Below are 72,089 nucleotides of genomic sequence, written 5' to 3' on the forward strand. Positions count from 1 at the left end.
TCTTCAACAGTGGGAAGCAGGAAAGTGCTTAAAACATCAATGTAGGCCTGTATTGTGATAGTTCAACACTAAACAACAAAGAGTTGAAGCGCACTCTATGAAAAACACGACCGCACCATAATACGACCGCCTCCGAATTTTACTGTTCGCACTACACAATCTGGCTGATGACGTTCACAGGGCATTCGCCGTATCCACACCCTGTCATCGGATCACCACATTGTGTATCGTGATTCGTCAAACCACACAACGTTTTTCCACTGTTCAGTTGTTCAATGTTTACTCTCCTTGCACCAAGCTAGGCGTCGTTTGGCGTTTACCAGCTTAATATGTGGCTTACGAGCAGCTGCTCTAACATGAAATACAAGTTTTATCACCTCCCGCCTAACTGTCGTAGTACTTGCAGTGGATCCTGATGCAGTTTGGAATTCCTCTCTGTTGGTTTGATAGGGGTCTGAATATTACACAGTAAGTGGGGCTGTTTAGGTTTTTTTATTGGTAACGCCGCCACCACGTAGCGCTCTGTATGAAAATCGCTGGCTGTGCCGTGTGCAGTCTGTGGCTGGTTGGCATTGTTGTAATACTCGCCATTGTAGTGTTGGGCAGCGGCAGCTGGATGCTAACAGCGCGTAGCTTTGCGCAGTTGGAGGTGAGCCACCAGCGGTGGTGGACGTGGGGAGAGAGATGGCGGAGTTTTGAAATTTGTAAGACTGGATGTCATGAACTGCTATATATATTATGACTATTAAGGTAAATACATTGTTTGTTCTGTACTAAAATCTTTCATTTGCTAACTATGCCTATCAGTAGTTACTGCCTTCAGTAGTTTGAATATTTTATTTAGCTGGCAGTAGTGGCGCTCGCTGTATTGCAGTAGCTTGAGTTACGAAGATTTTTGTGAGGTAAGTGACTTGTGAAACGTATAGGTTAATGTTAGTCAGGGCCATTCTTTTGTAGGGATTTTTGGAAGTCAGATTGCGTTGCGCTAAAAAATATTGTGTGTCAGTTTAAGCACAGTCGTGTATAATTGTTCAAAGGGGACGTTTCATATGTCGACCCTTAGCCGAGGATACCTCACTGAAATCTTCTGATTTTTTTCTTGTAGTTTGTGTAATTAGTGTAGATTTTGTTTATTGCTAGCATGTAATTGTAGAGAGAATCTCCTTTGTAGCTGTAGTCTTTCTTTGTTGTACAGTAAAAGAGTTGTGGCATGCATGTAGATTTGCACCAAGTATTTCGCAGCTGCGCTTGCAATTAACTAGATATTATTTTCAATGCTATGTTAATGTGTTCTCTTATTTTTGCTCTTCAAATTGTGCTTTTTTGTGTTATCGTGTGAAATATTGTGACAATAATGGCGTGTGAAAAACGTAATACTAGGCTCCAAAGTAATCTGAGAAATGACAGTGAAGACGAAAGCAGTGTGTTAGCGCCACCATGTAATGAATTAACTAATGTTCAAAGTAGTAATTTGGTAATTGTACATAGGGAAATGGAGCAGGCTGCAAACAATGGCGTAGACAGTGAAACAATTAGTGAACAGGGAAGCATTATCAATCGATCGGTCGGCAACAGCTCGCCTTAGGATTCCGAAATGACAGGACACATTCTTGCAAATACTGTAGATTCAGGTTTTGCATCCTCACCGTTTTCTCAAATAAGTCAAGACACATTTTCTGTTTTTCAAACTGCGAATATTGCCGGTTCAAATGCATTGCCGAATAGCACTAAGGAATATGTTTCAGACACCAGTGCACTGTTATTACAAATAATGCAACAAATGGGACAAAAGTTTCAAAAGTTAGACACAATGGAACAAAATCAGAGACAAACACAGCAAAAGCTTCAAACGTTAGACACAATGGAACAAAATCAGAGACAAACACAGCAAATCTTCAAATGTTAGACACAATGGAACAAAATCTTCAAAAGTGAGAAACAATGGAACAACACCAGAGACAAACATCGCAACAGTTAGACACAATGGAACAAAATCTTCGGAAGTTATACACCACACTTGAAACAAACACGTGAAGATTTAACTACTGAGTTACATAACATTGAATCGAAATGTCAAAAAATCTGTAATGACGTGAAAACACAAATTTGTGAGCATTTTCAACCTATTTCTTCGCGGCATGAAAACGCATTACAGAATCACAAAGCAGCCATAAAAGAATTGCAAACTATTGTTCGTGAAAATCACGACACCTTGCAAGCTAAAATGGACTCAGTTGCATCCACCGATTCGGTTACGCAACTTGCAAGAACTCAGTAAAACTTAAAGGACACAGTAGATTCGATTTCAACACAAATGGACACTCTGAATCTTGGTTCAGAAAAACACATTGAGGAAATGTGGTCACTATCGGAGAAAGAAGGCGAACTTTCGGATCAGTTCACTAATTTATCTGCAAAGGTAGATGATGATTTGAATGACACAAGACCTGTAGCCATCACTGACACAGAAGAGTATGAACAAATTAAGAATTTCAAACTAAATCAGAATCAAATTAATACGCAATACAAAAGAGAAATCCGGGAAGTACAAGATCAGTTGACGCAGGTAATACAAAAATTACATATTTCAGAGGACACTCGCGCTCCAACACGGGAAGAGGAACTTAGAAATACGGAAAAGCTACAAAATACTAACACAGGGTATTTCGGAAATCATGAAAGAAGTTGGCAAGGTGCACCGAATTTTGAGATGGAACCACCGACACGACGTAACAATGACCGACATGCTACCCGCCAACACGATGATTTTGACTATAAGCTGTTCATAACTGCACGTAAATTCAAAACATTTAAGAATTCTGGCAACGGCATTCATCCACAATTGTGGCTCCATCAATTCTCTCATTGTTTTCCTCCCAACTGGTCATTAGAGCACAGATTAGAATTTATTTGTGGCACACTTGGAGAATGAACCAGCTGTAAGAATGCGATCGGTCATTCACGATTGTCACAGTGAAGGGGAATTTTATCATGCCTTCCTCTCAGCATATTGGTCTCAAGCTACACAAGACCGAGTAAAACATAGCATCGTGATGATGAAACACTTTGAACAATCTGAATTTTCCAGTTTCGTCAAATATTTTCAAGACATGTTATATAAGAATCAATATCTTTCAAACCTATATAGCCCTTTAGAACTCATCCGTATTTGCATAATGAAATTTCCTGAAAATGTAAGGAATATTATTTTGGCAGGGCGTTGCAAAGACGACTTTGAAGCTTTTCAGGGACTCTTACAAGAATTAGAAATTGACACAGACAGTCGCGGAATGCGAAAACAGGAAAACAATCACTACAGTTCACATCTGTCACAATTCCGTGATGAAAGAAACAGTAACTGGACACGACAATGTCATTCTCACAACACAAATCGTGACCAAAACAGACACCACTCTTATGACAACCACTGGCAGAATAATAGTTACAGAGAAAGATCGCATTTCCGTAGTAATAAATATGACAGAGATAACCATAGAAACAGACAATACAGGAACCAAAATAATTATTATCAAGGGAGACAGAATAATTATAGACGCAATGGTCCAGCGCGCAGTTACGATTCAGGGAGAAATTCACCACCTCGTGACCGACAAGAAATTAATTACAGAAATTACCGACATGACGACAGACGATATGATCGTAACGACAGACCTGAACTGCATCTGAACTGGCGGGATTCAAACAGAGCAGGGTCCTCTTGGCAAGGTGAATTTGTAGAAGTTAGGTCTCCTAATCCCAATAACGACGCGCGCCAACAAAGAAACAGACAATGACTCGCACCGCATGCAGCCGCGTGCGCCGGCTGGCTTAGAGAAAAATAACGTAAGCTAACCTTGAGCAAAATCCCAGAGTTCCTTACCGACGTAATCACATGATAATTGCTTTTCAGTTGACAGTCTGCGTACTAGGAAGAGTAAAGGTTTACACCACATTTCACATGTAAAACCGTTTATTGAAATATAATCAGCCTTTTAACTTAGTCTTTGCCATAAAAGTTTTCACTTCACGCAACTAGTATGCTTTGTCACACTGAGAAACTGTTAACATGCAACAATTTTTTGAAGTTAACTATCCAGTCTAGAACCTAGGGAACATATTTAAACAGAAATTACGAATGCATTGTTATAGCGAATAGACGACAGAGTGTTGTTATTTGTACATTCTTGCTTGTTAGTTGCACGATTATGTAACGACTATAAGGCTTACATACTTAGAACGTATACTGTTAATGAGATTTTAATGTAACATTTTGGTTTAGTGGAAAAGAAATTCTTTATTTGAAGTACTTTCTTTGAGATTAAAGATGACTTAGCATTTGGTTTCTTTGATAGCTACACGATTATATCATGACGCTACTAATGTGAGACACAATTTACATTGTGCTTTTACGGTGTATCTGTTTTATATTTGCACAGGTTTTCTGTATTATTCTGGAAAGTAAAACATGTTTTAGTAGTAACGTTTGTGGTATGGCTACAATGAGACAGCCTTTTCTGTAGCACAACAATACGTTACAGCACAGTACTTTCTTCATCAAGGCAATAAACGTAATAACTAAGATATCTATACGCAAAGCATTTCACTTTCGTTTATCATGAGGTAAGTACATTGACTTCTGCAGAACTTAGCTGTCGGAGAACAATAAGTAGGACACTTCCACAGAGATTGTCTTACAGCAAGACGCACATTTAGTGCTACAGGACACGCATTTGAGTGACTAATTTTGTACTTAAAACATTTATTTTGAAAGATATTTGAAGTACAATGATACAAAGGTTTTCCGTGATACATTTCATTCCATTGCTGTAATCTGTAACACCTGAGGATATAATTACATTACTCCTCAGGGGGGTACACGCCTACTTTGTGTACCATGTGTTTGGCAAGCACAAGGAGCCATAGCTAATACGATACTTGCTTACACAATTTCACACATCGGTACCATATTTCTCTAACACATAAATTACACAGGTATCTGATTATTTAACAGAGAAACCAAGTTTTTTTTTACTACATCAGTGACTGATGTTTACGTAATTAGGTAGGTGGATAACTTCACACTTATGAAATTGTATTTTGTCTGTACTTTGTGAACTGTTCGTACTTTTTCGGAACCATTGTGATACTATGAGAGCTTTGAATGACATATTTGGTATGAGATCATGATTTTTAAAGTACGTTTGAGGTAGATTACACTTTTGACATGAGCAGAGAATTTTTTTTAGGTTTTGAAATTATTGGAGGAAGCTACGACGATTTTGAGATTTGCTGAGGTTTTATGATGTTATGATGACGATGTGTATTACGCTGTTGCGGTATGTTTATGATCAATAAGCTGATGCTATATGAGTTATTTGATTATGCTACTTATCTGTTAGATGAAATATTGAAGAAGTGTCGACAAATAAGGTAAGGAATAATGAGTAGTGGTTAGGGACTCTGGTTTGTGAAAAAGGTGGTGGAAACCAAGAATCGTACTTTAAGAGCTATGAACTGTATGTAAATGCGAGAATGTATTACAATGTCGACAAAAAATTTTTGGACACTGTTATATTTATAGGATTTTATTTTCTACACATTTGTAACGCAAATTCTCAACCTTTGAAAATATTTTTATTTGAGACTGTCACTGTAGCGGAAACTGCTGTCGTAAATATTTCGGTAAGAAAGGTAAGTCACTGTGACGTAATGCGTTGTGAGCGGCCAGGTGTGCCAGCTGCCTTGAGAAAAAGTCATTAGTGTGTGCCTTTCAGAGGCACAGGTGGAAAAAAAGGAGGCCATTAACCTCGCTATTGACATTCCTTTGTAGAAAGCATCGCAAATACTACATGCCCAAACTTGAAAACATGTGATTACACTGTGGAGCACTTAATTCATGATATTTACTAAAATGCCTAATGAAACGACGAGAAACATTTCATGGCTATTGTCCTACTATTTGAGAGAAATGCCATATGGCTTGCTTTATGCATTTATTTACTCACTTTGTTTAATATCTAGTTTCTAACTGCACTGAAGCATTGGTTAAAATAAATTTTATGGATGTACTAATATAAATATTTTATGCCTACAGATCCAGTAAATAATAACTTTATGATGTACTTAAAAAAAAACGAAGGAGCACAAAAAGACATTTCCCTTCACAGAAATTGAATAAAGAATTTTATTTTCAAGTACATAATATTTTTTACAATAAATTTTTGTGGTGCACCACTTTAATTATATAGACATTAAGATGTGGATATACATTTCCCTTATCTGCATTGTTGTCTTTAGTGTACTATTTTTTCTGCTTGAGCTTTGTCATGTTTAGGTATAAGTTATATTGCCTTATATTAGTTGTAATATTGCTGCCTGCTTTGACAACTTCCATTTTTTTCGTTGCTGTTTGTATTAATTGTTTTGTGCTGCTGCATTGCCTCGTCCCTTAGTTTAGCATCTGAGCTCAGTAGATTTTAAGTTAGCTTAAGAGGGGGTAGACTATATAAGAAACTAACTATGAGGAATTGGAAGAAATGCATTGAGAAGTTATAAGAAAATGATTTGGCCAAAAAAGTAGTGTACAGTGGAGAAAATCTATTTTTGAAAGAGGATGTGAACAAAATACAGAAAGCATGCTTGGATAGGATATTTTTGGAGGAAACAAATGTTGAGATACAAGGAAAGATCTACAGATTGAAGTTTTGGTTTGGACTGCAGTACCAAATGTTACCCTGAAAATAAACCCTGTCCTTTCCTTTTGTGTATCCCACTATGTGTTTGTGTACCCTTGTATATTTGTTTTCTTCCTGTCTCTGTGTACTGTTGCATAGAATTTTTTCTCTTCTAATACTAAGCTCATTCACTATGATGAGAAATACTCTTGTCCTCAAATATAATTTGCATTAATAACATGCTATTTACTTCATAAAGATGTTCAAACATTATTCATTCTGTTTTGTTTTAATGCTCGTGTGTGAAGTTGATGTTTCAAAAGTTATTCTGATCGTTTATGTATTTACTTATGTCATAATTCCTGTAGCACTGATGTATATGTTATTTCGATTCTTTTGTAAAGCCTGTATTACTGCAAATGTTATCTGTCCCTTTAAGTTCTTTAATGATATATTTTGTGCCTTTGTTATTGTATTCTTATGTTATAAAATTGTAATTGACACCAGTTCATCAAATTAAGTAACTTGTAAATTACATTTCACTCCACACATTTCTGTTGGTCATCGTATATACACAATATGTGAGAAGTAGGGACTGATAGTGTTTGCAAGTGTGTTGATAATTCAGCAAGGGACTGGTTAACAGCGTTGCTGGTTCTAAGGACAATTCCAAAAACTTTGTGATTGGACAAGTGGTGGGTTATGGACTTGCTATATTATCCGCAAGACTCTTCAATGGTGATTTTGCGCCTGCACAGTCAAACAGATGGCTGCTGGCCATTTCTACAAGGACTACAGTGTGTCTACACCTTTGATGACCCACCAATACCATTATTTCTACAAGAACTGCAGTGGCTCTGCACCTCTGGTGGCCCACCAATACCGTAATCTCTACCAGGACTACAATGGGTCTACTCTGTGACGACCTACCTACCAATATTCTTTAAAACTTCGACTGACTCTGCTGTGGGTTTGCTCTGTTGTGGCCCATTACCTGTCTGCATGTCAAGAGTCAGCACCGTCTTTCCATTGAAAGGACATCGCTACTTCTTCAAGACTGCATGGAAATCCACTACTTCCGTGTGCATTTTCTTTTACTGCTCAGACTTTGAGAAAAACACTGCAATTTTACTTTGATGAATGATCAGGACTGTCTTTATGGACTGTGAGAAAATTTTAGCTTTTGACCAACATTGTATCGATAAGTGTGTGCATTTCATTTCTTTGTTATTGGCCACTGCCCAAAACAATTTGTTAACTTTTTTGTGGGGAGCATGGGGGCTATGTAAGTAGGCTGTTTATGTTTTTGTATTGGTAACGCCACCGCCATGTAGCGCTTTGTATGAAAATCACCGGCTGTGCCGTGTGCAGTCTGTGGCTGGTTGGCATTGTTGTAATACTCGCCATTGTAGTGTTGGGTAGCGGCAGCTGGATGCTAACAGCGGTGGTGAACGTGGGGAGAGAGATGGCGGAGTTTTGAAATTTGTAAGACTGGATGTCATGAACTGCTATATATATTATGACTATTAAGGTAAATACATTGTTTGTTCGGTATTAAAATCTTTCATTTGCTAATTATGCCTATCAGTAGTTAGTGCCTTCAGTAGTTTGAATCTTTTATTTAGCTGGCAGTAGTGGCGCTCGCTGTACTGCAGTAGCTTGAGTAACGAAGATTTTTGTGAGGTAAGTGATTTGTGAAACGTATAGGTTAATGTTAGTCAGGGCCATTCTTTTGTAGGGATTTTTGGAAGTCAGATTGCGTTGCGCTAAAAAATGTTGTGTGTCAGCTTAAGCACAGTCGTGTATAATTGTTCAAATGGGACGTTTCAACACGTTACGACCCTCTTCATCTGTGGGTGGTCTCTGTGAGTCAACAGACGAGTTCGGTCTGTTCGCTTTTGTGCTGTACATGTCCCTTCATGTTTCCGCTTCACTATCACATAGGAAACAGTGGACCTAGGAATTTTTAGGAGTGTGGAAATCTCGCGTACAGATGTAAGACACAAGTGACACGCAACCGCCTGACCACCTTCTAAGTCCGTGAGTTCCGCGGAGGGCCCCATTCTGCCCCCTAACGATGTTTAATGGATAGGCCTACTGAAGTCGTTGATATGGAGTACCTGGCAGTAGGCGGCAGAACAACGCACCTAATATGAAAAACGTATATTTTTGGGGGTTTCCAGATACTTTTGAACACATAGTGTGCGTTCACGAACGTGTGACAGTGTACTACAAGAGTGGCTCAATATTTGATATACGTAGATGATCTGAAGGTTGCGATTAAAATATGTGTTATTAATGTGATCTGAGCAAATAAAACTGCTCTAGCAAGAAGATTATATTTTTCATAACAGGGTGTCACACTCCTGCTGACATTGTCAGGTAACCGTAATGTAACTTTACTTTCTTGAGGTAATAATTCAAAGTTTATGACTACGCATAATACGTGACTGGAAAGATAGGAAAAATAAGTCACTGAGAAGCAATCACTATCTTCTCACTTGTGAAATAACTTCCGTTATTTTGACAATCGTTAGTGAACTGACTGTTTGTATTATAGTCGATCAAATCATCATACAGATCTACGATGTCTTTCAGAGATCCGTCTCCTCTCTCCAGTTCCCCATCTATCCACTGGCCTCCCCCTCCTCCACCATGCCTGCCATGCCATTCAGCTTCCTTGTCTCAGTGTCTACACCTAGCATGCCGCTAATGTGAATATACAGCTTCACTAAATGTTTTCTGATGCGATGAAACACTCAGGGAATGACAATTTATCTCCAACGCTTAAGCAGGGAACATTCGATCCCTAATCTAGCATGTCATAAGAAGTGAAGTTTGTTACAGGCTTCTCAATCTTTTCTTGTTTCATATACTGACGTACCATTGTCACTGTGAACTTACCAAAATCTAATCTAAAAGAAACAAATAGAAAAATCGTTATAATTTCTAAAATCTAAGTTTTCAGAAATGTGAATCAGTGTACTTGAATAAAAAGTAAGTGGTGCACATCTGTCAGTCTACATTGAGAAAGTTACATTTTAAAAACGGACCACAGTTTTTTATTACAAAATTGGACATATCAGAAAAGACCAAAAAGTTCAACTATCAAGGAATCATAATTTAATAAAAATTTTAATAACTATGCCGTACATGGAGCTATCGATAAAATAAAGAAGCATATGCTATAACCGAGATAATTTACGACCTAAAGTGACTGTTAAGAGATACAAAAATAAGGTAACTCATTAGTGAAACACGAATTACGCTTACAAATAAATGTAAAGCATTGAATTATGAAGTATAGGAACTAAGCAGAAATAATAAAAATTTCTGTTTAAAGGAGAAAACCATTTCGACATGAAAGTATAATTAGTGTAAAGCGTATGAAATCAAATTGAATTGATAGAACAGTTGACATTCAAGTCTTGGAGAACGTGTGGATATTTCGAGGAAGATAATAACATTATCTTGGAGTTCTCTGTTTGTAATCTAAATGTTGTTGCTGTCCCACGAATTTGTTAAAAAGCTAATTCTGTTAGTTGCGCGAGTGGAGTGATGGAATGAGTTGCTTGAGGCACTGTCCAAACCGCTGTTGCCCTCTTGCTATGCAGATGACTTTGGACCTCCAGCTTCTTCTGGTACATTCACTGGTAAAATCGGGATACTCACTGCATTATGAGTGACGAATGCTGTAAGTAGTAAAGAAAAGATAAATTCAAACGTCATACTTCGTATGGTAGTATTACTTCATGAACAACGAGAACGTAGTAAGTGATATACTTATTTCCTTTCATCATTATGTGGGGATCGTCAGCGAGAAAAAGTTGCATAAAGGTTTGTGGCACTCACTGAATGACTAAAATATGTACACTTTCGCGTAGGAAGTTACGCCAATTTTTCAGTCACACCCTCACCTCTTCATACAAACGAGGGGGGGGGGGGGGGGGGGAGACAGGGAGGAGTGGTTTTTATCCCCACACTGATTCTTTCGAAATAGTAAATGAAATGTGAAACCCGTGAACCCGTGAAGTGGTATAGGCGGAGATGTGGAACGTACGTACATACATACATTTTTATAATTAGGTTGGATGTTAATTTCTGATGGTAAAGATGACGAACATGTGTTACGCCTGATAACCTTACAAAGATGCAACGAATTTTGTATTGCACTTAATTCGGCGCAGCGATTTTCGTATTGCGTAGTACATCATCGAAAAAGTTCGATGCTTTCATCATAATTATTGCTGTCGTCGTGTCTCGTCCTAAAGAGATGTTTTGACACAGCCAAATTAAGAATCTGGATCAGGGCGTTTAGAAAGCTTGTTTCCGACTGAGGTCAAATATGGGACCTTTCACGTGCGAATATTCTTCAGAAAATATAACGCATGGGTTTCGATGAAATTCTGTTCATGCATGACTCACGGCCTGCCGTCACTTCTTTCCTGGCACTAAATTTACATCTACGTGAGTACCCTGCAGTTCACATTTAGGTTTTCTTTCAGTATGGATCCACAGGCTGTGAATACTAAATGAAAACATGGTCCGTAGCAGGTTGTAACATAAATGATCTTTATTTAAATCGTTCTTTTAGCTAATTTATACAACATTTCATTTTTAGACAGAAATGTGATATTACGTATTACGTATTCTGATCATCAGATTACGCGTAAAGGAAACTATTTTAAAAATTACAACATGCAATTCCTAAGATCACCTACGCGCCTAAAAATGGCCAATTATTGAAATCAGCTGATCGCACAATTTAAATAAAGGTCGTTTACATTACAGCCTACAACAGAGAACGTTTTCTCCTATCACACTCAAGTGTTTGATGAAGTATTTATAGAACCACGTTCAGACTATTTCTCGACCGTTCAATTGTCGAATAGCAGTTGTAAAAAATGAACTCCTAAATCTGTCCGTGCGGTCTCTGAGTAATTTAATTTTATTACAATGTCCGCTTCTGGCATTTCTCCACAGGTAAGTACGAGCCAGCAGTACATTTCTCTGATTGAATGTTCGCGAAAAAAGCTCATAGTAACGATAAAAAGTACTTTGTTTTAACGATTGACATCCCAACTCGTTTATCACATCCCTGACATTCTTTCTCCTATTTCACGATAATACAGAAGGACTTGCCTCCCTTCTAACTTTTGCTATGTCCTCCGTCAGCCCTATAGAGTAAGGATCCCATACTTCCCAACAACACTCGAAGGGTGAAAGACAAGCTTTGTGTAGCATATGGCCGGCCGGAGTGGCCGAGAGGTTCTAGGCGCTACAGTCTGGAACCGCGCGGCCGCTACGCTCGCAGGTTCGAATCCTGCCTCGGGCGTGGATGTGTGTGATGTTCTTGGGTTAGTTAGGTTTAAATAGTCCTAAGTTCTAGGGGACTGATGACTTCAGCTGTTAAGTCCCATAGTGCTCAGAGCAATTTGTAGGTTATGTGTTTGGTAGATTTCTTGCATCTCCTAAATTTTCTGCCGATAAAGCAGTCTGTGGTTCGTCTTCACCACATTCTTTTGTGCGATGGTTTCAGTTTATGTTGTACGTAACACTAATCCCTAGATAATTAGTTGAAACGACAGTGTTCAAATTTCTTTGATTCGTGTCACCGAGATTTAAAGGAATATCTTAGTACGCATGAGGAGGACGTCAGATTTTTGATTGTTTAGGATCAAATGCTACTAACTACATCACGCAGATTTCTTGGCTCAATTTTTTTTTCACCTTCAGAACACTAACTTGATGGAAAACAGCACCATCATCTGGAAACACTCTAAAACGGCTCCTTAGATTGCCTTCTAAATCTATATACGAGAGTTGGAGCTTTAGTAGTGGCCACCATTTATTTACAGCTTGTACAAAATAGATACATGTCTCAGAGTTTTACTGGCCTTCAGAGTGGTCACCACTGTTGTGTACAACCTGTTTCGAGCGATGTGGAAGTCGTAGGATACTTATAGCAGTGCCAGGAAATGATTCAAATGGCTCTGAGCTCTATGGGACTTAACATCTGAGGCCATCAGTCTCCTAGAACGTAGAATTACTTAAACCTAACTAACCTAAATGCATCACACACATCCATGCCCGAGGCAGGATCGAACCTGTGACTGTAGCGGTCGCTCAGTTGCAGACTGAAGCACTTAGAACTGCTCGGCCACTGTGGCTGGCCTTTCAGTTTACAAACCGTGTTGAACTCATGAGGGCTTAAATCAGGGGAGTGCAATAGGTGGTATAGGACTTAGCAGCCCCATCAGTCAAACAAATCAGTAACAGCTTGCACTGACACGTGCTTGAGCATTGTTCTGATAAATGATGGTCAAGTCTTGTAGAAAGTGTCGTCACTTCTGTCTCTAAGCTGGTTGTAAGTTGTGTAATGGCGACTTTTGTCACCGAAAGTATCAGGATGACCAAATGTAGCGGGGAGAAGACACCAATTGTAGTGGGTGATTGCCAGGAGGTGCCCTATTAAAACTCGGCGAGAACTTTCCAAATGATTAATTTGCTTCCACTACAATGCTCCGTTCACCCACAGTGCTGAGGAAGCACCCTAGCGGCCTGTGCATTGCAACGCTGTGTTGTGCCGGCCTTGGCCGGCCAACTGTGTTCTGATGATGTCAAGATGGCTGCACCAGCAGCCAATTCAGCCCTGATCGGTGTGAGCCACGGGCGGCCAGCTGCGTCCTTCCCCTCACCGGCATGGCTGAGATCGCAGCGACGAACAAACGTCTGCTGTCTGGCGTCGGCATCTGCGGCCGTCACCTCAGGAAGTCTTTGGCGTGTATCTGGAGCTGAGACGACTGCCCGCAGTAGCGAGCCAAAGAGTGACCTGCCACTAGCTGCCTGTGGACCCCGCGTCAGCCTCAGAGGGACGAACCGACAACATGCCATGGACTAGGATGCTGTCACCCCATCTGTTGATGGGTGTAGCCCGGCGGTATGACACGCCCCGCCGTCCAGGAGAGCTGCCACACTTGAATGCCCCAAGTTGGCCTCAGAGGGTAGAACCAGTGACCCGACGTGGACTGGAATGCTGGCGCCCCATCTGGTGCTGCGTGTAGGTGGTGGTGCGACACGCTCTGCCGTCCAGGAGAGCTGTCACACTTCAATGAATCTCGTTAGAAAACGGCACTTATTTATATTCAGCTGTGTGGCTCTGTTTTGCCAAGTGCGCTTCTCATCCCATATGCATAACACTTAGGTCGGCCAGTGTCCATCTTCTGTCTGTGACTTGTGCCAAGGAAACTGCTGTGTGCGCCCTCTCCGACAGGTCTACGCCTCTGTGGTCTCTATTTGCCTTCACAACTGCTGGCATGCGTAACTTACTGCAATCCGACATGCGCATGGCTGTAAGTCGTACTCCGTATATCACACAAAACTAACTTTCGCTATCCTAAACGGTGGTGCCACTAGATTTGTGTTCCAAAAACGAACAGTACAGAGACAGAGGTGATGACACTTTCTGCATAACCTGACCATCATTTTGCAGGGCAATGCTCAAGCACATACAGTGCAATTTGTTACTGATTTGTTTGACTGGTGTGGCTTCTAAGTGCTATACCACCCTCTGCACTCACATGACTTAAGCCTACGTGAGTTCAACCCGATTTCTAAACTGAAGGAAACACTTTACGTCATTCGCTACAGAACTGCTACAAATTCGTCGGGCAATAAACTGCACTGCTCGAACTGACAACACAACTGGCACTGCTAAGAGTATCCTACGACATCCACGTCGCTGGCAACCGGTTACACACAATTCTGGTGACTACTTTGCAGGTCAGTAAAACTTTGAGACATGTATCTACTTTGTACGAGCTGTAAATAAAAGCTGCCACTACTAAAGTTCCAACCCTAGTGTATAAAAGGTAATATCCTGACTGACTCTTCTTCATTCAGCCCTAACCGCTGAGAATAGAAATTTGAAATATGGAGATTGTGTTGATCTTATACTGCAAGTGTCGTTTAAGAAAGGGCTTTTTGAAATTCCTCCCCTAAGGGGTTGAATAGGGGATGAAATGATTTTAGAAAGTATGTTGTTATTAAGGCAATGTTCAAGCTAGACCTGCAAAAATTACTATTTGGTTCTTTGGTCTGAAACAAAGAAGCATGTGTTTCAGCATGTTTGGAAATTTAAACCCTATGAGTTAGAAGTGTGAATGAAATCTTTTCTGAAAATAAATCATCATTAAAGGACATATTTTCGAGCTACTTGTATGAAAATTGGTATTTCATTTCTTGGTTTCAAATAAGGAGTATATGTTTCAGCGTTTTTGGAAATTCAACCGATAAAGATGTGAAATAGGGTATGACATATTTTATAAAAATATTTCCTTAGTAAAGCATTTAAAGGTAGGCCTACGAAATATTTTATTTAGCTTCTCAGTTGGATATAAAGAAAAACATGTTTCACTGTTTCTGGAAATTCAACCCCTGTGGGGTTGATAATTTTTAAGAAATATTTCGTTATGTACAAAAATTTGTATATAATTCTCGGTAAAAAAAAAATCTATGGAAAATGTTACCACAAGAACACAAAAGGCATGATTAACAGAAACCTGGGCCAGAATCGGTTTTTGCCAGAAGTACATTCGGAAACGAAAATACTTCTATGTCCTTAATTAGATGGAAGGCTTAGAAGGTGTTGAAACTTGTGAACAACATAGAAATTCTATTAAAGAAAACAAAAAAAAGAAACAATCATCTGTGCATACCATCCAGTTTACGCCAGCGAAACAGCGGGCGCTAAGCTAGTCGTTTATATAGATTAAGAACGGCAGGGGGCCTACAATATTTCCTTAGGGAATCCTAGAGTCCACTACTGTTCCATTAGATAACTAATTGCAGTTCTGTTCCAGAAAGTTCCTAAAGAACATACACTTCAGTACAAAACGAAAAAATCATTCTGGAATACACATGATGCTGGTTGAAAACAAATTGCCATGACACAGAAAAAGATCTAGGGCAATATCAAACCAGACGAAAGGTTGATGACTTAAAAACATTGCAAATTTTCCTCCTGTTGTTCATTCCGTTGGATTAAATGAAATTCCGCTATAGTCGTTTGCAACCGTCACCTCATTGCCCGTTACGGTCACAGTCGATCTCTGGCACGCAAACCGCACCTCACACATTTGGTACGAGAAAAAAAAAAAAAAAAAAAAAACATGGGAATCACTTTGCAGTGAGACGTGATTCATTGGGAAAGGCAGTTTGTAAATGTGTGGACCGATACCGCTGCGTCTCGCTGCTCCGCGTCTGTAAACTGTTGCCACGACACTCGCGCTGGGTGTTGCAGCAGCTGCAGAGAGTTCGGGGGGCGAGTTGCAGCGCCATTAGGCAGTCATTAGCTGCGGAGAACTCCGGCCCGGGATTTAGGGCGGTCGCGTCAGCCATTGTCCCCGGGAATTATCTCCGCCATTACGTGTCGCCGAGCGTGAGTAACGGCCCGCCTGTTCTCAAGCGGACGTCGAAAATTCCGTCCGCCACTCTCGCTTCGGCAGAAATGGTTTTACATCACGCCACAGTGCTGACACTAAGAGCTGCTTCCCAGAGGATGAGATACACATGACGAGGGACTTTATGGACCAACATTCGCTTAGCTAGCAGCGGCCTGTTGTGCCCTTTAGTTCGAACACTGGTTCGTCGCAGGTCACTGGCTAGTCTATCATGCCACCCTTCCCATCTCTGCATGATTACTGCAACGTCCGTCCACCACAATCTGCCTACTCTCTTCACGATGGTTTTCATTTACAATTTTTACCTCGATACTTCCTTTAAGAACTTAATTCATCATACTTTTAATACTGGGAAAGCGTCACATTAACCTACCAGCTTTTTTTGTTAAGTTGTGACATTACGTTCTTTCCCCTGATTAGTGCCAAATGACTCATCTGAAAGCAGGTTAGTTTTATTCAGGTTTCCAGTAACCCATATTATTTCTCACTCTTTTGGTTACTTTTTTTTTTTATTTGGTAGAAGAGACCAAACAGCGAGGTCATTGGTCTCATCGGATTAGGGAAAGTTGGGGAAGGACGTTGGGCGTGCCCTGTCAAAGGAACCACCCCAGCATTTGCCTGAAGTGATTTAGGGAAATCACGGAAAACCTAAATCAGGATGGCCGGATTAGAGATTGAACCGTCGTCCTCCCGAATGCGAGCCCAGTGTGCTAACCACTGCGCCACCTTACTCGGTCTTTTGGTTACATAACCCTATTTTTAAACATAATCTCCATTCATTACGACGGTCTTGCACAACCTTACTAGCCGGCGCTTCATTGCACCTGACAGATGAATGTACATAGGTGCGCGATCCGGGCTGCAGAGTGGATGAGGAGAAACAATCCAATGAATTTTTGTGAGCGCCTCCCGGCTGCGCAGAAGTTTCTGAGGCCGTGCGTTATCATAGAGGAGATGTTCATTTGTATTTTTGTGACAACGAACAGAAACGACCATGTTGAATACGTTTTTTTCTCTTTCCTGAGGGTAGCACAATGCGGTTCAGAGTTGATCGTTGTACAGCGAGGGAGAACACGAAACAGATTAAACCCCGTCTCTACCACGTTACTGGCAGAAGGTGTGGCTTTTCACTTTCTCTTCGGAGGAGATTTGGTGTGACGCCACTCTTTGCATTGCTGTTTTGTTTGCGGTTCGAAGATATGAATCCATATTTCATCGCCTGTGGTAATGCTGGGTGAAAAATTGTTACGATCAGAGTAAAGAAGCGCAAGAAACTTAGCACAGATTGCACTTAGCGGGCACACACCTTTGAGTAGCCTAAGTGGTGCACGAATGCGCCAGCATTAGCAAGAGAGACGTCGAGTTGTGCAGAGAAGTGTTTGATTGAGATCCATCGACCACTTCGAAAGAGTGTGTCCCTACGTTCCAACATTGCACACAGCTGTGTGTGGCCGGCCAGCACGAGGGAGACCGGAGACATTCACGTGACTCTGTTGCGGTGATGACAGACTCTTCGCCCATCGACTCACCGTGCTTTTGATCACATGTCTCCGTAGACATTCTGCAATCACCTATCAGTATCTGAAATTCTCTGGATCTCCTCCAAAAGAGACTCACTGTCAGTTCTCTGCCTGGAACGTGCGCCATTTTGAAGGCTACGTATAGTGCCACCACCGATTGGAAATGCATGAAATTATTGGGGCTGAAGTGAGAATATTCCACTATGTCGCACGACCTATTCCGCATTTTTTTAAAACCAAAATCCATCGAAGAAAAGAAATGTATTGCGTTATTTACTGAATGTCTCTGCTAATATCCAGCAACCTTCTGTAGGACCATGTATCAAACGCCTAAGTTTCCTTCTTGTCCCTGCTGCTTATAGCCCACGTTTCACTTCTAATTGAGACTACAGTCCGAACGAATACTTTAATGAACGTCTTCCTAACTGGGAACATGGAAAATGATTTCCCGAAGATTTTGGAAACTGTAAACGGGAGTTCCTCGGGCAATGATGTAATACCGACTATATCCTACAGTTAGGCAGTACTACACAGCAACAGATGATATGAAACGATGCACACGTGCAGTGGGTCCTTCTCGCGAACAATCTGACATAATATACGATGCCGTTAACACTCGTTACAGCTTTCTGTTGAGTCAATATCATCAAAAAAGAGCAAATATCTCTCACGTTATATGCTTGAACACAATGTAGATGTAATAGAAGACATGATACCCACGCTACGCACATCACAGGCTTTTATGCGAAGACAAAAATGTTTGGATAAAATATCGCTGAGGATTTTAATAGCACTGTGTATTGAAAACCCATATGTGTTAGGTCACGAAATACAGATTTTTAAAGACAACCATGAGAACAGGTCAACGGGTTTATTTATCTTGACAGATGAGTTTGCGAACATCACTGTCGCTAATGTGTACAGATCTCAGGGAGCCTACTGGCCAAATCCCAAGTGAGATGTTTCAGGCAGCCTCTAGCAGACTGGGGACTTTGACGACCGTAAGTACGAGTGGTTGAAAGTGGATGAAGACGGATATGAAGGCTCTCTCAAAGAACTGGTGGAGGTAGAAGTAAACAACTTCCACTTTCCAGAATGAGATTTTCACTCTGCAGGGGAGTGTGCGCTGATATGAATCTTCCTGGCAGATTAAAACTGTATGCCGGACCGAGACTCGAACTCGGGACCTTCGCCTTTCGCGGGCAAGTGCTCTACCGAATGAGCTACCCAAGCACGACTCACGCCCCGTCCTCACAGCTTTACTTCTGCCAGTACCTCGTCTCCTACCTTCCAATACCTTCCAAACTTTACAGAAGCTGTCCTGCGAACTTTACAGAAGTCGCACTCCTGAAAGAAAGGACATTGCGGAGACATGGCTTAGCCAAAGCCTGGGGGATGTTTCCAGAATGAGATTTTCACTCTGCAGCGGAGTGTGTGCTGATATGAAACTTCCTGGCAGATTAAAACTGTGTGCCGGACCGAGACTCGAACTCGGGACCTTTGCCTTTCGCGGGCAAGTGCTCTACCGACTGAGCTACCCAAGGACGACTCACGCCCCTTCCTCACAGCTTTAGTTCTGCCAGTACCTCGTCTCCTACCTTCCAAACTTTACAGAAGCTCTCCTGCGAACCTTGCAGAACCAGCACTCCTGAATGAAAGGATATTGCGGAGACATGGCTTAGCCACAGCCTGAGGGATGTTTACAGAATGAGATTTTCACTCTGCAGCGGAGAGTGCGCTGATATGAAACTTCCTGGCAGATTAAAACTGTAAGCCGGACCGAGACTCGAACTCGGGACCTCTGTCTTTCGCGGCAAGTGCTCCACCGACTGAGCTACCCAAGCACGACTCACGCGCTGTCCTCACAGCTTTACATGCTTGGGTAGCTCAGTTGGTAGAGCACTTGCCCGCCAAATGCAAAGATCCCGAGTTCGAGTCTCAGTACGGCACACAGTTTTAATCTGCCAGGAAGTTTCAACTTCCACTTTGTCGACAGCGCTAGCATCCATCTACATTTACATCCAGCAAATGGCTAAAGTATTATTCTCGTGATCTGTGCATAGTGTCGTCACCAGAGACCTGCAATGGGAACGAGATTCAGTCGAAGGTTCTCAAGTTATTCCGGCACAAACAAACAACTCATTATGAAGTCTTATATGAATAATTCAGTGATTACATTAGCCGTGTAACCTCGCTGAAACTTTCAGTGCGCAGAGTCGAACGAGCTTAAGAAGGCTGTTGCTGGACTGTTCAGGATATCTCCTCAACCCCAGCCCATTATGATACATTCGGGGGTGCACTAAAACAGATGCCGAAAAGTTTATTGTATTGCTAATCGTGATTCTGATTTTAGAATAATTGCAAGCAATGTAGGAAAATACAGTCGTTTGCAGTTACGGTAAGTCTTATATAGATAAGACGCATTTCTCCTCATTGTGAAGAATCTTAAATGGTCACTGTAACAGGGTGCTTTTACTTACAAATACGGGGTGTTCAAAAAGACTCTCCGCAGTGCCGTATGATTGTTCGCCTGCCTGGGTTTTTCAACGAACCAATAAAAGCACAACGATACTGCAGTGATATTCTGTACCCATTCATAGGAGAACTTGTGTTATGTGAAATACTGAACGGTTATTTTTAACAAGATGGTGCAACCGCGCATACAGCTCGCGTTTCAATGTCACTGCTTGCTGATGGTTTTGGTGATCGTTTAATTTCACAGGGACTTTGGCCTCCACGATCTAACACCACCTGACTTTTTCTTCTGGCGTCCAGCGACTGCAGCTGTCCATAAAAACAGTCCAAAATCCATCGATGAATTGAAAACTGCAATATCCACTTTCACTGCTTCTGTTACAGAAGGAATGTTACAGCTTGTGTTTGGAAACATGATTAAACGAATTGAATTGTTTATTCAACAACAGGGGCGACACTTTCATTATTTAATGTGAAAATCTGTAACTAAAAATGGATAGTCAATAAATTTACTTGTTTCTCACTGAGCTCCATTTCGGTATATTCTCTGCGGCATCCGGCACGAGCGGCTAGCAATCATACGGCACTGCTGAGAGATTTTTTGAACACCCCGTATGTTAGTACATGGCACTTCACAGACAGCGATAGCATTTCCGTTTTCACGTTGTTACACCTCGTGTACTTTATTTTGGTGTTGCGCAATGTGTTCGTCTATTGTTTGGTTTTGCGTCTGTGTCAGCATTTGCTACTCCTGCGTGGTTACGTTTATATTTTTCGACACACGCACACACACACACACACACCATCACCACCAGCACAACCAAAAAGTAATTAATTCAGAGTAAAGAAATTTTGGGAATACATTCGTGTAGGAAACATACATCAATCATTATCATTGCAGGATGACAAGATTAGGTAAACGCGAGATAAGAGATTCCAAAGATCAGATGCTGGTACCTTAATAACCCGTGTAACCGCCACAATGTTGAATGCAAGCATGGAAAAGTCTATTCATTGTACTGTGTACGTGACAAACGTCAGTTTGCAGGATTGACTTCCATGCCTGTTGCACTTGGTCGGTCAACACAGGGACGGTTAATGCTGCTTGTGGATGGCACTGGGGATGTTGTCCTACGATGTCGCGTATGTGCTCAACTGGAGAGGGATGGGCGAGTATTATGCTGTTGAGAATCACCCCCAGGAGTGCTGTTCATGAACGGCGGCACACCAGGACGACTCACCAGGCTGACTTACAAATCTGAGGTCAGAGTGTGTGGGATAATCACGGGAGTGCTCTTCTGTCTTATGAAACCGCACCCCAGACCGTAAAGACGACGTATACGTCCAGTGTCTCTAACCTGCATGTAAGCCGGTTACAGGTCCTCAACTGACCTCCTCCTAACCAGCACGGGGCCATCTCTGGTACCGATGCAGAACCAGTTTTCATCAGAAAGGACCTCCACCCTGCCCTCCAATGAGCTCTCGCTTGACACCACTGAAATCACAAGAGTCGGTGGTTTGCTATCAGTGGAACGAATGCTACAAGGTGTCTGCCCCGGTGCTGTCCTTGAAGCAGCAAATTTGTAACAGTTCTCACTATGATGTCAACTGCTGCTCCAATTGCTGCTGCAGATGCAATACAATGCGCCGAAGCCATACTCCAAACATTGTGGTATTCCCTCTCGATAGTACCAAGTGGCCATCTGGAGTCCAGTCTTGCTGCGAGTGAACATTCTCGTGACCACCGCTGCCAGCAGTCATGTACAGTGGCTACATTACTGCCAAGCATTTTTCCTCTTTTTCTTGATTATCTACGACTGGCATCGCGTTTCCACCCCTAGTCGCCATCTTCTTCTGTTTAGGCTTTTCTCAACGTTCATATTCCTTGCTTTCATTACCCCTTCCACATCATTTTGCTACCAGTGACTTGAGGTTCCCCTTTTCTTCATCTGTGATGTTATTCATCGCAGTACCCAAACTGGTATCCTGTATTTATTCATCTTATTCACATGACCAAACCACATCTGCTGTTTTGTTAGACAACCCTATCCATTTTGAAAGGTGTCAGGCAAATCCAACACCTTCCATGAAAACCCTGACATAATAAGCAAATCTAGAAGTATGTCACATAGCTCCGAATAAACCGTACATTAAATTAGCCAAAGTAATACGAGTAACGAGTCAGCAAATGGAATACCACAGACTAACACATGAATGCCTATATGCATGTCATACCATCCCAACATGAGACCGACGCAGTTCCGAGGGGAGAAACGAGAACAGAAGCCGAGAGCAGAACCGTGTTAAGTTAGAAGGCCCTACGACAAGGGACGGACTGGACACCCACGTCGCCAGCTAACCACTAGAGCCACACAACCCGCACGTTTTAGCGTGAGACTTTTTCGCGTCTCTGTTACGTCAAGGACCACTCCCCAGCCCATGTTAAAAGATAAAGCCCTCCAGAAAAACAGTATAGATCTTACGATAACGTTAAAAGAACCACACCAGCTGCAGGTTTTAGCGTGAGACTTTTTCGCGTCTCTGTTACGTTGCAAACTTTAAAAACATTGCCCCCCCACGAAAAGTATAACGTTTCTCATTGGATAGACAGAATTTTTGTAGGCGGAGCTTAAGGTTAACATTGAAACCCTGATAGCCAGATAGTTTTTTTAAACCAACTTCGGTAAATTTTAGTAAGGAGAAGTTAGGGCGGAGTTGCTTCCGAGATGGCGAGGTGAGCGGAGCTATGCTGCCCACCGCTGCCCTGACGCTGCCAAAACACTGACAAGGTAACGAACGCACGCGATGCCTCATTTTTGAGCGAATAAGGCTTCACTCCGAACTGCAGAAGTCTCATCTGTTACACCCCCTTTTTGCGTAATACTAGTGTTAATCGTTAATTAAAACTCATGGTGTTCACATTTGCCACTTGAAGAACAGATATGAAACGCGATGATTTTTCTTTCATATAGTTATTGAGAAGCCACATCAGCCACTGTAATTTACGACAAGTTAGATAAGTAATTAAAGATAATTGAGGATCACTGTAGACCGTTTTGATAGTTTTCTCTTTTGTGAAACTTAAATTAAACCTAGATTATAGATGTGATATGGCATAGGTCATCCTTCGATCGATTGTAGAACTTGGAAACCCATTCAGGGAATATTCGTTCACATTTTTCTTGAACGCAGTTGGTTTTTACCATGCTGTATTAAAACATTTCCTTTTATCAATAGTGCAATTTATAAACAATGTTTTGTGAGTAGAATAAAATTTCCAATGGTACACTTAACTGCCTTTTCGACGTTATTTTACCAGCTAACTAAAAATAGGAAAGCCTTGAACCCCTTCCACTAAATTTAGTTAGTATTAAGATTCTTTTACAGGGAGTGCAGTGGAGCTGACGCTGAGATCATTAAGTATTTGGTTATATCATCGCTAGTCTCACTGAACTCTTCTGAATTCTACATGTCATGTGTGGTCTGGCGTCTCCTTACCAGCAACAGGTCCCAGGTTCAAATTAGTTCATTCCCTAAAAAACACCCTCAGAGCGTCGTTGCGCGAAAGTGGTAGGGAGACACGATATAGAACATTCAGACACCAACATGAATGTTTAGAATTTTATCCTTTGTCGGATTACATTTCTTATCCTATCCATCCTAGTACAGCTGAAGCTCCGTCTTAAGTTGAAAATGGTTGAAATGGCTCTGAGAAATATGGGACTTAACTTCTGAGGTCATCAGTCCCCTAGAACTTAGAACTACTTAAACCTAACTAACCTAAGGACATCACACACATCCATGCCCAAGGCAGGATTCGAATCTGTGACCGTAGCGGTCGCGCAGCTCCTGACTGTAGCGCCTAGAACCGATTGGCCACCTCGGCCGGCCCGTCTTAAGTAATCCGTCTCAGTGGCAAGCAGTTCATTTCTGTGATTCTTCAGTTTCTCCCGGCGTACTTCTTGTTCTAACAGTCCACAGGTGTACTGCCGGTCCATAGCGTCCAACATGTACAATATTTCGGCGACCATACATGTCGCCATCGTCAAGGCACGTGACAATGGCGACATGCCTGGTCGCCGAAATATTGTATCCGTTGGACAGTATGGACCGGCAGTACACCCGTGGACTGTTCGAGAAGTTCATTTCTATTTTATTGCTAACGTCCCAGGCTTCTACTCTGTACAAAACTATAGACCATAGTCTTACACATTCTCTTCTTCGTGGTTCTTCATATCTTTTTGTTCCACAGGACAGAGTTCACTGCACTTGCTACAACTCGTCCTTTATTAATCCTCCGAGTGATTTCGTCATAGCTTATACCCTAATTTTTAAATAATGCCCCAAGATATTTTGCCTTTTCCACACCAATAATTACTTCCCTACCTACCTCCAAATTATTTGCTTGTTCCGTTCCAACAGCCAAATACTCATACTTCTTCATGTTCATCTTGAGGCCAGCATTAGTGTATTCCTCCTTAAGTTTTCCTGTCATATAACTTGGATCATCTTTATTTGCTATTAATGCAGTCTGATTATCTGCAAAATATGAGCTAAATATCTTGCTGTCCTCTACTATCAGTATCATAACTGGCATTTTCTATGCTAATTGTGCAGGATTGCTCCTAGATACAGCTTAAAGAGAGTCGGTGACAGCCCACATCCGTACCACAGACTCTTATTCACCTCTAATTCTTCTATTTAATTAATCCCAATCTTGTGATGTTTTCATATAATTTTCTAACAGATTTTTTATCTATGTCTCTATCAACTTTTCCCTCACTTTTTGGTGATTTCATTATCAAATGATTTCTCTGGGTTCACAAATTAGTTTCATTTGGGGATGTTGTTCATTACTGATCTCCGTGCTTGAAATCTTACTTGCCCTTATTGCTACTTGTGAGTTGTTTCTTTCTCTACCTTCGACTACAATCTTGCAACGAAAAGGATCACTGCCAGTACCGTATAATTGTTTGCGTCATTAGATGACCATTTCTTATGGTAGGTTTTATGTAACATGCTTTCCATTCCTATGGAACATATTATCCATTTAATACTCATTCACCCCCCTGTGGGTTCGGGGGTAAGAATAGGCCCACGGTATTCCTGCCTGTCGTAAGAGGCGACTAAAAGGAGTCTCAAACGTTTCGGCCTTATGTGATGGTCCCCTACCGGGTTTGACCTCCATCTTCTAAATTCTTCCGAAGAGCGAGCTGATTGGGGAAGGGCGCCTTACAAGATGCAATGTGTCCATCGCTCATTACCATCTCTAGCTTGGTTGGTCGTCGTCGCATAGCTGTCCCGCCCACTCACCATCTCTAGGGCGTGGCTTTGTTCTTGGGTGCGGTTTTTGCAGTCTGCTCTGCTGTGTCGCTTTATGCGCCAATGACGATCATGGACTACATTTCACCTGAAATCCAGCACGGTAGCCAGTCCGTTGTGGTGGGGCCGCCATGTACCCTGTCGGTTGTAGCCCCCTGACAACACAGGGATCGCTCTACTGATGCCTGCGCCGTTAACTCCCCGCGTATGCCAAGGAGTAGATGCCTGTCTCCTTGGGGCATCGGGACTCCCGGCAATGGCCATCCCGCCAGGTGGTCGTTGCTGAGGCTGGGTGGCGCCCGTGGGGAGGGCCCTTGGTCGGAGTAGGTGGCATCAGGGCGGATGACCCGCGATGAAGCGTGGTACATCATCTCTTGCTGGCGGCCAGCCGCCAGCAGTCTCTAAGCGTTCTCGGCCTCAATACAACGCTCAGGCATATGATCCACAATCGTTCCCCTCCCTGGCCACACCATGGGAGGAACGAAAGGCTACGGTTGGCAGCGAACCTTATTCACCTCGCTATTTAGTCTGTACACGAGTCGATGGGGAATCGTTTATGGCGACCAAGCCTCAGTTTTTTGTCGAGCACTTGGAGGACAAGTTTGGGGAGGTGGAGGGCTTGTCCAAAATGCGCTCTGGGGCAGTATTGATCAAAACGGCATCCTCTGCACAGTCACGGCGGTTACTCGCTTGTGACAAGTTGGGGGATGTTTCCGTCACGATCACACCCCATAAGAGTCTCAACATGGTCCAGGGTATTATATTCCATAGGGACCTACTCTTGCAGTCAGACGACGAGCTACGCGCCAATTTAGAACGGCGGGGTGTTCACTTCGTCCGGCGCGTCCATCGGGGTCCGAGGGATAATCAGGTAGCCACCGGTGCCTTCATCTTGGCCTTCGAGGGTGACGTCCTACCCGAAAAGGTCAAGGTGATGGTCTACCGATGTGATGTGAAGCCCTATGTCCCTCCCCCGATGAGGTGTTTCAAATGCTGGAAGTTCGGCCACATGTCATTTCGGTGTACTTCCAGCATGACATGCAGAGATTGTGGACGCCCTTCACATCCTAATACTGCATGTGCGCCGCCTCCCATCTGTGTGAACTGCGGCGAACACCATTCCCCTTGCTCGCCAGACTGCAAGGTTCTACTGAAAGAACGAAGGATCATGGAATATAAGGCCCTGGACCGCATGACCTATACTGAGGCTAAGCGGAAATACGAGAGGCTACATCCTGTGGCTCTGACCAGCTCCTATGCCACCGCTGCCAAAACAGTAGTTTTGTCATCTGCTGCACCGATTCCACTGAACACTCTGAGCCGTAATACTACACCTGCCCCCTTGATGGTGGGGGGCACTTCCCCATCTGTTGCTCCTGCACCACCTACCTCAGGAGCAACGACCCCCCAACCATCGGGGACACAAGTCCCCAACTCTAAGCCGGAGAAGCGTCCGACTTCTTCGGCGACTCTCTCTCGCAAGGGATCCCTCGGGTCCCTCCCTTCCCAGGTTTCCACCTCTGGGAAGGGTGACGTCAGCCAATGGCTGAAAAGCAGGCCAGCGGCTGGTCGCAGGGCTTCCCGCTCCTCCTCCGTCCCGGAGACTGACTCAGTGGAGCCCTCCCAGCCAGTAAAGCCCAAGGAGCAGAGAGAGAAGACGAAGAAGAAGAAGGCCTCTAAGGCCAAGGAACGCGCGGTGGCATCCACCCCACCGCTCCATACAGGCTCTGCGTCTGAGGATGAGGTGGAGATCCTGGCGTCCGCTGAGGACCTGGATCTCGCCATACCCTCAGACGCCAAGGACGCCGATTGTACTGGTCCTCGATCGGTGACAGCAGGTGACCCAGTGGCGTGATCTGCCTCCTCGGTCCCTTCACGCCTATTTCGCCCATGGACAAAGTGATTCTCCAGTGGAACTGCAGCGGTTTTTTCCACCACCTTGCTGAGCTCCGCCAACTCGTCAGCAGTCACCCTTTCTTCTGCATTGCCCTCCAGGAAACGTGGTTTCCGGCAATGCGGACCCCTGCCCTACGAGGGTATCGGGGTTATTATAAGAACCGGGCGGCTTATGAGAGGGTGTCTGGTGGAGTCTGCGTCTACGTCCTTAACTCTATCTACAGCGAGTGTGTGCCTCTTCATACACCCTTAGAGGCTGTCGCTGTAAGGATGTGGACGCCTCAGCCTATTACTGTCTGCAGTTTGTACCTTCCGCCGGATGGTGATGTCTCTCGTCATGTGTTGGCTACATTGATAGCACAACTGCCGCCTCCCTTTGTGTTGCTGGGCGACTTTAACGCCCATAACCCCTTGTGGGGTAGCGCCGCGATTACTGGCCGGGGCAGAGATGTCGAGACTCTTCTGTCACAGCTTGACCTCTGCCTTTTAAACACGGGAGAGGCGACCCACTTTAGTGCGGTCCATGGCTCGTTTTCGGCCATTGACCTTTCTATTTGCAGCCCCGGACTTTCACCATCCATCCACTGGAGGGTCCATGACGACTTATGTGGTAGTGACCATTTCCCCATCTTTCTGTCACTGCCACAGCGTCACTCTTCTGAACGCCCCTCCAGATGGGCTCTGAATAAGGCTGATTGGGACTTATTTACATCTGTCGCAGTGATCGCACCTCCTTCCACCGATCCGATTGATGCGGTGGTTCAGTCGGTCACCACCAGCATCGTTTCTGCGGCGGCATCTGCGATTCCCTGTACATCCGGGTCACCTCGGCGGAGGACTGTGCCGTGGTGGTCGCCCGAGATCGCAGAGGCGATTCGAGATCGCCGGCGGGCTCTTCAGCGCCATAAGCGGCACCCGTCGTTGGAGACCCTCATTGCTTTTAAACAGTTCCGCGCCCGAGCCCGACGCCTTATTCGCCAACGGAAGCAGGAGTGCTGGGAACGTTATGTTTCCACCATTGGCGTCCGTACCTCTGCATCGCAGGTTTGGGCCAAGATTCGGCGACTCCAAGGCTATCGGCCACCTGTCTCTGTCCCTGGGCTTTCGCTGAATGGAGCAGTGTGCACCGACTCCGACACGATTGCGGACCGGTTAGCAGAGCATTTTGCTCAGTGTTCCGCGTCAACGAACTACCCGTTGGCCTTCCGCTCCCGGAAAGAGCGGTTGGAAAGTCGGAGGCTTTCCTTTCACACGCGCCACGCGGAGTCGTACAATGCTCCTTTCAGCGAATGGGAATTCCAGAGCGCACTTTCTGCTTGCCCTGATACGGCTCCTGGACCAGACCGCATTCACAGCCAGATGCTGAAACACCTCTCAGTGCCTTGCCAGCGACGCCTCCTAGATCTTTTCAATCGCGTCTGGGTCGAGGGTGTTTTCCCGTCTCAATGGCGGGAAAGCATAGTCCTCCCCGTATTGAAACCTGGCAAGAACCCGCTGGAGGTGGACAGCTATCGCCCCATAAGCCTCACCAACGTTCCTTGCAAGTTGCTGGAACGTATGGTGAGCCGGAGGTTGAGTTGGCTCCTCGAGTCTCGGGGCCTTCTGGCTCCGTCTCAGGGTGGGTTCCGTAAAGGCCGCTCTGCCGTCGATAATCTGGTCTCCCTGGAGTCTGCCATCCGTACAGCCTTTGCGCGCCGCCAACATCTGGTTGCCGTCTTCTTCGACATGCGGAAGGCATACGATACGACTTGGCGCCATCACATCCTGGCCACACTTCATGGGTGGGGCCTTAGGGGCCCGCTCCCGATTTTTATTCAGAATTTTCTTTCGTATCGTTCCTTCCGCGTGCAAGTAGCTGCGTCGCATAGTTCCTCCCGGGTCCAGGAGAACGGGGTCCCACAGGGGTCTGTCCTCAGTGTGTCCCTGTTTTTAATTGCCATCAATGGGCTCGTTGAGGCGGTGGGGTCGTCCGTCGCGGCTTCTTTATATGCGGACGACTTCTGCCTATATTACAGCTCCAGTGGCATCGCCGCTGCTGAACGGCAGCTGCAAGGTGCCATCCGCAAGGCACAGTCATGGGCTGTAGCGCACGGCTTCCAGTTTTCGGCCGCGAAGACCTGCGTTATGCATTTCTGCCGGCGTCGCACGGTTCACCCTGAGCCGCGCCTTTACCTTGACGGTGAACCTCTTGCTGTGGTCGCGACGCATCGGTTTTTGGGACTGGTGTTCGATACCCGGTTGACTTGGCTGCCCCATATTAGGCAGCTGAAGCAAACATGCTGGCGGCACTTAAACGCTCTCCATTGCTTAAGCCACACCAGGTGGGGTGCCGACCGGTCCACCCTCCTCCACCTATATCAAGCGCTGATCCAGTCCCGCCTTGATTATGGGTGTGTGGCGTACGGTTCTGCCTCGCCTTCAGCATTGCGATTGCTGGATCCCATACACCACTGCGGGATCCGCCTCGCCACGGGAGCGTTCCGGACAAGCCCCGTCGACAGCATACTTGTGGAGGCTGGTGTCCCTCCATTGCGGTTCCGGCGTGACCGCCTTCTGGCCGCCTATGCCGCGCACGTTTATAGCATGCCAGGACATCCAAACTACCGTCTCCTGTTCCCGCGCTCGATCGTCCATGTTCCAGACAGGCGGCCCCGGTCAGGGTGTCCCATTGCGGTTCGCCTCCGGGACCTTCTCCGTGGCCTTGACTTTTTTCCTCTGCCGCCTGTTTTCCGGGCCAATCTCCGTCTGCCCCCGTGGAGTGTGCCCCGACCGTGCCTTCGGCTCGACTTGGCACAGGGTCCGTAGGTCTCAGTGCCTCCGGAGGCCCTCCGCCGCCGCTTTCTTTCCATCCTGGCCGAATTTCCGAACGCGGCGGTGGCCTACACCGACGGTTCGGTGGTCTCTGGTCACACTGGTTACGCTCTCACTCTACGGGATTATTGTGAGCAACGGTCATTGGCAGCTGGCTCCAGTGTATACACTGCCGAGTTGGTTGCCATCTATCGTGCCCTAGAGTTTCTCCGCTCCCGCTCAGGTGAGTCCTTTGTCATCTGTAGTGACTCCCTGAGCGGTTTACGAGCTCTTGACCAGTGTTTCCCTCGTTCCCGTCTGGTGATGGCCATCCAGGAGTCCCTCCATACTCTCGTCCGTTGCGGCCGCTCTGTCACCTTTGTTTGGTCCCCGGGTCACGTCGGCATCCCGGGTAACGAGCGGGTTGACGAACTGGCGAAACAGGCGGTCAGTTCCCCGGCCATGGAGATCGGTCTTTTAGAGAGTGACGTCCGATCCGTATTGCGGCAGAAGGTCCTTGCTGCTTGGCGTGATGAGTGGCGCACCCTGCCCTCTCCCAACAAACTTCGGGCAGTCAAGGAGACAACCAGTGTGTGGCGCTCCTCCATGCGGGGGTCTCGCAAGGACGCTGTCGTCCTCTGCCGGCTCCGCATAGGACATACCCGGCTCACGCACGCGTATCTCTTGTGCCGTGACGACCCGCCTCTCTGTCGCTGCGGATTGGCCCTGACCGTGGTACACGTCTTACTAGACTGCCCACTTTTAACTGCCCTCAGGCAGACGTTCGCGCTGCCTGATACACTCCCTGCTCTTTTAACCGATGACTCTACTATGGCTGACTTAGTTCTCCGTTTTATTCGAGCAGGGGGTTTTTATCATTCAATATGAGAGTCCCTTTTTATTTTTTTTTTTAGTGTCGACTGTGGCTTTTGGCCTGGGGTTTTAGTTTGTGGTGTTTTAATGTGTCCCTTGGTTGTTGGCCTTTCCAGTTTTATTCTCATGGTCGGCCAATGACCGTCGCACTCTGTGTGTCTTTTAATCTCTTTTCTCTGGTCTTCGTCTATGTCTTTCTTGTACTGTGTCGTCCCTTGTCGTCTCCGTTATGTGTTTATTGCTTGTTGGACTTTTCTCCGTGTATTGTTATGGTCGTGGAACAAGGGACCGATCACCTAAGTAGTCTGGTCCCTTTAACCCCCACAAACCAACCAACCAACCAATACTCATTCAGTCAGTCTCCTTAACATCGCCAGAAATTTCAGAGGACCAAACTTCACCAGCTTTGGATATATTGATCCATATCATGACGCTATCTTCATCTTACAGCTTCTCATAGCTTGTTGAAGAATTTCATATCCATACGCCATAACGCATCCAGTTACATCCCCACCTCATAACTGTATTCAAATTCAGGCCGATTCTCCTGCAATAAATCCTTAAAATACATTGTCTATTCACCTTGAATAATATTGGTTCAAATGGCTCTGAGCACTATGGGACTATGGGACCATAACAGTCGCGCGGTTCCGGACTGAGCGCGTGAACCGCTAGACCACCGCGGCCGGCTTGAATAATATTATTATAATGTATCTTGTCACTGATTGTCACTCGCAATGACTTGATTGTTCCCCAAGTCCCAGCACTGCAAGTCATACCTATCATCCTCTCTACATATTTGCATCTTTCTTCTTGCGTCTTTTTTCCTTTTTAACACTTCTATTTTTACTTCTCTATTTAGTGTCGCGTATCTGTCTCTGCTTTGACTTGTCATTCATATTCAGGAACGTCGCTTCTTTACTTTCCTTTCAGCCATCTCTATTATTTCTGCATCCCACCAAACTGGTTTCCTTTTCGTCTTATATTCTCCAAAGGCTTCTTTCGCTGTTCTTTGCATGTTCATATTCCTCGTCTACTGCTCTCTCTGCTCTCTCCTGATTGCTTACCAGTTGTTGTTGGTATAAATACTTGGTATTATCTTCCCTTAAACTATTAAAGTTGTACCTTATGATCTCAGGCTGGCCAAGTCTTTCTTCAATATCGCAGATGGAACATTCAACCTCTTGCAGTCCAATCATACGACCTCGTTCAATCTCAATGAGGTGCATACAACGGCGTCTTTGGCGCCTTTAAGGCGTTCCTGACTTACACCAACTCACCACTCATATCTCAAAGGTAACTCTCCTCATGCGAAGCAGACGGTCGTAGTCAGCAGTGAAGAAATGATACGTGTGGCCAGACTCAGAGCAGGGCGTTGTTCCTCATTATATGTAACATGAAGCAATGAAAAGTAGACAACTCAATTTGGGAGTTGCTTATCACTGACAAAAAGTCAGTATGCCATGACATAGCATTAGTTGCCGAAAATGTGCATGAACTGAGTCAGGTGGATAATGAAACGGTTCATGTGTTAGCTGATTACTATAATCTGGATTTGCTCCATATGAACAAGTACAAAAATAGGGTAATGGTATGCGTACCAGGCGGATAAAATGTTTGTCTATGATAAGGAACACTGCTAACGTCCAGGAACATAAACATTCAAATGAGGAAAGCTGTGTGTGGAGCTAAGCTCTCTATGGGTGTGAAATGCTGAAAATGTGGCGCTATCGTAGACAGAAGTCATAGGGATGGTAGAAATACACTCCTGGAAATTGAAATAAGAACACCGTGAATCCATTGTCCTAGGAAGGGGAAACTTTATTGACATATTCCTGGGGTCAGATACATCAGATGATCACACTGACAGAACCACAGGCACATAGACACAGGCAACAGAGCATGCACAATGTCGGCACTAGTACAGTGTATATCCACCTTTCGCAGCAATGCAGGCTGCTATTCTCCCATGGAGACGATCGTAGAGATGCTGGATGTAGTCCTGTGGAACGGCTTGCCATGCCATTTCCACCTGGCGCCTCAGTTGGACCAGCGTTCGTGCTGGACGTGCAGACCGCGTGAGACGACGCTTCATCAGCAAGTATGGTGGGTCTGACACATCGGTGTCAATGTGTTCCTTTTTCCATTTCCAGGAGTGTGTATATTCGCAGGGGAAAACCTGTATATGAGTATAATCGTATAAGGAAGATCATCAGTGATGTGGGATGCGAAGTTAATGCTCACATGGAGAAGGTGGATGGATTGTGGCAAGAGTGAGGAAAGGCGCTGGAGCAGCCTCAGGGCTGATGGCCGCGATAGCAACAGCAGGTCCTGTCATGTTGTTCTTGACGAGAAGATAGGCAATTATATATTCTCCGCTTGCAGTGGTATTCCAGAAGAGTATAACAAAGTTTTCTAATTAGTACGATTTTCTGCTTCACTGGTGCTGCTTATTAAAGAAACTAAAAAGAAACAGATGAAACGTGACTGTTGGGTCGCGCTGTCTAATCGCGAACTTTGTCAAGTGGCTTTTTACTCCTACAGAAGTTATTTATTTGGTCCGCCGGCTACGGCTACGGCGTAATCTGACGTAACCTAAAGACGCCCTTTGTAGCGTATAATTACGCCCGGTTTTTTTTATTTAATCTATGAACTTTGTAACTAGAATTCTGCAGGCTTATAAGTATGAACTTAACGGCTGAAGGAAAAATTGCCGAAAGCTGTAAAGTGCTGGAACAAACCTCAACTTAATGTTCACTGAAGAAGGTATGTGTTCTGATGGCCAATATGTTATCTTTTGTTGTTACTGATAGTTTTTATATTTTTACTCCCCCGCCTGCGGAAAAATTTCTAAGTGTAATCATGACGACCGTGCTTCCGAAGAGTACAAAGAATCGGAAAATAATAAACTTAAGGGATGCCACAGGGAATATTACATCATGGAATAATAAAAAGCAGGAAATAATTTGAAAATTGAAGAGCATAAAATAAGCATATGTACAGTGACTGAGGTGGAAAGGAAGGGGATATGTTCAATTGAAAGAGGAAGCTACACACTATTCTATTGTAGTGTTGATATAAGATAACACGCCAGAGTGGGGATCATAATTCATGAGAAATTTATTAATGACATTAATTACGCTATCTGTGTCAACGGAAGTATAATCAAGATGCCAACAGACGAAGATGATTATATAATTTACATACTTCCTGTATACGCACCTGACGTCGGAAGATCTAAACAAGAAACAGAAATATCAAATCTTCAAGCTGTAATTGACACGATTACCAAACAAGGAAAATTTTGGCTAATGGGAGATCTCAATGGATGTGTTGGCGATTCAGTTACTTCAGGGATTAAACAAAGATTTAATGAAATAGAAATAAATGAAAGCGGAGAAGATATGATTCATTTGTTTGCATTGAACGAACTCTGTATTGATAACACAGTCTTCAATCATAAGTCGCAACGTAAATACATCTGGAGCAATACAAGAGGTCAGTGCGCAGCTATTGATTACATCTTAATCAAGACAGCAGTTCATCCAAATCAAATATCAAATGTGAGGACATTAACGGCAGCCAACGTATGATCGCATCATGTTCTGGTGATGTGTAGGCTGAACCTGTAACTGCGAAAAACAAAACAAAAATAGAAAATGAGAGGCTGACTGAAGAAAGAGGTAAAAATGAAATCCTAGAGGATGAGGGTACTAAGGTGCTGTACGAAAGTAGATTAAAGGAGAAAATAGTTAACAACCTATGTCTAGACGAATAAAAATGTTGAGGGGGGGATGGACCACACTCAGATCGAAAATACAACAGGAAGCACTGGAAGCTTTGGGTATGAAAACGGTGAATACCATAGGAGATAGTATCACACACAAAACACAATGGTTTAGCCAAGATGCTATAGAACTGGCTACTCAGAAGAGGGAAGTACCCCTCAAATATAAAGATAGTCAAAGTCAAGACGATTATATGGAATACAAGATGATTCGTAAAAGGGTGCCCTCGGATATTCGGAAAATAAAAGAGGATTATAGGGAGGTACGGGAAGAGACTTTTATATTTCACAAAAGAAAGTGTGGTGGATGCTCCAAAAGCATACAAAATGCAAGCAAAATTCTCTGGGAAAATTATTTTAAATTACATTACAGTACATAGCAGAGGGGGAAATTGAAACTACTCACGAAAGCACAGAAAATGACAACCAAATAAATTCCTCATTGGACAAAATATGTGTTGTAATGAAAACACTTAAAAATAGAAAATCTCCATGGTCAGATGTCATATTTGATGAAGCACTGAAACAGGCAGGACAGGCATTATGTCGACAGTTTTATACTTTGTCTAATAGTATCATGAAGGAAGGCATGATGCCAAAAATTGGAAGGACCGTATTAAAATCTCACTACATAAAATATGTAAGGAAGTACTGTGCAATTACCCAGGAATCACCCTGGTTGATACTATCATAAATCAGTAATTAGAGACAGAATTCAGAGAAGAACACTAAGAATTTGGGAATAACTGTAGATGTTATTTTCGCTTTAAGACAGACTGCAGAGAAATCCATAGAGTTAAAAAACCCAGCCTACCTGTGCGACCTTGACTTGTAAGAAAAACTTTGAAATGATTAGAAAAAAGGATATAATTCATGCATGAATCGATAAGAGAGTACTAATGGGTTTAGTGAAAATTATAGAAGGCACTGAATTGAAATACAAGAGGAATTCACAGATGTAATTTTACTAGGTAAAGGTATAAGACAAGGAGACTTAATAACGGACCACTTAATTGATAACATAAGAAGGAAACCGGGGTATGAAATGGGAAATAGAGTGATAAGTATTTTATTTTACGCTGATGATGCTATATTGTTGTTGTTGTTGTCTTCAGTCCTGAGACTGGTTTGATGCAGCTCTCCATGCTACTCTATCCTGTGCAAGCTGCTTCATCTCCCAGTACCTACTGCAACCTACATCCTTCTGAATCTGCTTAGTGTACTCATCTCTCGGTCTCCCTCTACGATTTTTACCCTCCACGCTACCCTCCAATGCTAAATTTGTGATCCCTTGATGCCTCAAAACATGTCCTACCAACCGATCCCTTCTTCTAGTCAAGTTGTGCCACAAACTTCTCTTCTCCCCAATCCTATTCAATACCTCCTCATTAGTTACGTGATCTATCCACCTTATCTTCAGTATTCTTCTGTAGCACCACATTTCGAAAGCTTCTATTCTCTTCTTGTCCAAACTAGTTATCGTCCATGTTTCACTTCCATACATGGCTACACTCCAAACAAATACTTTCAGAAACGACTTCCTGATACATAAATCTATATTCGATGTTAACAAATTTCTCTTCTTCAGAAACGCTTTCCTTGCCATTGCCAGTCTACATTTTATATCGTCTCTACTTCGACCATCATCAGTTATTTTACTTCCTAAATAGCAAAACTCCTTTACTACTTTAAGTGTCTCATTTCCTGATCTAATTCCCTCAGCATCACCCGATTTAATTTGACTACATTCCATTATCCTCGTTTTGCTTTTGTTAATGTTCATCTTATATCCTCCTTTCAAGACACTGTCCATTCCGTTCAACTGTTCTTCCAAGTCCTTTGCCGTCTCTGACAGAATAACAATGTCATCGGCGAACCTCAAAGTTTTTACTTCGTCTCCATGAATTTTAATACCTACTCCAAATTTTTCTTTTGTTTCCTTTACTGCTTGCTCAATATACAGATTGAATAACATCGGGGAGAGGCTACAACCCTGTCTCACTCCTTTCCCAACCACTGCTTCCCTTTCATGCCCCTCGACTCTTATTACTGCCATCTGGTTTCTGTACAAATTATAAATAGCCTTTCGCTCCCTGTATTTTACCCCTGCCACCTTTAGAATTTGAAAAAGAGTATTCCAGTCAACATTGTCAAAAGCTTTCTCTAAGTCTACAAATGCTAGAAATGTAGGTTTATCTTTTCTTAATCTTTCTTCTAAGATAAGTCGTAAGGTCAGTATTGCCTCTCGTGTTCCAACATTTCGACGGAATCCAAACTGATCCTCCCCGAGGTCTGCATCTACCAGTTTTTCCATTCGTCTGTAAAGAATTCGCGTTAGTATTTTGCAGCCGTGGCTTATTAAACTGATAGTTCGGTAATTTTCACATCTGTCAGCCCCTGCTTTCTTTGGGATTGGAATTATTATATTCTTCTTGAAGTCTGAGGGTATTTCGCCTGTCTCATACATCTTGCTCACCAGCTGGTAGAGTTTTGTCATGACTGGCTCTCCCAAGGCCGTCAGTAGTTCTAATGGAATGTGGTCTACTCCGGGGGCCTTGTTTCGACTCAGGTATTTCAGTGCTCTGTCAAACTCTTCACGCAGTATCGTATCTCCCATTTCGTCTTCATCTACATCCTCTTCTATTTCCATAATATTGTCGTCAAGTACATCGCCCTTGTATAAACCTTCTATATACTCCTTCCACCTTTCTGCCATCCCTTCTTTGCTTAGAACTGGGCTGCCATCTGAGCTCTTGATATTCATACACGTGGTTCTCTTCTCTCCAAAGGTCTCTTTAATTTTCCTGTAGGCAGTATCTATCTTACCCCTAGTGAGATAAGCTTCTACATCCTTACATTTGTCCTCTAGCCATCCCTGTTTAGCCATTTTGCACTTCCTGTCGATCTCATTTTTGAGACGTTTGTATTCCTTTTTGCCTGCTTCATTTACTGCATTTTTATATTTTCTCCTTTCATCAATTAAATTCAATATTTCTTCTGTTACCCAAGGATTTCTAGCAGTCCTCGTCTTTGTACCTACTTTATCCTCTGCTGCCTTCACTAATACATCCCTCAGAGCTACCCATTCTTCTTCTACTGTATTTCTTTCCCCTATTCCTGTCAATTGTTCCCTTATGCTCTCTCTGAAACTCTGTACAACCTCTGGTTCTTTCAGTTTATCCAGGTCCCATCTCCTTAATTTCCCACATTTTTGCAGTTTCTTCAGTTTCAATCTACAGGTCATAACTAATAGATTGTGGTCAGAGTCCACATCTGCCCCTGGAAATGTCTTACAACTTAAAACCTGGTTCCTAAATCTCTGTCTTACCATTATATAATCTATCTGATACCCTTTAGTATCTCCAGGGTTCTTCCACGTATACAACCTTCTTTCATGATTCTTAAACCAAGTGTTAGCTATGATTAAGTTGTGCTCTGTGCAAAATTCTACGAGGCGGCTTCCTCTTTCATTTCTTAGCCCCAATCCATATTCACCTACTATGTTTCCTTTTCTCCCTTTTCCTACACTCGAATTCCAGTAACCCATTACTATTAAATTTTCGTCTCCCTTCACTATCTGAATAATTTCTTTTATTTCATCGTACATTTCTTCAATTTCTTCATCATCTGCAGAGCTAGTTGGCATATAAACTTGTACTACTGTAGTAGGTGTGGGCTTCGTATCTATCTTGGCCACAATAATGCGTTCACTATGCTGTTTGTAGTAGCTTACCCGCATTCCTATTTTCCTATTCATTATTAAACCTACTCCTGCATTACCATCATTTGATTTTGTGTTTATAACCCTGTAGTCACCTGACCAGAAGTCTTGTTCCTCCTGCCACCGAACTTCACTAATTCCCACTATATCTAACTTTAACTATCCATTTCCCTTTTTAAATTTTCTAACCTACCTGCCCGATTAAGGGATCTGACATTCCACGCTCCGATCCGTAGAACGCCAGTTTTCTTTCTCCTGATAACGACATCCTCCTGAGTAGTCCCCGCCCGGAGATCCGAATGGGGGACTATTTTACCTCCGGAATATTTTACCCAAGAGGATGCCATCATCATTTAATCATACAGTAAAGCTGCATGTCCTCGGGAAAAATTACGGCTGTAGTTTCCCCTTGCTTTCAGCCGTTCGCATTACCATCACAGCAAAGCCGTTTTGGTTAATGTTGCAAGGCCAGATCAGTCAATCATCCAGACTGTTGCCCCTGCAACTACTGAAAAGGCTGCTGCCCCTCTTCAGGAACCACACGTTTGCCTGGCCTTTCAACAGATACCCCTCCGTTGTGGTTGCACCTACGGTACGGCCATCTGTATCGCTGAGGCACGCAAGCCTCCCCACCAACGGCGAGGTCCATGGTTCATGGGGGCAGGCGATGATGCTATACTGATAGCAATAATGAAGACAATTCACAAAAGCAATATAACATGGAAATCTCGTCTAAAAATTCTGAGGGATGGTACTATCAAAACCACCTGCATGACATAAATTGGAAATAGACGTTGTATCAATTGAACAGCTGATGACCTTTAATTATCTTGGCACTGTTATCATCACCTATAAAGAATTAATCATGGAAGTGAAAAATCAAGTCACAAAGGCGGTAAGTGTAGCCGGATACCTGCAAAATACTGTATGAAGAAACAAATTTATGAGAGGGAAATAAAATATATAAGATAATAGTTGACCTCTTTTGACATATGCGCAGAAACTAGAAAGAAACTAAAAAGATAAAACGAAAGTTAACGGCAGTGAAAATGAAATTACTATGACAGATCCAAGGAGTAAACATGTGGCACAAAAGAATAAATGTGTCGGTAATGGGGAGTGCGGAACACAAGATGTAAATAAATGGATGAAGACAAGAGAAAGAAGTTGGAAAGTTCACGTGGAAACGATCGACACTTCAAGACTAGCTAAAATTTGTGAACATGGGCGACCGCCAAAGGATGAGACAGCAGTTCGTCCAGTACATCCAAAGAATGGGGTAGACAAACAGGGGCGACCCCAGTCAGCAGCAGCAGCTGCAGAAGAAGAAAAAGAAGAAAAAGAAGAATAAGAAGAAGAAAAGGGTTCTCTGGGATCAAACGAGCCAAAGCTGATGGTCATAGAACGGCTCAATAGATACGTTACAGAAAGCTGATTAGAAAATTTAAAAGCAAAAATAAGAGTTACTAAAACATGACAATTTCTAAGAGAGTGTACGAATTACAGAGAAAAGTTCTCAGCTACTGCGAGTAGCTCTTCAACAAAACAGAAGTGTGTTATACGGAGCACCTCCAACGTGCAGTGAATATTTTCGGTTTGTCACTAAATTTTTTCCAGTTGTGCAGGAAACCTATCGAAAATGAAACCTGATAAAAGTACATATGTTTCTGTACGATTCCTAAGTTCTATTACTTTCATGATGAGCGGTACCGGACGTGCCACTTAACCACGGAAAGGAATGGTCCACCTTTTCGGATCTTCATGGTGATTCGTAGTCAACGCGGCCGTGAGATTACGCTTCACCGCGAAGGAGAGCTACGGGCAATAGGGTATGGCGGTTACATGGCTAATGGCGCCATTAAAACAAAATCGTTTAAATTGGTTGTAAAGGAATGCAGGGGTAATACCTGCTCACTAGGTGTTTGAGGAGACCGAAGCTAGCGAAAATGTGTCTTAAAGCCATCATACTAACGTCTGCCGTCATCCGCCGAGTAGGAATTAGTCACGAAGTCTTTTAGAACGCATCTCCTACCACAAATAGATACCTATTACCTTCCCTAATCTAGGTAATTGGTCCAAATAGTCTGTGCACAATCTATCCATCAAACCTTGTTCTCTGTTCAGTGTTAGCCAGCCATGCAGTCTATATTTACCGATTTTACAAAATTACCATTGCCTCGAAAAGTTCCGTATTCCAAGATCCATTCCATTCCATGTAAATTACTCCTTGACTTTCATTCAGGCCTAGTATGTATCTAAATGACCATCCAAGACTAATTTATGGTAATACTTAAATACTGGTATCAGTAATTCCTTAGGCAGAATTTATTTCTCATAGCCATCTTTTTATGTTTTTTTAAGAAAAACCTACTTACCGTTTATTTTTTCCAGTAGTTCTTTAATTACACTTAACTATCATTATCCCGGCATGCACCTACTTTGTTAAAGAGATCCGGTACGTACAGCAATATATTATAAATCCTTATAGTTTCTTCGTCCTCCTGTCATTGTACTGTTCTGTCTTCTTCCTGATTCTCTACCCATTCTTCTTAGAACATAGGAACTAAACAGTCAGAAGTAATATTCTCACTTCATCTTTTGCGTATAACATCAAATTTAAGTCCTTAAAAAGTGTACCACCCACCTATTATTTCTTGTGCTTTTACGTGCTTACTCGAGCACCCAACTCAACGCCAGCACACAGCGATAATACCTCACACACCACTTTCGGAACACCAACCAAGCTACTCAGCCGGCCGCAGTGGCCGAGCGGTTGTAGGTGCTACAATCTGGACCAGCGCGACCGCTACGGTCGCAGGTTCGAATCCTGCCTCGGGCATGGATGTGTGTGATGTCCTTAGGTTAGTTAGGTTTAAGTAGTTCTAAGTTCTTGGGGACTGATGAACTCGGAAGTTATGTCCCATAGTGCTTAGAGCAATTTGAACCAAGCTCCTCAGGTATAACCATAAATAATCGTCCATATACAATCGTGAAGAAATTTCAATAAGTGAAACGTTTGTTGGGAAAAATGAGTAAAGATAATAATGACAGTATTGTCTCACACGTAAACTATGTGAATATGTCACTAATTTCTCCTTCTGAAATTCAGGAAACTATATATTCTCTCAAAGTAAAACCTCATTTGGATTTAATGGTGTCTCCTGTAGAGAATTAAAGATTTTTTGCCATGTAACAAGCCCTGTCTTATCTGAAATATGTAATGCATCACTAACTCAAGGCATTTTTCCAGAGGAACTGAATTATGTCGTTGTTAAACCCATCTATAAGAAACGAGATAGGAAACATGTAAGTAACTGCTGATCTATATTACTATCGGCGTTTTCCAAAATATTTGAAATGGTGATGTACTGTAGAAGAGTATCTCATCGAAGCAAGAATAATATTCTCAGTAAATCAGTATTTGCATTTCAGAAAAGTTGCTCTGCTGCAAATGCCTGTTATGGGTTCACTCGCCAAATTTTAGAAGCATCAAGTAATAAAATAGTGCCTGTTGGTTCCTTTCCCGCGGCCTATCTAAGAGATTTGATTGTGTGAATCACAATATTCTCCTAAATAACCTGAGTTCTTAGGGATTGAGTTAATAGCTAACCAACAGATGTCACATCTAACCAGTCAAGGCAGTCCGGCACATTATTCTGGCAAGAGAGAAATCACATATGGGGTTCCGCAAAGTCTGATTTTAAGTTCGCTATTGTGCCTCATTTATGTAAACAACAATAGCAGTACTTTTTGCGGATGGCACTACTGTTGTAATCAATCCGAGCTCACACACAGATACAGAAGAAAAGTAAACACTGTTCTTAGAATTATCATCGACTAATTTTGTGGAAACGATTTCACCCTCAATGTTAAAAAGGCACAATATGTTCAAATCTACATATCTAAGGGTACTACACCAATGATGCATGTTTCACATGCTGATGAAATGATAAGTAGGTTGGAAATTTGAAAATTTTTGGTGTCCACATTTGTGAGAATTTAAATTTGTGCTTATAATAAGTGCAAGTCTTGAAGGCGTATGAATTAACAAGTTGAGTTATTTTGCTTGTTTTCTTTCAGTAATATCATCTGGAAAAATGTTCTGAATAACACGTCTTTAACAGAGAAAGTCTTTATTCCTCGGAAATGTGCCGCAGTAATAGTATGTCGTGTTCACCGACAATCGCTTCTAGACGTCTATTTAAGGAGTCAGGAATTTGACAGCTGCATCACTATATATTTATTTCCTCACGAAATTTGTTGTGAATACTCCGCTGCAGTTAAAAAGGAAGAACTAAGTCCATAATTGCAATACCAGATGACGTAATGACATTCATTATACAACATTTAAATACTGTTTAACACAAAAAGGAGTAAACACTGTTGCAACGAAAATGTTTGATCGACTGCCCATTGATATAAAATATCTGACAGACAAAAAAGTATAATTACAACTGAAACTAAAAATTTTCTGCTTGACAGCTTCTTCTATTCTGTAGAAGCATTTCTATTATTGTAATGTGTAAAAACGTGATGGATATAAAAAACGTGATGGTTATCATCACTAACTCATAGCTGCATGTCTCTTATTTTAAGAAAGAAAACTCTTAAGAGCGGCTAGCAAGTAGGCATGTTTACAAAACAATTTGTGATACGAACATAAAATGACTCTTTCCACATTATTACAATCGCTTATGCAAAGGATTCAAGGAACATGAATGTAAATGACTAACTAAAAAACCGTAAACACATAAGCCATACACATCCTCCAACATATCATTTGCTGATATATACGCTCATTGTAAACGCGATTTCATAGGTCTACTATCCACAGAAAAGCAATTCTTCACAAGATATTAATGGATAACTTCACATTATTTCGAGAATGGGGAACACCCACATATTTGGGTGCAATGAGGGCAAGAGCACTACGCACGATGTTCTCTGTGGCGATCCTATTTTCTTATTATGCAGTATCTATTGCCTCTCTCCTCAGGCCTGGTGAATGGGCTTGTCATTGTGCCAGTAGACCATGTTGTGACTCGTAGCTCCTCATTAAGGTGATACAACACAGCACAGCACGCTTGGATCAGCTGTGACACTGAATACTTCAGGTAGACAGCCCCTCTTCACACAACGTTAGATTGCCATGCCTCCTTACATGCGCCATGTGAATAAGGGGGCAACCAATGTTATATGCCACTTTTGTTATTAAACTGATATCAGCTTAATTAGAGTGTTACAGCTGATTGTTTTATGACCACCTCCCCTCCCCTTAATCTATTGATGACTCCACAGGAACAATCTATCCTTCCCAGAAACAACCCCCCACCCCACCCCCTACTCCTCCTCCTTATTCACTCTGGAAAACACCAACCCAGCCCAGCCCAGCGTAGCATGGTGTGACCCAGCCCAGCCCAGGCCGATCCAGATGTTTCACTCTCTTCTCCATCCCCATAATGCCTCCACCTCTGGGTCACATGTGAAGAGCTGTCACTGGATCGTGAATCTCCACACGCATGCCAGGGCTGTACAACCCCATTCTCTCTGTGCTGGGCAGCTGTTAATGATAACAGACTCCCAAAAGTTGTTCCGTCCATCTCAGAATCACTGGGCGCTTAAATGTTGTAGGGGATAAATACCAGGATGTTGTACAATGTGATTCTCCTCATTGCTCTTGCAAACCGAGATGTACTGAGATATGTTTTCGGAATATCCCAGAAAGGCTGATGCAGTGAGCAATAACAAAATACATGCCTATTGACCGCCACATCCCAAATGTATGCAGACTTAGGTTTCCCTCAGAATACAGCCCTATTGAAGCATTCCTATTGGCTCCCGCCAAATTAGTGGGCGGGTGCTTCGAGAACTCTTCTCAAGGAACTCTATTGAGCCGTGCACGCCTCGTGTTCATGCCATTTATTGTTTGTCATCTCATATTACGGTACTGCCGCCTCGTTTTTTTAAATTCCATTTGCTGGCGTCACTAACTTCCTGCCTTACTTGCCTGTGAGCAACACCAGCAGCGCACATTGATAAGTAGACTGTCTTACCATCTCTGGAGCGACCGATAGTATTTCCGGGTCGTCGTTTGTCTGGAAGTCAGTTATAGATGGACCAGCAGGGCAGTCGGAACGCAGCAGCAGTGAAGTTGGGGACGGAGTGCCGGTGAGTCGCGGACAGCCAGCGCTCACCGACTGATGGCGACACACATGAACTGTCTGACAGATTGGAGCAGGACGAGTGTTGGTTGGTCGTTCGGTTGGTCGTCTCATCGGCCAACGTATATTTGGTCCTTTCACCTTTTCTTAGCCTAGGCAGTTGGTCGGTTGGCGTGGAGCAGCAAGGAAGTCCCCGTCGTGTGGAGTCGGGCTGGAGCTGCTTGCGGCGTGCATGCCCGGTTGGAGTGTGAGGTGCTTCTTGCGAGTGCTATGAAGTTCGTCGCCCAGTAATCTTGTACATGAGAGATGAGCCTTCACTTAACCTACTTTCGAGCCTCAGCTGTTTATATTTATTCAAAAATGGTTCATATGGCTCTGAGCACTATGGGACTTAACATCTGAGGTCATCAGTCCCCTAGAACTTAGAACTACTTAAACCTAACTAACCTAAGAACATCACACACATCCATGCCCGAGGCAGGATTCGAACCTGCGACCGTAGCGGTCGCGCGGTTCCTGACTGAAGCGGCTAGAACCGCTCGGCCACACCGGCTGGCTATATTTCTTCGTCTGAATCTGGTTGTCGCTATTGGGACACTACTGCGAGCAGCAATGTGTGTGTTTTCAAGTCGACTAAGATTCCAGCTATCTTCGTGTGGAGTTTAACTTAATTTATTCCCTGTTATTGAAGTTGACCGGGGGTATCTTCTGCCATGTGGCCATTGACGTTCCGGTCACCTGTCCTGGTCGTTGACGTAACTTTTGGCAGTATATCTTCCCCGTCGTGTTGTTGCTGTCTAGTGTGGCGTGTAGTTAGACAGCTGAGGTGTTGTTGGTCGTTGTGGGAGCCAATATTCTGTGTGTGGTTGTATTGAAATCTTGTGGTCGTTTTTCTTGTTGCGTGGAGCGGAACTGGTCTTGTTCATTGGTCAGTCAGCTGTCTCTTGGTTGGGTTGCCTATAGATTAAGAAGTCGCTGGACAGTCTGCCTGTCTCACCTAAATGGGAATTAGTGTTACAATCCCAGGCCGACTCTTGGAACTTCTGAGGGCCGTTCCTTGTGTGTTAAATAATAATTTTCCTGTTTGGATTTTAGTTATTTAGTTGATGTGTGGCCTTCAGCTGAGTGTCAACATCTCTTAAGTTAATGTTCTTGTCTTGCCCTTAAGGCATAAGATTTTTATTACTTATATGGGGCCTTTAGCCCAATTTTTCATGAGATTTTTTAAGATAAGTCTTTCTGTCTTTTAAATAGAAATTCCCTTCTAGGTCTTAAGCTGTTAAACATATTTTGTCGGTATGTGGCCTTCAGCTGAGTATTAATATCTCTTAAATTAAAGTACTTGTCTTGCCCTTAAGGTACAAGGCTGTTATTTTTTATAGGGCCCTTCAACCGAATTTCGTATAAGATACAGCCTTCTGCCTTTTAAAACTGAAACTCTTCTTTCCGGTTTAAGCCATTAAACTATTTGTTGATGTGCGGCCCTCAGCCGAGTTTTAATGTCTCTTAAATTAATGTTGTTGTCTTACCCTTAAGGCTTGTTCTGCTTTTGTTTTAAGATAAAGCTTTCTGCTTTTTGACTGAAACTCTTCTTATTTTTGAATATGCCGCCTCCAGCCACGTTCCATTAAAATTAAATTGCTAAGGCCTTCAGCCTGTTTAGATTGAAGATTTACAAAAATTCTTGCATGAAACCTTCAGAAGAACCTTGTATTTCAATATCTTGCTTAATCCTTTTGCCCTGGATTTTGAGTGTGGCGTTCAGCTGACCTAAAGTTAATCAAAGGAATAGTCTTTGCTGAACAGCAGTTATGGACTTAGCTCACTCTGTTTCTTCATGAGATGTGCAGTGTGGCGGGTATAGTATCCTCCTACATCTGGACAGTTTCAAATTAAATTGTTGACAGTGTTGCAGCGACGGTTGGTCAAGTAGAACGGGAGGGAGGGGAGGGGCAGGCTCTTTCAATATCCAGCTTTATCCTATGAATACGAGAATGTGGCTCGCATCCACATAGGGAAAGACGACCGATCGTCATCATAAATCCTGCATTATGATTGCAGATAACCTGACCGCGTCGATATAGGATGCTATCTGGTATACTTTGGTATATGTTTGAGGATTAACGCTTAATGGACGTACCGCGCAGTCAGTACCTACATGTCCGCCCCCAGTAGCTGAGTGGTCTGCGAGACAGAATGTCAGTACAAAGGTCCCAGGTTCGATTACCGGCTGGGTCGGAGATTTTCTCCGCTAAGGGATTGGGTGTTGTGTTGTCCTAATCATTATCATTTCATCCCCATCGACGTGCAAGTCGCCGAAGTGGCGTCAAATCGAAAGACTTGCTCCCGGCGAACGGTCTACCCGACGGGAGGCTCTAATTATAAGACATTTACAATTTAGTACCTACATTCGCACTCTAGTATACTATGTTCAGTTTAGTGATGAAACAGAAATTGGAAACCATGTAGCCATGTCACTGGTTGGCATTGAAATTGCTTAAATATTCGTAAAATGGCTAAAATTTGTTGCACTATCAACTGTTGTGCTTATTATGGTACATCGCCTCCATATCAATGGTGTCTTTTCCATCTCATCCGTACACTGGTATGCTATTGATTACCACATTATGATTGACTGACACCACTTGTCTGAGATGGAGAGAGTCTAGGTAGGAGCATCACATTCTGGGGTTGGCCAGCAGCGATAAAGTGATCCTGTACGTGACTGCAATGTGCTGAATCAACACTCTTGGTCTCTTTGGAAAACCAAGACGTCTACTACCACCTCACTGTGGAAGATGAGACTAAATCCGAAGGTAATCAGCTTCAGATATCTGTTTGGAAACGATCGCAATCTCTTCTAGTTTCTATTTGCTGCTATATCTTCCACATTTCTGTCAATAAGAAACAACGCCTCTTTGCATTATTTGAATCGTCCTGTGTGCTTCGAGAACAACATTGTTTACACCATGCGAGTCCAGCTTTCTGTGAGAGCCAATGGATCGAAACAGCTTAATGTCTGTTTAGCATCTGACACAGACCATCAAGTCATGGTAGAAAAACAAGATGTATTGCTCTGTATACAGCTGTAGCCATACAATGCTTTGATGTGTTATAATAAAACACAATGTATCAAAATGCATATGAAACAACAACACAAGAATGCTCTACTTATTTCGCAAATTTGGTATGCTCTTCCTCCAGTACAGGCGCCAAAACTTTACGCAGGTCCATAGAAGCAACTTCGATCACTGCTCCCCTTCTCCAGTGGATCGATACATGTATGTTTAACGGGATCATCACAAATTGTCGATGTCAGCATGGAGACTGTATTTGTCTCCCCTTTACATCAGAAGAGAGAGATGCAGTAAAATCTTATTCAGTTCTCTACCAGGTAATGTAAGCAATGTTTTTAAGGTTCGTAGTTTTACTCTGTTGGATGCTACAAAAATAAAGAGGGAAAAGAGAGATACCGTGCTGCCAATGAAGACCATATCGTCATGACACTGTCGCAGTTCTGACGTGTTAATATCATAGGAACACTGTAAATGAGATTAGGACATGTACAGAGTAATCATTTGATATCGATGAATTGTGGGTGTTATGCTTCCGAATTTCTGTGTGCAGTCCATGTATACTTTGCATGGTTGTGAAGTGCCTCCTGTACGTTAGTGAGCCATTTTTCTTGTTGTGATAGCTGTCTACCTGTCAGCCTTCTGACGAATGGAAAATACTGTCGGCATGTGATGAGATTTCGAGAGAATTAACAGGGATCTGTAACTTGGCATCTGACATCTCTTACTCATCAAAATCAGGTTGATTCAAATGCCACAAATGGAAGACCGGAGGATTCATGATAATACGAGAGATAAGAGATATTCTGACGAAAGGGAAGTTCAGAGGCGAGCTCTACCCCCTTTTTTCTATGTATTGTGGGCAAACGTATTGCAACTTCCCACATATGTTTCGCCAAGCGACTGCAATGAGAAAATTAGGGCAAATACGACGGTTTTTTCAGAGAGACAATCAGCAACAGAAATTCCGTCTTTTGTTTTCTCTGTAAATAGGAGACAACATTCTTTCGTGAGTTTTGTTTATTTAGAAATTGATGGACTGACATCTTAAGCCTCCTAATACCATTGGGATCAATATGACCCGATAAGCATATTTGAAATATATATCTCCCTTCTTTTCAAAACGATTATTTTCATAATTTATAACTTTGTCTCCCTACGTTGCTTGTATGTAATGACGTATAGTTCAGTTTTACATTTACAACATGTTAAAATTTATTCATGGGCAATGCACTGAGAACCACTGGGAGCAGCATGACCCCAGTCTAAATTTTTGTTTTGTTTCTTGAATGTAACATTATGAAAACCTAATGACGAATGTTATATGAAACACCTGCAACAATGAAACTAACATTTCCCTATTATTATTTATACAAGTTTTTGTCGTTTCTTGTCTCAGCCGTTGTTGTGTATTACCTCAGTTGTTGCTAGTGTTTTGCGTCTGTGTGAGAAAGAACTATATTATGAATAGAAAGCGTTCGAGTAGTGTTGAAATACAAGCAATTTTGAATGAAGAAGAGGAATTAGGAGATATACCGTGTGATGACGATGAAGAGATTGATGCTATTATTTCTGGAGGTAGTTAATCAACTGAAGATTCTGATGAAGATGTTGGGGATTTGGAAACTCTACTTCCTGAAGTTGCTGACATCTCAAATCAGAATGTTTCCAAGTACGTATGAATAACCTATCACATGTTTGCAAAAACTTTAATGATAGTACCGATAGCAATAATAATAATAATATGTAAGTATGTATCTAATATAGTAATCCCATTTTTGTCAGGTCGAGAAATGGAAATAAAACATGGGGAAGAAATCCAGCACGAAATATACTGAAGATGGTTCCAGGTCCCACAAGGCATACTGTAAGGAACGTAAATACTGTGCATCAGCATTTGAATTATTTACGAAGCCCAGTATTTTCCAGATTATTTTGAAGTGGACCAACAAAGAAGGTAACATTACTTTCGGTAACAATTGGACAGATCTAATAATTTGAATACTTTCTTGGCCTACTTATTCTTGCGGGAGTGTACAAAGGTCACAACGAGGGCATGGTGAACTTAGGGAACGAAGATCATGACTGACCTATGTTCAATATTTTTATGGCTAGGAATCGCTTTACAGAAATACCACGGTGTACTCCGTTTGATGATGCTCAGCACCGCTGACACAATCGTAGCCCTGATAAACTGCTTCTTATAAGGGATTTATTTGAACAGTGGGAAAGCACATTACACGATGCATACGAATCACACGAGAATGTTACAGCTGATGAACAACTGGTAACTCTTAGGGGTAGGTGTCGATTTCGCCACTAAATCCACTCAAAACCTGAAAAGAAAGGTATAAAAATATGGGCTGCATGTGATAGCATTAATTACTATGTCACATGCCTGCAGGAGTATACAGAAATGGGCGAAGGCCAGCCTAGAGAAATAAGTCAGTGAAAGAAGAGTAGTGTTAGAATTGACAGAACATTTACCTGGGAGTGGTAGAAATATCACAACAGATAATTTCTTTACAAGTTTGGAGTTGGCAAAGGAAATAGAACGAAAACAAATGACTATGCTAGGAACACTAAGGAAAAGTAGTCGTGAACTACCTGCAGAATTATCGAAGCAAGTGGAAAGACTGCAGCTTCATGCCTCCTAGAATTCTAGGAATGAGCTACAATAGTCTCCTGTTGCCCAAAAAAGGGTTAGATAATGACACTGCTGAGTACTATGCGTTTCAGAGAGGAAATAGGTGACGGCGAAGCAGCAAAACCTATTATAATCCTAGGCTACAATGCAGCTAGACACAATGGATAAGTTAGTCAGGACCTACACCAAAAAAAGTATGACAAGAAGATGGCCCATAGTTATTTTTTATAATATTTTGGATATTAGTGCCCTAAATGCTTTCTTAACTTGACTGGACTTAAATCCTGACTTGAATAAGGAAACCAGCTATAAAAGAAGAGAATTTGTTCAGGAACTAGGAACAAACCCAGTAGAGAAATGCAGAAGTCGGTGCAGCAAAGCTTCTCTACCTCGTCCTCCTTCAGCAGAAGTGCATACGAGGGCAAAACGTGGACAGTGCTCCCTATGCGAATGTTCAGTGGACAGAATACATACAGAAACGTGCAGAAGCTGCTTTTCTTTCGTATGTAAACAACATTTAGAGATTCTTTGTTTTAAATGTAAAGTGTTGCTTTGTTTTAAATGTATGGATCTATAGGATCCAGAATTAAGACGAGATCTGTAATTGCCTGTATACATAGTTTACCTGGTTTCAATCAATAGCGTATACTTTTATCTCAGTTCATTAAAATATACAAAATACTGTCAATATATCGTGTGTTAATTACCTGGGGTCATATTGACCCCAGCAGTACTCAGTGTAACAAAAACATTCTGGTAGTAGGAGGGTTAATAGGTATACTAAAGTTACGTTTGCATCCACATGCTGTCGTCGCAAGCCGTCATACTGTGTGTAGCGGAAGATACCCTGTACCATTACCAGTGTTGACAACAGTTAAAGTGAGCTCCCCACCAGTTTCAAGTGCAAAAACCACAAAATGCCCTACTCTCATAATCCCTAAAATATCCACAAATTTTTTAATTATTATGAAAGAAAACAATAAGTATATTGGCAATTAGTTTCCTTTATTGACTGACAAAATATTCACAATCGTTAAATGAACATACAATAAATAAAGCAGCAATGCAAGGTAAGGAACATGCAGAAAGTTCTATACCAACAGCTAATTATTTATATGAAAACGTCTTCTTCGAATGAATCATTTTTGTATCAGCATCGTCGGTTTCAGATTTATACGATTCTTTGGCAACAATTTGTTTTACAACGTTTATTACAAGCATATCTATTAGGTTGGTCAACTCCTCTTAGAGTTTGGTGTGATCTGTGTCTTTCGACTCGAACATTTTGTTGACTCTGTTCATTTCAATTAATATTGGATATAGAAATGAAATATATGTGTACTTAATCTCGTTCGTATACATGGCATGCTATAACTCTACCATGTGACAGCTTTCGTGCACTTTATCTACGAAAAAATTTCGTTTTAGCTCTGACAATTCCGTGTATATTCTTGGTAAGAACGATTCTGTTGTTAACTATCTTGTCTGGCACTCTTGAACTATTTTTAATGGTTTCTGTCCATCGTTGAAGGTTTTGTATAGCTCCTTATAAAGAGACTGTCTGGAAGAGGAGCGACTAAACCAATGACATGTCTCTTCAATTAAAAATTTCAAATTGCTCAGTAAAAATTCTTTTCTAGCACATGAAATAGCCAGCTGCAAAGAATGCCACAAGCAACATTTTATGTCTCCGTGCTCATCGTCAAATATGGGGTGTCTAGGAACCCTTCTTATTCGGTTCGCTAGATAAACATTCAAACAAATCGTATTAGTGACTTTCATTACAAAATGAAAATATACAATACTCTTGCGATTATATAGATGTGTCGCAAGCAAAGGGCGACACAAAAAATAATAAATCTTCTTTAATAGAAACAATCAGAAGTCTGAGCTACACAGTATGTACGAGCAAAGTAACTAGTGTTGACGCTTCTACACAAGTGTCTAGCCTTGAAGCTAATACTTAACTGGTCCACGACCAGTCGGGCGCGGAGCTTATGTCGTCTTCACACAGGGGCCACTACTGTAGCGTTGTCATACAGGAGAGGGGTCGGTCAGTGTGAAATTGGCTGCCGTCTTCCTACACCCATCTCTCCTCTATCGTTTCCGAGTGGCGTGCCAGCGGTTGATTTTATACTGTAACAGAACTTACTAAAATCAGGAGTGGTACCTCTTCTTTCGATTTCGTGAATACTCCAGCCATGACTCAGACATTATATGTACCAACGCCCATTAAATTTTCAAGTCCCTAATCGAACCGTTGAAGTGTCTTCTCTATAGCAGAGACAATAGCTTGAGCATTACACTCGTGCATTTAGGCAAGGTAAAGGTATGTAGATACTATTTTATGGTGTAATTTTTCTGTAATAAACTGTAATCAATCCCAAGTATTTATCTACGGCTTTATCAGTAGATTCTTCCATTAATAAGGTAAGTGGTTGATCTTTGCAATCATGTTTTAGAACGTCAGTGAAATGGGGTGCCAACACATTTTTTTATAACTGAGGTACACTTAGTTCGGTGCAGCTGAACTTTTTCGATATATTTTTCATGGCACTGGCTAATTACGTCTCCCAATGGGTAACCACACGTATACTGGCACGCATGGTTGTGAATAATGCAAGTCTTGCTTCACCCTTTTTTTTTAAATTCCTAATGGGGTCTGACCTAAAACCAATTTTAGGCTGCATAGTTACAACCTGCAACAAATTACTTAGTCCAAGAGTGGTCAAAAACGTAAAACCGATCAATGAACGACTAATCAATCAAAAAGAAGGTTTCTTACCTTTTCATTTGGTAGATGATTCTTTGACATCCCGTGAGACTTCAAATCACCATAGTAACTCCTTAAAACTGAACCATAAAATTTGCACTTCCCTAACTGGCCCGTAGTACTTTCAATAACATGAAGCCAATCTTTTAAATCTTCAAACATTTGGGTATATTGTGGTTTCGGCATAGTTATACACATATGAAGTCCTTAAATAACATCATACACTGAGAATCACAGTTGTATAGTGCACACCACGAACGACGACAGTTGAGTTACTTTTTCTGCGCATCTGACGTGACACACCATGCGTGATCCAACAGGTGCTCTGTGGTTATTCGAAGCGCCCATAAAATAAATGAGTACCCACGCTCAGAAAAAGGTTGCTGCACTCTCTGCACCTGCGCAATACGCCTTCGCTCGTGAAATGAACTACACTCCTGGAAATGGAAAAAAGAACACATTGACACAAGTGTGTCAGACCCACCATACTTGCTCCGGACACTGCGAGAGGGCTGTACAAGCAATGATCACACGCACGGCACAGCGGACACACCAGGAACCGCGGTGTTGGCCGTCGAATGGCGCTAGCTGCGCAGCATTTGTGCACCGCCGCCGTCAGTGTCAGCCAGTTTGCCGTGGCATACGGAGCTCCATCGCAGTCTTTAACACTGGTAGCATGCCGCGATCGCGTGGACGTGAACCGTATGTGCAGTTGACGGACTATGAGCGAGGGCGTATAGTGGGCATGCGGGAGGCCGGGTGGACGTAACGCCGAATTGCTCAACACGTGGGGCGTGAGGTCTCCACAGTACATCGATGTTGTCTCCAGTGGTCGGCAGAAGGTGCACGTGCCCGTCGACCTGGGACCGGACCGCAGCGACGCACGGATGCACGCCAAGACCGTAGGATCCTACACAGTGTCGTAGGGGACCGCACCGCCACTTCCCAGCAAATTAGGCACACTGTTGCTCCTGGGGTATCGGCGAGGACCATTCGCAACCGTCTCCATGAAGCTGGGCTACGGTCCCGCACACCGTTAGGCCGTCTTCCGCTCACGCCCCAACATCGTGCAGCCCGCCTCCAGTGGTGTCGCGACAGGCGTGAATGGAGGGACGAATGGAGACGTGTCGTCTTCAGCGATGAAAGTCGCTTCTGCCTTGGTGCCAATGATGGTCGTATGCGTGTTTGGCGCCGTGCAGGTGAGCGCCACAATCAGGACTGCATACGACCGAGGCACGCAGGGCCAACACCCGGCATCATGGTGTGGGGAGCGATCTGCTACACTTTCCGTACACCTCTGGTGATCGTCGAGGGGACACTGAATAGTGCACGGTACATCCAAACCGTCATCGAACCCATCGTTCTACCATTCCTTGACCGGCAAGGGAACTTGCTGTTCCAACAGGACAATGAACGTCCGCATGTATCCCGTGCCACCCAACGTGCTCTAGAAGGTGTAAGTCAACTTCCGTGGCCAGCAAGATCTCCGGATCTGTCCCCCATTGAGCATGTTTGGGACTGGATGAAGCGTCGTCTAACGCGGTCTGCACATCCAGCACGAACGCTGGTCCAACTGAGGCGCCAGGTGGAAATGGCATGGCAAGCCGTTCCACAGGACTACATCCAGCATCTGTACGATCGTCTCCATGGGAGAATAGCAGCCTGCATTGCTGTGAAAGGAGGATATACACTGTACTAGTGCCGACATTGTGCATGCTCTGTTGCCTGTGTCTATGTGCCTGTGCTTCTGTCAGTGTGATCATGTGATGTATCTGACCCCAGGAATGTGTCAATAAAGTTTCCCCTTCCTGGGACAATGAATTCACGGTGTTCTTATTTCAATTTCCAGGAGTGTATAACCACGTGCTACTAAATACTGTTCGTTCTGTAGGGAATGCCCGCATGTAGTCTATCGGGAATGCTGGTTCGTTTGATGCCACATTGTAATGCATCAGTGTTGTCTTTGCAGTAAAAGTTAAATACTCCTGAAATCAAATAGAGTAGAAACAACATATATCGAAACATATAAATAGCTTACTAGTTGAGAGATCGCATTTTCGGTATCTGAAACTGAATTCTACCAAACCACTTCAAAATCCACCAGCCAGTAGAAGCAGCTTTTCGCCACTAAAAGGAGGTTAGAAACCACCAGTTTTAGTGGAAAAACCACTAAATTGGCAACACTGCAACTAATCGTTCCTATTCCTGTTCCACTCACAAGCAGATCGAGGGGAAAAGACTACCTATATGCCCCACCCCCGGCTGCTTCCCACATCCCAAGAGCGGTAATTTCTCGCACCTTATCTTGGTGTTTCTTATGCCAAATATACGATGGCGGCAGTAAAATTCTTCTGCACTGACCTTCAAATGTTTCTTGTCAATAGTGTTCCATGAAAAGAACATCTTCCCTCCAGGGATTCCCATTTGAGTTCTCGAAGCACTAGCGCACTAATTTGGCGGGAGCCAATAGAAATGCTTCAGTAAGGCTGTCTGTATTCTGAGGTAAACCTAGGTCTGCAGACTTTCTGGGATATTTCGAAAACACAGCTCAGTACATTTCGGTTAGCAGGAGGGATGAGAAGAATCACATTGTGCAAGATACTGGTAATTATACCTTGCGACATTTAACAGCCCAGCAATTCTGAGATGGACAGAACAAGTTTTGGGAGTCTGGAATCATTAACAGCCGTCCAGCACAGCTCTGTGTTGGTTCTCAGGCGCGTGGTGTACAGTCCCAACACACGTGTAGAGATTCGCGATCTAGTGACAGCTCTTCATATGTGACCCAGTGGTGGAGGCATTTTGGGGATGGAAAATAAAGTGAAACCTCCTATTGATCCACAGACTGACAGGTGTCAATAGGATTACTTCGAGAGCAGTATACCTAAATTTTACGTGCGTGACTACTTCCAACAGGACATGACAACAGAGAGACAGGATACAATTGGCGTTCAACTTCTTCAGCTATTTTACAACGGTTACCATCCATTTTTGTAGCCTATGGGAAGCCTCCACAGACACCATGGAAGCGTCTGCAACGGTTACCTGGCGAGTGTAATCCGACTGCTGGAAAAAAATGATTCAGTATGGAAAGGGACTCTCATTATCAAGTTAATTTATTAGCCTATCAGCTTGATATCAATGATGGGGCCGTTGGCGAATGGAAGCGAGGCGAGTTTGCCAGGATATGACTCTATAGTTGAAGCAATAATGAGGCGTTTTATCGTTGCAGCGAGATCTTTTAACAGAATTTCGGTCTCCTACCTATACAGGGAGGGATGATCATCGCAATAAAATCAGCTAAAACATCGAATTTAGAAAGTGATACATAGTATAAACCTGATATTTAAATCTTCTCTGTGCTGTTACCTTGAGAGGCTACGTATGTAATGAGAGAGTTCGAAACTGAGGAGGGATCCTGTGAGCCAAAATTGAGTTTAATATTCCAGTCCCTTCAAGCAGGACGTAACAGGAAAGAAAAGATATTTTTCTAGCAGATGAGAAAATACTTACAGGAATTATAACCAGTAACAAAGTGTTGAAAAGGATTTACACAACAAGTAAGCATTGTTCAGCTATGTGAAAACGCTTGTATGATCCGATTTCCTCTATCTTCGAAACTAACTAGTATAAGAGAGAGAGATCTACGTTTGACATGAGAAATTCGAGGTGTGTTGGCAAAACAAAATCCCTGTTTCGGTTTTTTTACCTGAGGAGTCTATGCCAGGACTGGGGCTGCAGTTACTCCGAGTCGTGCGGTACTGTAGTCCGGCTGATGGTGGGAGTGATCGAGCTGCCGTAAGTAGAAGACTGTCACGAGCCACGGTTTCTCGGCCGGGCGGCTCGGCAGATAATGCTGGACTAGACTGGAGTTGAAGCGAGACGTGGTGGGGCATTCGGTGAAGAGAGGGGGTTGGGGGTGGGGGGTGGTATTGTGACTGCGGGGTGCACAACTCATGAAATCTCGGAGCGGGGTCTCCAGAGAAGGAAACTCTCTCCTTACAGCTTAAGGAGGCAGCATTCCCAAGTGTGCACTGTGTGGCATAGCGTACACTAGAGTGTGTGCGAAGGAAGCACACAGGTGATGCATGTTACTTTGCACCATACTAGGCGTATCCCGTGGTAGTCTGACAGCGGGTGTGGCCTCATCCCTAGCCGCGCTGCACGGAGTGGCAACAGATTGGCATCTGGCGTCAACACTGCTGTCACAGTTCCCCATCCACTGTGCACTGTGGCGGTGGGTCCAGTCGCTCAAGGCCAGCGTTATGTCAGTGCAAATTCTCCTGCGGGCTGGGGCAAGCTGCGCTCTGTTCGCAGCAAATGCTGAACTTGTGCTACAAAAGGCGACCACCGTTTGCGAGGGACAGTAAGTGGCCCTGCCCCATTAGTGCCCTCTTCTGTGGCTAAGGACGGATGCCGTGATTCTTCCCCAAAGTTACAAGGACTCATCACACGTTTCATGTCACGAACTGTTTTTTTTTTCAGATATATTTACAAACATTACCCGTAAGGCGTCTTAAAATTGTAGACATTTTGCAGAAAACATGAGAAGAAAAACGTTCACATGAGACAAGCCCGGTTAGCTGTGTTGCAAAATTGATCTTCATCAGGCATAATCGAAAATTTCACAATATTATACAGACACAATGAGTGGTGTTCACCGCTAAAGAAGTATGACAAAATCATATTCAATTTTACAAACTTATGTTAATGTATGGCTCGTATTAATGGCAATCAAAAAATAATTTAAAAACTAATGCTAACGTGGTAGAACTTTACAGTTTCGTGCTCTTTGCCATGCTTGACAAGACAGAAACATTGACATCACAAATTACAGTATATCAGACAGTTACCATTAGAAAGTTAGTTGTCTCTCTTACTAACTTTATCTTATTCGTTTCTTGTTTCTTCTGTAGTAATCGACATTCACATATATATTGTATGCTATGTAGATCTCTCTTCTCAACACCGATAGTGTGCTTAAGTACGGCAGCCTTGGGGTGTTTAGTTCAGAGGTCTCTCATGGGCCTTGGTTCCTATTGAAAAAATTCTTACTCTTTTTCTTATATGTTGAGATGTGCTTGAGGGCTTTGACCAAGACCAAGCCCCAAAAATTTAATCCCGGAATATGCGCAAATTTGTTGATAGATAATTATTGTTTTGGTTTTCCCGTAACTTTTTATCTACATCTACATTACTGGCCATTAAAATTGCTACACCACGAAGATGAATTGCTACAGAAGCGAAATTTAACCGAAAGGAAGAAGATGCTGTGATGTACAAATGATTAGTTTTTCCGAACATTCACACAAGGTTGGCGCCGGTGGCGACACCTACAACGTGCTGACATGATGAAAGTTTCCTACCGATTACTCATACACAAACAGCAGTTGACCGGCGTTGCCTGGAGAAACGCTGTTGTGATGCCTCGTGTAAGTAAGAGAAATGCGTACCATCATGTTCCCGACTTTGGTAAAGGTCGGATTGTAGGCTATCGCGATTCTGGTTTGTCGTATTGCGACATTGCTCCTTGTGTTGGTCGAGATCCAATGCCTGTTAGCGCAATATGAAATCGGTGGGTTCAGAAGGGTAAAACGAAACGCCGTGCTGGATCCCAACGGCTCGTATCACTAACAGTCGAGATGAGAGTCATATTATACGCATGGCTGTAACGGATCGTGCAGCCACGTCTCGAACCCTGAGTCAACAGATGGGGACTTTTGCAAGACAACAACCATTTGCACGAACAGTTCGACGACGTTTGGAGCAGCATGAACTATCAGCTTGGAGATCATGGCTGCGGTTACCCTTGACGCTGCATCACAGACAGGAGCGCCTGCGATGGTGTACTCAACGACGAACCTGGGTGCACGAATGGCAAAACGTCATTTTTTGGGATGAATCCAGGTTCTGTTTCCATAATCATGATGGTCGCATCCGTTTTTGGCGACATATCGGTGAACGCAAATTGGAAGCGTGTATTCGTCATCGCCATATTGGCGTATAACCCAGCGTGATGGTATGGGATGCCACTGATTACATGTCTAGGTCACCTCTTGTTCACATTGACGTCACTTTGAACAGTGGACGTTACATTTCAGATGTGTTACGACCCGTGGCTCTAACCTTCATTCGATCCCTACGAAATCCTACATTTCAGCAGGATAATGCACGACCGCATGTTGAAGGTCCTGTACGGGCCTTTCTGGACACAGAAAATGTTCGATTGCTGCCCTGGCCAGCACATTCTCCCGATCTCTCACCAATTGAAAACGTCTGGTCAATGGTAACCGAGCAGCTGGCTCGTCACAATACGCCAGTCACGACTGTTGATGAACTGTGGTATCGTGTTGAAACTGCGTGGGCAGCTGTACCTTTACATGTCATCCAAGCTCTGTTTGACTCAATGACCAGGCGTATGAAGGCCGTTATTACGGCCAGGGGTGGTTGTTCTGGGTACTGATTTCTCAGGATCTATGCACCCAAATTGCGTGAAAATGTAATCACATGTCAGTTCTAGTATAACATGTTTGTCCAATGAATGCCCGTTAATCATCTGCATTTCTTCATTGTGTAGCAATTTTAATGGCCAGTAGTGTACATACCCAGCAAATTACACTTAAGTGCCTGGCAGAGGGTTCATAGAACCACCTTCACGGTAATTCTCTATTATTTAAATCTCGAAAAGCGTGCAGAAAAAATGAACACGTATTTGTTTTTGTGCAAGCTCTGACTCCTTGATTTTATTCTCATCGCTTCTCCCTTTGTGCGTCGCCTAAAACAAAATATCTTCACATTCGGAGGAGAAAATTGGTGAATGTAATTTCGTGAGAAGATTCTACCGCAACGAAAATCGCCTTTGCGTTATCGATGCTCAGCCCAAATCCTGTATCATGTCATTGACACGCTCTCCTATTTTACTCGATAGTAAAAAACCTGTAATTTCTCGGTACGTAGTTGCAATTGTGACCTTTAAATTTGACTGATTTATCGTGTAACTAAAGTATAACGGATTCTATTCAGCAGTCATATGGATGACCTCACACATTCCATTATTTGGGGTAAATTGTCAATTTTTACAATTTGCTTTGATCTTCTGATGACTTTACTTGACGATTGACAGTGTCATCTGCAGACAACATGAGAAGGCTACTCACATTGCCTCCTAACTTGTTCCTATAGTAAAGGAGAAGCACAGGGACTACAACACTATCTTGGGGATCGCCAGAAATCACTTCTGTTTAGCTTGATGACTGTATGTCAGTTACTATGAACTGTGACCTCTCTGACACGAAATCAGGAATCGAGTAGCACCTAATTTGATTACATGCCGCTTGTGTAGTACAGTGTCAAATGCCTTCTGGAAAGCTAGAAATGCGGAATCAATTTGAAATCCATTGTCAATAGCACTCGACACTTAGTGTGAGCAAAGCGCTAGTTGTCTTTCACAAGAATGATGTTTTCTAAATTCGTGTTGACTATGTTTCAAGAGACCGTTCTCTTCGAGAATTTAATGTATGCTCCAAAACCCTGCTCCATATCAACGTTAATGATATGGGTCTGCAAATTAGTGGATTACTCCTACTGGCTTTCTTGAATATTGGTGTGACCTGTGCAACTTTCCAGTCTTTGGGTACGGATCTTACGTTGAGCGAGCAGTTTTACGTGATTCTTAAGTATAGAGTTGTTGCATCAGCATACTCTAAAATCAGCCTAATTGGTGTACAGTCTGGACCTGAACACTTACTTTTATTAAGTGATTTAAATTGCTCGACTACTCCGAAGACTACCTCTAAGTCACTCACGTTGGCAGCTATTCTCGATTCGAATTCTGTAATATTTACCTCGTCTCCTTTGATGAAGGAATTTCGGAAGTTTAGTAACGCTGCTTTAGGAGCGCTGTCGTCAACGCTATTTCCGTAGCCATCGCACAGAATATGCCGCTCGCATATTTTACAAACTACCAGAATATCTTTGGATTTTCTGCCAGGTTTCGAGTGAAGGTTTCGTTGTGGAGACTATTATATCTCCCATTGAAGTCTGCACTAATTTCGAGCTTCTGTAAAAGATCGCCAATCTTGAAAATTTTACGTTCGTATAAATTTGGCAGACTTTTCTCGCTGTTTCTGCAACAGATGTGTGACCTGTTTCGTGCACCAAAGGGAGATCAGCTCCTTCGTTTGTTAATTTATTTAATAAAATTCTCTCAACTGCTGTCGATACTGTTTCTTTGAATTTATACCACATCTGATCTACATTTACCGGTACAGTGTTAATTTGGATATTGTCTCTCAGGAAGGCATCATGTGAATTTTTATCTGCTTTTTTGAATAGGTATATTTTTCGTTTATTTTTGGAGGATTTGGGAGTTAGAGTCTTCAGTGTCCCAACGAAAACCTTGTGTTCACTGATCCCTGTATCTGTTTTGATGGTCGTTAGTAGCTCAGGATTATTTGCTGCTAAGGAGTCAAGTGTGTTTCACAACCGTTTGCTATTAAAGTAGGCTCATGAACTAACTGCTCGAAATAATTTTCAAAGATTGTGTTTTGCACAATTTCAGACGATGTTATCTACATAGCTGTAGATGTAATCATGTATTTTTGCCAACATATAGAGGGTAAATGGACACCACCAGCAACTATAGCTGTATATGTCGTGAACGTATTTGAAATTAGACTTAAGTTTTCTTTGAATCTTTCAGAAATCGTTTCATTGGAGTTGGGAGGTCGGTAAATGAATCCAATTACTATTTTATTTCGGTTGTAAACAATGACCTCTAATTATACTAACAGGACATATTTACTTCAATTTTGCAACAAGATAAACTACTTCTAACAGCAACAAACATGTCACCACCAACTGTGTTCGACCTACCCTATCTGCATACCGTTAGGTTATTCGCAAAAACTTCGGTTGAACGTATTTCCGGCTTTAGCCAGCTTTCAATGCGTATAACTATTTGAGCACCAATGCTTTCTATGCCGGCCGCGGTGGTCTCGCGGTTCTCGGGGCGCAGTCCGGAACCGTGCGACTGCTACGGTCGCAGGTTCGAATCCTGCCTCAGGCATGGATGTGTGTGATGTCCTTAGGTTAGTTAGGTTTAAGTAGTTCTAAGTTCTAGGGGACTGGTGACCACAGCAGTTGAGTCCCATAGTGGTCAGAGCCTTTTTTTTTTTTTTTTTGCTTTCTATAATCGCTCGTAGTTCTGGTACTTTACCAACACAGTTAGGACAATTTATAAATGTTATACCGATGGTCCCGAGATCTACATTCTTCCTGTGTTCTACTTGAGCCCTTTGAGACTGAGACCCTTCTGTGTTTCCCCGAGGGTCTCTAACCTACAAAGCTGCCCACTCCACGCCACATAAACCCTGCTACCGTGTAGCCGCCTCCTATGTGTAGTGGAAATCTGACCTATTTACTGGAGCATGAAAACCAACCACTCAACCACTCTACGGCACAAGTCGAGGAACCTAAAGCTTATGCGGTCGCAGAACCGTCTGAGCCTCAGATTCAGACCCTCCACTCTGCTCTGTACCAGAGGCCCGCAATCGGTCTTGTCGACTATGCTGCAAATGGTCAGCTCTGCTGTCATCTTGCAAGCAAGACTGGCAGCAGTTACCACTTGTGTTAGCAGCTCTAAACCAGATAGAATCTCTTCTGATCCAAAGTGACACATATCATTGGTACCGACGTGAGCAACCACTTGCAGTTGGCTGCATCCTGTCCTCTTCGTGGCATCAGAAGGACCTGTTCAAAGTATGGAATGACACAGATTGCACAATGACTTTCTTCTCATCTGTGGCAACTGTGTCCCTAAGTGGCCCCATAACACTCCTAACATTTGAGTTCCCAACTGGCCAATAATCCCACTCTCTGTGATTTCCCAGATATTGTAGGCTGAGATGTTTTCTTGGAAACAGGACAAGCGACTACATCTGGCTAAGGGACAGTATCAGCCACAGACAACACCTGGAACACAACACCTGCTTGACTAATTGGGGAGGACTTACGTTCAGCTCCCTGGGAAGCCTTTCCGCGCCTGCCTTGCCCCAAGGCGAACTTCAACTCGACCACAGGTGAGGGGTCAATCTCAGTGCGAGCAGTAACTGTGCAGACCACCGGTGCAGACCTATCAGTAGTTTCGTGGGTCGTGCTGCACTTCCGTCGGATCTAGACAGCTGGCCCACAACAATCATAACCATCCACTGCAGCCTCAAGCTGTTTAACCGAAGCCAACACAGCCTGGAGCCGAAATCGAAGTGCCACCAACTCAGCATGCATCCGCATACACCAATCATAGTACCTATCCATACTAAAGGCCATGGAAAAATACACTACACAGACGAAAAAATAACTATCGACACGCGCTATGGAACTTTACTGTAGATGGGGAGGCTTGCGTGCCTCTGCGATACAGATAGCCGTACTGTAGGTACAACCACAACGGAGGGGTATCTGTTGAGAGGCCAGACAAACGTGTGGTTCCTGAAGAGGGGCAGCAGCCTCTTCAGTAGTTGCAGGGGCAACAGTCTGGATGACTGACTGATCTGGGCTTGTAATAATAACCAAAACGGCCTTCCTGTGCTGGTGCTGCGAACGGCTGAAAGCAAGGGGAAACTACGGCCGTAATTTTTCCCGCGGGCATGCAGCTTTACTGTATGATTTGAGAGTTGCATCAAACCAGTCTCAGGACTGAAGACCACAACAACAACAACATGTCATATAAATTAGATTAAAATCCAGAAATTCAAAAACTGAACTACCAAAGCACTCAGATGATACTAAATAATTCCTCCTGATTCGGGACTTGTAATATTTCACAAAATCGGTTTACATTCCAACACAAAGTCAAGAGCGAGAATTACGTCTATTAAATATTACATTAACACGTAGAAATGCAAGAAACTGAACTACCAAAGCACACAGACGAAATTATGAAATTCGCTCCTGGTTAAGAACTCGTAAAATGTCACAAATTTTGTTACTTCTCTGCTGCAGCTGTTCATCAGCGGATGGTTGCTGTCTTACGCATGCCCATTAAACTGTGGACCTTTATTAAAACTTGGACCTTTATTAAACTTTCGTCTGCTTCTTTATGGGAGTTTTCTTTCGAAGAATTTAGTTCCTAAAACAATTAATCCACCTTTACAGTCATTTGCTCTTTTGAGATTCTTGAATGTCCAACCTATCTGTGTTCTCTATTATTCTTTCTAAAACTTCTCATAAGTTTAGATCTGATTTTTACTAGCCTCCTTCTCTAATCTTGGCTCTTTGATATGAGTCTCAAACTTTTCACTGATCTGAGTTATACCTTAATAATTAGTTCCATATTTGAACTTATTTCATTACTATTAGTGGTTAATCTGACGTTCGTATCTTTAAGACCTTTGTCTAAACGGTTGTTTACTTCTTTTATTATTTTTATTATTAGTTGCATCTGAAAGGTCTTTCATTTCTCGCATATCGTTTTCTATTGTATTATTGGTTACATCCATTTCATCATTAATTTCTCTCTTATGGAACTCTAACATCCCCTTAATCTCTTTCAGCACACGGTAATAGTCTGATATTGATGATCTTTTTTCCATAGTATATTATTATATTAACTAAATCTTGTATTAAATTTAGGATCCACTAACAATTAACTCTTAATAATAACGAAACCGTTAGTCGTGCCAATTGAGGTTTATAAACTGTACTGACTCTGTTTGCTCTCACTAACCCATTAAACAATGTCATCACAGTCACTCAAACCTTTTAAAGAACGCTATTAAGGTGACTCACCACACCTATTTATTGCCTACTCTGGGGTGAGTCGCTACGAGGGCTTCGATCAGTACTGATTGTTGGCGGTGATGTGTATCGTCTGCCTCGCTGTACTGGATTGGCTGCGAGCTGCTCAGCGTCGGCTTCAAGCTGCTCTGCGTCCCACTCTAATTATCTTTGTGTCAGCTGCAGGTTACTACGGCACAAACTCGTCGTGTGGGTGACTGCTCTATGTTGTCGGTCTCTCGACCCGTCGGCTCGGAAGCTTCACCTGTACAAGGAAACCCACCGTGCCCCCCCCCCCCCTCCCTCCGCCCACATAGGCTTCTTCTCCTGTTTTTTGTACTTTCCTTAACAGCACTCACTTCGTCTGCATACTTGCCTCATCTTTCTTCCAGATGTCTTCTTTATTGCACGTATCTTCTCGTTTTGTACATCTACGTTTACGCCAATAGGTTTCGCTCTTATCTTCAATGTTGTTGTTGTTATGGTCTTCAGTCCTGAGACTGGTTTGATGCAGCTCTCCATGCTACTCTATCCTGTGCAAGCTTCTTCATCTCCCAGTACCTACTGCAACCTACATCCTTCTGAATCTGCTTAGTGTATTCATGTCTCGGTCTCCCTCTACGATTTTTACCCTTCACGGTGCCCTCCAATACTAAATTGGTGATCCCTCGATCTCTCAGAACATGTCCTACCAACCGATACCTTCTTCTAGTCAAGTTGTGCCACAAACTTCTCTTCTCCCCAATCCTATTCAATACCTCCTCATTAGTTACGTGATCTATCCACCTTATCTTCAGCATTCTTCTGTAGCACCACATTTCGAAAGCTTCTATTCTCTTCTTGTCGAAACTAGTTATCGTCCATGTTTCACTTCCATACATGGCTACACTCCATACATATACTTTCAGAAACGACTTCCTGATACATAAATCTATACTCGATGTTAACAAATTTCTCTTCTTCAGAAACGCTTTCCTTGCCATTGCCAGTCTACATTTTATATCCTCTCTACTTCGACCATCATCAGTTATTTTACTTCATAAATAGCAAAACTCCTTTACTACTTTAAGTGTCTCATTTCCTAATCTAAATCCCTCATCATCACCCGACTTAATTCGACTACATTCCATTATCATCGTTTTGCATTTGTTGATGTTCATCTTATACCCTCCTTTCAAGACACTGTCCATTCCGTTCAACTGCTCTTCCAAGCACTTTGTTGTGTCTGACAGAATTACAATATCAAAGGCGAACCTCAAAGTTTTTATTTCTTCTCCATGGATTTTAATGCCTTCTCCGTACTTTTCCTTTGTTTCCTTCACTGCTTGCTCTATATACAGATTGAATAGCATCGGGGAGAGGCTACAACCCTGTCTCACTCCCTTCCCAACCACTGCTTCCCTTACATGACCCTCGACTCTTATAATTGCCATCTGGTTTCTGTAGAAATTGTAAATAGCCTTTCGCTCCCTGTATTTTACCCCTGCCACCTTCAGAATTTCAAAGAGAGTATTCCAGTCAACATTGTCAGAAGCTTTCTCTAAGTCTACAAATCTAGAAACGTAGGTTTGCGTTTCCTTAATCTTTCTTCTAAGATAAGTCTTAAGGTGAGTGTTGCCTCACGTGTTCCAGTATTTCTACGGCTCCTACCAGTTTTTCCATTCGTCTGTAAATAATTCGCGTTAGTATTTTGCAGCTGTGACTTATTAAACTGATAGTTCGCTAATTTTCGCATCTGTCTACATCTGCTTTCTTTGGGATTGGAATTATTATATTCTGCTTTAAGTCTGAGGATATTTCGCCTGTCTTATACATCTTGCTCACCAGATGGTAGATATTCATGCAAGTGGTTCTCCTTCCTCCAAAGGTCTCTTTAATTTTCCTGTAGGCAGTATCTATCTTACCCCTAGTGAGATAAGCCTGTACATCCTTACATTTGTCCTCTGCATTTTTATATTTCAATTCAATATTTCTTCTGTTACCCAAGGGTTTCTACTAGCCCTCGTCTCTTGACCTATTTGATCCTCTGCTGCCTTCACTATTTCATCCCGCAAAGCTGTCCATTCTTCTTCTACTGGATTTCTTTCCCCCATTCTTGTCAATTGTTCCCTTATGCTCTCACTGAAACTCTGCACAATCTCTGGTTCTTCCAGTTTATCCAGGTCCCATCTCCTTAAATTCCCATCTTTTTGCAGTTTCTTCAGTTTTAATCTACAGTTCATAACCAATAGATTGTGGTCAGAGTCCACATCTGCCCCTGAAAATTTCTTACAATTTGAAACCTGGTCCCTAAATCTATGTCTTACCAGTATATCATCTATCTGATACCTTTTAGTATCTCCAGGGTTCTCTATGTTCAATAGTGCCCTCAATTTCTGTCATTTTCAAGGATGCCATCACGTCGCAATCTCTCTATAGAGATCAGAAGCTTAAAGAATCTTCTGGCCGAACTTTGTTTCTTGCGCACTCCTGTAGGCTCTCTGACATCTGCTTCCAGCGACTTCAACATTCCGACGCAGGTGGAAGATTCCTTCCGCAGTAGCTTGTTTGCTGTGCCGCTCAGGAAACATAAGAAAACATAAAGATGTAGGTTTCAAAATAGAAATTAGCATTTTTCATAAAAGCATTGGCTGTTACACCATACTTAACATGAATACTTTCAGGCGGACATTTGCCACACGTCGTTGCTGCGAAAATAGATACTGTAAAAAGCACTGTACCATCATAATATCCTTCCAAAACGACATTTACTTTGATCAGTCAACATTCATCAGCCATAAACTTTCATCAACCATGACACAACTCTTCCGAAGATATATTTGAATCTGGAAGACACCAGCAACGTAAGTGCTGACACGTGGGATATAGCATTAAATGAACGTGAACACACTAAGGTTCTCATATACGCGTATGAATTAGCTACTCCAAGAAAGAAGTCCTATAACGCTAGGCGTCTTTCCCGGAGACCGGTAAAATAATAAATACTCAACATAAATTCTCGCTTCCTATACGTAGGCACGGCGCTCCTGGCAGCTTAAGTTTCATCTCATGGCAGCCACGCTCCCTTTGCAAGAGATCTTAATTAGTAATTGTCACCATAAACAATAAGTAAAGAATGTGAAACATTTGGTACGATACGGTGATGCATAATAATGCATTCGTGTCACCCAGTAGCTTCCCATAACCCAAAACTCATATTCACTTGCTTGCACAAGCTATGCAGTGGATTATTTGCACACAAAAATCAGTCATAATTTAACATCATAATAACCGGGAACACCTATTATACAATCAGATATGCTTAATTCAATGACAAGTCTTACACGATATGGATAATATTACAATATTCACAAATGATCTATTGACCTAGAGTGAACCAAACATATTAGCATACACATATAAGATACGAAAAACAAGAGATATAAATATAATTCAGCCATCCATATCCATCTCTGAGTTCTCCTGTAAATATCTTCAAATTTTAAATGTGATTCACCTCGCTGAACGCTTACACCAGAGGATTTCCAATTCCATGATGTTTGGATATACAGAATGTCTCTCGAAAGAGTTATCATGCGCATTTTCTCTTGTGTCTCAGCAGGTATTTGCAGTTTCGTTTTGGCATTGCGTGGCTGTAGTCAGCCCATACAAATAATGCTCATAACGTATTTTATGCGGCGCCCAGTGCCAACACAAAGCGAAGGGTTTGTTTGCTGTTACAGACAGAGAGGTTTTTAAAGCGGTGTTTCAAGTGCCCATCCGATAGCGCGTTACCAATTTAGTGTAGTGCGGTCATTTTATCGATATGTATTGAGAGGGAGCGAGCGCTCTATCGAATAGGTACCGAAAATTCCGATTTAAAACTGATTTTGTTTGCAATGGGAAATAAACGAACGCTTTGGTTTGACCCTTGGCGTTCCATGGAAGACAAAACGAACATTAATCGTTTGGGTTGACTACAATTACTCAGTGAAAAAACAAAATTACAGATGTGCCAAAAACCAAAGGAAATTCAGCTGACGACTCTTAATAGAGACACCCGGTATAATTCCCCACGTTTGGAAAGACCCACAGAAGCAGTTAAAAACTTGTTGCAAAATAATTTCTGCCTATTCGGCAACTGGTGCGATTGTAGTAGAGCTTTTAGTTTCTTCTTTGAAACTGCGCCCTTCTGTCCCCATTTCCTCTGCGGTATCTCTCTGCGGAAACTTTCGTTTACAAGTTGCTCGACGTCGTTTATGCTACCTCATCAATGTCTTTCATCGATACCGTTTTCCACGCCTAAAAGTTTCACTACCAAGTGATTAGTTAATTTGACGTTGCGATCTGTGCCTCACTTGTACTTCATATCAGCACTACATTTCCTATCTCAGAATGCACCACAACTAGGGCGCAGCATGACTGTGGCGTTTCCACGGCCACTTAAGCACAGATAGTCGCCACGTCTAGTCCTCTCATTCACCGTTTCACATTTATGTGAGCGCCGGTTCCGCGCTTTCGTTCGTCAATTACGAGCCATCATACTTTCGTGGAACCTGGCGACCTCTAGTCATCACATTCCTCTGAGCTTCACAGGTATTGCAGCCTCCAGCAGACTTAATTTTGGCTACAGATTGGGGTAGTATCACAACTGCTTCACTCAGTGTCATACTATTCGCCTGACCTCACTCAGATTTGGCCTGAACACAGCTACCGTTACTCGCACCGCCACCGTCAGAGGTTTTTCCAAAAATGTAGCAGACACTTCTTTCATGTCTATTACTACTGACCCGTGCTCATCAAGTTTCTCGGCCATTTTGTGAGTATCCTCTGTCTTCTTCCCGTGAACTTTCTTCTGCCTTGGCACAGCGATGCTCAGATTTTCTGCAAGGTCGCACCAATTCGCCTTCCCTGTTCATCTAAAAGCATCTCAGTCTTCCTATCCTGTTTCCGAAATAATTGCCTATGTTCCTCACTTCGCTTTTTATTGTGTTTCCTATCTGTTTTAGGACCAGTTCCCAGTATTCCTTAACCTTTGCTCTGTATAGTTTCACAAGAATGGAGCGATAGTCATCCGTTGCCACGAGCCCTGTCACTCATGGTTGATTATATTCTTGACTTTGACCAATTTGTCACGCTCATTCCTACTAATTTCAAATTGTGGCTAACTAAGTAACTCTCACCAACACTCCAAAATACCATCATGCATTTCCACTACGTCTAGCAAATGTCAAAAATTCAGAGTCATCTCATACACCCATGACACACTTGATTCATTACAAGCTTTAAATGCACATATTATACATTGACAATAAAAACAAATAAGACCCTGAGAAAAAAAGAAAAAGAGACAATAAAGTCAGACAACACACATTGTCAAGTAACAAATCGACACAGCTAAGCAACGCCGATTGAGGAAACACGTATAAGTGTGTGGCTCCTGAAATTAGAAACACAGGTTATTGCATTAAATACTATAATCTGACTGTTTTATGGAAGCTCGCAAAGTATATATATCCTGAGCAATGTCAACCACAAGAAAGCTGGCCCTTTGCACATTAAATTCTATTTTGACCTTCCATGACCCTCTTTCGTAATCAGGCTCTCTCATTTGCGTCATATTTACCTCTCTGTATGCCTGTCTGATGAGTTACATAATCCACCACATACTTAGTCCATTAAGGTAATTAATAACAGATGTGCTTCTGATGTGGAAGAGATAATGACAAAACGAATTACTGATTACTCTGTGTCCATACAGGATACTAAAAACCGTATTATGAGCAGTGTAGTTCCCTCTGTGATTTCATTAATTTAACTTGCACAAGGCCCATTTTCAGTCTGGTACTCTGCATACTCAAAACCGTTAATCCATTTATAATTCTTGAGGTGTTTCAGAGTGACTGTATGGGAAGGTAGTTATGAGCTGCTGGTCTATTATTAGTTATCCTGAAATTTACTGACCGTTAAATAAGATTATTTGTTAATATCGAAGAGGAAATATTCACAGGATAGAATCACACACAAAGAGTTACGAAAGCAGTATAGCATGCCCTGCTTTAAATGATCCCTTAAGAATCCGATTTATTGTAGACATCGAAATACAAAACGTAAAAATAGTCAGGTACTCTAATGTGCGGATTAGACGATCAAGTAGGAACCAGAAGGGGTGCACGATCAAGTCACTCGCCAAAACCTAGAGTACATTGGAGATTATCATGGAGGCACTTTAGAACTAACGCATATGCAGACATGCAACTGCAACTAGCAGTTGTGTCATTGTATGACTAATATCAAAAGTTCGCAAACTAGCAAAGAGCGCGCCGATTAAAACTACGTTAGATAGAGTATGCAGTGCGCCACCGAATGTGTTACACTACAACAGGTGCAACTTCACTTTCGCCAACTTGCTCAGTGCTGATAACAGGTTTACAGTTTTTGCGTCGTGCTCATCGACTATTAAGTATGGTAGAAATGTAAGGAACTCCAGTAATAAAGCGTCGACGAAGCACTATTTTACAGTGTCGTTCATGTTCCCAGGTAGCACTTATTTCTAGCAAATAGTATGAATTACAATCACGTACAGCTCACACAACTAAGTTAAACTTCACACCACCACTATAGTAGTCAAGAACTAGCTCGTTTTAATACGCGCATACCTGCCCCAGTCCCAGTTTCCTTCGTGTCGCGATGCCATTTGACGTTAAGGCCCCACAAAGCGAAAATACAAACGATAAATAGTTTTCTGTGTAATGACTACAGCAGCACCACACATTGGTACACCACACAATGTGACAGCATTTGCGACACTAAAACTTTCAATAGCCACCGACAAAACAAAAAATCGCCAACGACATAACAAGATGAATCATTCTTGGCGAAGGCAGCGACAACTAATGAAGGTAGGGGTGTGGAGGGTACAATCCGGCCTTCCTGTGTCCTGAGTGTAGTCCGAAACAAACATTCCGCTGTAAATTCATTTTTTAAAATTACGCAGATGCTATTTTCATCAGTTTTGCCACTAAAAAAGAAGCATCGTAGGGTATTACTTTTACTTCACTCAGTATTTGTTTTGTTCTTGTGCACACCAGCGGTAAGCATACCACTACCAGAGAGCCACTGTTCTAGATCAGCTGGTAAAGAACGGTCAACTGTGTTGTC

The sequence above is a fragment of the Schistocerca gregaria genome, chromosome 3 (genome assembly GCF_023897955.1).
Source record: "Schistocerca gregaria isolate iqSchGreg1 chromosome 3, iqSchGreg1.2, whole genome shotgun sequence".
Lineage (NCBI taxonomy): Eukaryota > Metazoa > Arthropoda > Insecta > Orthoptera > Acrididae > Schistocerca > Schistocerca gregaria.